At 34.4% G+C, this 72,089-nt stretch overlaps 1 protein-coding gene and 1 non-coding gene across 2 annotated transcripts; one reads left to right on the top strand and one right to left on the bottom strand.

Annotated features, from left to right (window-relative positions):
• The first annotated feature begins 38,604 nt into the window (after positions 1-38,604).
• On the top strand, positions 38,605-65,756 carry LOC110105824. Its single transcript, XM_020835474.2, has 6 exons — positions 38,605-38,663; positions 48,548-48,668; positions 53,263-53,373; positions 58,927-59,388; positions 60,128-60,219; positions 65,112-65,756. Exons 1-6 carry the CDS (start codon positions 38,605-38,607, stop codon positions 65,482-65,484), a joined length of 1,218 nt encoding a protein of 405 aa, XP_020691133.2. The 3' UTR covers positions 65,485-65,756.
• LOC114579463 lies at positions 42,760-42,954 on the bottom strand. Its single transcript, XR_003700465.1, has one exon. It is a non-coding gene; the product is annotated as a U2 spliceosomal RNA (small nuclear RNA).
• Positions 65,757-72,089: the final 6,333 nt, after the last annotated feature.

Below are 72,089 nucleotides of genomic sequence, written 5' to 3'. Positions count from 1 at the left end.
GCCCAATCTATTATATTAGCAAGGTACTTTCAGAGATAGAAAAATGTTACCAATTAGCAAATAAAATAGCCTTGGTGTCAGTCTTCTCGGCCAGAAAGTTACACCCTTATTTCCAAGCACATACGATCAGGGTCTATACAAACTTACCATTGAAAAGTATTCTCCAAAAGCCTGAGGTATCCAGAAGATTAATCAAATGGTCAGTGGAGCTTGGAGAATTCGATATCCAGTTCCTATCAGACCTGACATCAAGTCACAAGTGCTTGCCGACTTTGTGGTTGAATGTACTAACCATACCTTCGATGAACTGCTAGATGAGTCTCCTACCTCCTTGTGCTGGACCTTATATATCGATGGAGCTTCTGGGAACTCCAATGCCAGTGCTGGAATCTTGTTAATATCCCCACAGAAAGATACACTTGAATATGAATTTAGATTGAAGTTCCCAACAATAAATAAAGTTTCCGAATATGAGGCTATGATCGCAGGATTAAGGCTGGCAATTAATTGCGGAGTACAGGACTTGGTGGTTCACACCGATTCCTAATTAGTCGCCTCTCAAGTGGAGGGATAATTCAATGTCCACATCCTTTGTTGGCCCAGTATTGTCAAATAGTTAAATTCTTGTTTGCCCAAATAATAAAATATCTGATCATCCATATCCTTCAGGAGCAGAACACAAGGGCAGACACTCTCTCCAAGCTGGCCACTTCTATGACAGGAGACATTTTCAGAAGAAAGTATATTGAGGAGATCCACTTTCTGAGGGTTCAAGGCCCATGGGTGATTCAATCAATGGATGGATCGAAGAAAACTTCTTGGATCGATCCCATTCTCACTTTTTTACAAGAAGGTGTTCTTCCTGAAGATCCGATGGTGGCCGTACGACTTCAAAGACAGGCAACGAACTTCACTATTATTAATGGAGAGTTATACAAATGATCTTTTACAAGGCCATACCTCAAATATCTTCCTCCTTCAGAGGCAAACTATGCACTCTAAGAAGTACATTAAGACATATGTGGGGAATATCTAGGCTGAAGGGCGCTAGCCCAAAAGGTATTGAGATAGGGGTTTTATTAGCCAACGATGAAGTAGGATGCACTAGAGCTCGTGCAAAAATATAACAGTTGTCAGTTACATGCTATAGAGATTTCAGCATTACAGAGTCCCTGGCCTTTCTCCCAATGGAGGATTAATATAGTAGGACCCTTTCTTATAGCGACGGGTCAACAAAAGTTCATCATCTTGGCTGTAAACTATTTCACAAAGTGGATAGAAGCATAACTTCTAGCAAAAATCACAAAAGCAAATGCCAAACAGTTCCTATGGAAGAACATAATATGTCATTTTGACATTCTTGCAAAAATTATCACTAATAACAGAAAGCAATTCACTGGAAGGGTCTTCACCTTATTTTGTCAAGATCTCCATATTTAACTAGTACACATGGCTGTGGCCCATCCTCAAACTAATAGATAAATGGATGTCACCAATCAAACTATTCTGAAGGGATTGAAGACACAGTTGGAGAAGGCTGGGGGCAATGGGTTGATGAGCTCCCAAATATCCTCTGGGTCTATCGTACTACTGTAAGAACTATAATAGGAGAAACTTCATACAATCTTTGTTTTGGTACATAAACTATTATTCTCGTTGACATTGGAGTCCCAAGTCATAGAGTTCAAACTTTTGACTTCAATAATAATGAAGAAAAGCTCAAGTACAGCCTAAACCTCCTTCCAGAAATAAAAGATGAGGCAATGCTCAAGGTTGTTGTATAACACCAGAGATTTGCCCGTCATTATGACCGAAGGATAAAACCATATCATATATCGATTGGAGATGATTCTGCGCAGCATCGAGGCAACAAGAAAAGGCCCTCAATATAATAAACACTCCCCCCATTAGGAGGGTCCATACTTAGTAGCAGCTATGGTGAAGTTCGAGACTTTCAAATTGAAGGATGCTGAGGGAAAGATGCTTCCTCAGACCTGAAATGTATATAATCTCATTAAGTACTATTAGTAGAGCACAGTAGTGCTATTTATTTTAAGCACTATTATGTTTTCAGAAGTATGTCTTCAGTATTGTGTCATCAGTATTGAGTCTTCAGTGTTGTATGTCTTCGATATTGAACATTGTTGTTGTTGTTTGTGGTAACTTCTTCATCCCTAAGTAATATCAGGGAAGTATGTATTTGTTTAATATAGTAAAACTATATTCCTTTGTAGAGTTATATTATTGTCTTCTTCAATCATATTGACAGATTTACACAAGCTGTGAACTTCAATCTTGAAATCCTTGATCCGAGCAACACACAAAAATTATTGTAACTCAATCAATGAATGATCAATCCTAGGGGGATTCGATTCGACCTCTTCCACACAGGTTAAAAAGCATTAAATAATACTTTAATCGACAACCTCAGATAGGTCAATCACCCGATGTATGTGTCACTTAATTTTTATATCCTTGATTCGAGGAATACACACTCTTTGTTGCACCTAAATCACTGGATGATCAATCCCAAGGGGATTCGATATGATCTCTTCCACACAGGTTAACACCTTTGAGAAAACTCCAGCAAACAACCTCGGATAGGTCGCACATCCTTAGTGGATTCTTTCGATCTCTTCCACACAGGTTAAAGTCATCAAGCAACGCTCTGACATATAACCTCGGATAGGTCATACATCCTTAGTAGATTCTCCTAACCTCCTCCACGCAAGTTGGAATGCATTAACTAAAGGCCTTAAACAGGTCAAGTACCTTAAACTAGCATAAATAAAATCAGGGCACTGAAAAGTTCACTAGTAAAATAAAAATATCAATAATTTTTTATTAAATCATAGAAGCTTACAAACATGAATACAAACATCTAATATATCACAATCACTAAAAAAGATAAAGCAGGTACAAATAGCTGAAAAAAACTACTCAATGTCTATAATCTCATCATCCACCTTAATAACAAAGGCTTTCTGTAGCTCACTCTCAACTTCATCGCCATCAGAGTCTGGAGGAAAGTCATCTAAAGCCTGGCTAGGGGTCACCCCTTCAACTTGAACTCTGGTCTTCCGCTGCATCAAGTGAACTCCCTTCAAAAAGCCCCGGATGAATCCATCATCAATACACTGCTGCTCCAAGATCTTCACTTCTATATCATAGATATAGTCTCGAGCATCCTGATTTTTAGACCGATCGGCCAGGTCGATAGGACGATCGTCCAGGCCGATGTTACCAAAAACAGAAATCCTAAAGGGAACAACATGAAAACTTCTATGTTACATAACAATAGGTCCCACACCCAATACAATTGACTCAAGAAAGAAAAAGATTACAAACTGACACAAACCTAGTCTACCCAATCTTGAGCTGGTTCTGAATTGCAGTCTTGATTGTGTGGTCCTGAAATGTTAGTACATAAGGCAATCGTATAGAAAAGGAAATGTTTGCTATCATCAAAATCATGAACCATAGATCCGCAACATTTTGATCCTTCAAAAGCCGGGTGATTATCGCTTGTGCCTCCGCCAGATCAATTTGATGGCGATCTGCCTACCAATTTTAAAGAGATAAGGAGTGCATTGTGTTTGCTAACTCAGTCCTATACTCACTCAACTCCCCTTCAAGCAACTTTACCTTCTTGGTCTTCTGGTCGTATATCTGCTTGAATTCTCTTTGAAGATATTTTGTCTTCACAAATTCACTGCTCCATTCATTCAAAGCATCGGTGAGCTCGATTCTAAGGTTCAAAAATTGAAATAAGAAAAAAAATGTGTTAAATTCCACCCCAGAAGAAAAAGAGAAAACGCATTGGGAAGATATTACTTTCCACATTGCCAGTTCTGTGGCATCTGATACATTGATGGTTCAAGACATGCTCAGGGATGTGGAACTTGGTTGTAGAAGAGTCAGGTAGAACTTTATCGATATTGGTCACGGTCTCCTCCAACCTCTTCTTTTTCTAAATCTGGGGGTCTTATCTTCCTGTCGGTCGTTTAGGAGTCACCTTTGAAGCTGGGTGAGGGGGCTCGGGAACCTTAGAAGATGGCTTCAACATCTTTGCATCAGACCTTCCAGCGTAGAACAATAACCCAACCTTAAATAAGCACTTTTCCTCGGTGTATCTATTCATATGACAAACCTTAAATAAAAGATGTTCGATGTAAGAAACCTTGAGGATTCTCATTATGTCCTCTTCCCCGACATGAGGAGGGGTTAGCATATCCTTCATCTTTCCCAACATCTCCATCAGGCTCCAATCTTTTTTACAAAGAAAAATGCATTGGCCCAGTTCTTTGAAAGATCACAAGTATGCACATCCAATCATTTGGATCTGAATGTTGCACGCCCATGCGTGTCACTAGTAAAATGACCCCGTCCATGAAAGGTGCTCAGGCATCAAAAGCTCCTCGATCCTTAAAGAGCGTAATCAATCCCACAGTCACTGGCATCGCTTAGTTTAAAAATTGGGATAGGTTCACCCCACACTGTCGTAAAATTTTTATCAACTCAATAGGAGGTGGAAAGCATAACCCCGCTCACAAGTGAGTCTCAAAGACAGTCAAGTACTCAGGAGGAGGAAGGCTAGCCCGATCGAACCTCTTAGGGACAATCTTCACCACATCATTTAGGAAATGAAAATTCTTGTGGAAAAGGATTAGGAAGTCACTCCTAACAGTCGATGCTATCTCATCTACCCTCGCAGGATCTCTCGATGGAAGGAGATCACCCGACATTTCTCCTACTTAAGGGTGTTGGGGGAAGAAGAGGGGATCTCCGAACTTTCTTGTAAAGAGAGGGGGCTTGGGAGGACTGAGGGAAAGCCTCAATTATAAGAATAGAGGGAGAAGGGGGATCTTCAGACTTTCTTACAAAGAGAGAGGCCTTGGAGGACCAAGGAAATGCCTCAATTGTAAGGATAGAGGGAGAGGAGGTGTAAATTTTCTTACCCTAGGGGGGGTATTTATAGTCGTAGGAGGGAAGTTGAAAAAGTCATGAAAATAAAAAATTTTTGGCGTGGTTACTATAGGAACTGCATTATAGCAACCGATATTATAGTAAACCAGAATGCGATTGTTGAAATTTTTATTTGCAGAAAAAATTGTAGCACCGGTATTGTAGAAAATGGGATGCAGTTGCATGAAAATTCATTTGAAGAAAATACTATAGCATCGATACTGTAGTAACTGGAATACGGTTGCATGAAATTCATTTGCAAAAATTACTATAGCGGTCCGTGGTTACTGTAGCAACCGCGAAAAATTAACTTTTTTTTTTATTTTTAATATATGAGCGTAACTGACCGATTTTTAAACCGACTGACTGCTTTGACCACGTGTTCGCCTTTCCATCACTGGCAGCGGCATCCGCCGGCTGACCATCCGGTTCGACCGCCTAAGCATGTCCAAGCCCGATTTTTAGCCCGAACGGTCCAAATTTGATGTTTTTGGGGTCTCTAGACACATTTTTCAACGTTCCAGATTTAATTTTGACACTTTCGAAGCTCAACGGGATCTCTATAATCAAATTTTATCAAGATAATAATTTTTTGAACGCAATTTTTTGCGATTTGGCCAATATAAAATGTCAAAACAAGTATTTTTAGATTTTTGAAGCTTCGACGTTAGAAAATAGGGGGGGGACTGATATATCATAAAAAACGTATCTTGATCGGGCAAGAATCTTGATGAAAAATCAAGCCAAAAACTTTAAAAATTAAATCTAGGATCATCTCAACTCTGATTTTCAAACTGAGCCTCAGAAATACGAATCCAATGACACCAAATATGACTCAATCCAAGCCCAAATGAGCCCAAATTAAGGACCCAAAGAGCTGTTAGAAGCTTCGTACCGCAATTTGAGTTACCAAACGGTTCCTGAACATGACGAGCTTATCGTTAAATTGCGCGGCTCGACGAGACAAATCCAACGAGCCCAAGATCACCAAATTTTGAATTCATTAAGACCTCCAAATGTCTGACGAATGGTCCATGATCAAAGGATTCAATACCGGCCATCCATCCAACCACTCCATATTTACCCCTGATCTCTCACCTATTTATGGGCCATGCCACTCCAGAAAATCTATAAATAGACCCCTCATTTCTCTTGAGAAGGGATCCAAGCAAGAAGAGAAGAAATGAAGAGAAGAAAGAAGAGAATGAAGAGAAGCAAGAAGCTCCTCCTCGACCATTGTCGGACCACCGTCGAAGTTCATCGGACAACCACCAGAGTTCGTCGGACCACCGCCGAAGCTCGCCAGACCACCGTTAGAGTTCTCCAGACCACCACCGGAGTTCGCCGGAGGCCCTCACCTTCGCCGGATCACCGCCGTAGGCCCTCACATTCACCGAACAACCGCCCGAGGCCTTCACCTTTACCAGACCTCCACCTGAGGCTCTCACCTTCACTGGATCATCACCTAAGGCCCAAAGTTTATGCCATACCACCATCTAAGGCCCGAAGTTCTGCCAGTCCATTTCCTGACACCCGGACTTCTTTTGTACAATTGTTATTTATAATCTGATCGACCTCAGAGGAAAATCAGCCCATTGTAACTTACTCAAATTCTAGTTGAATCATTTTCAACTGGGCTAGGCCCCATGGTTTTTCCCCTTTTAAGGGTTTTCAATGTAAAAAATATTTTGTTCTCTATGCGTGAGCTGGATATCCGTATAATGCTAAGACATAAAATCACAACTCTATCGCCGCATATATTCTGGCCCGCAACAAGCATAAATATTGTTTAAAAACAATATAAAAAATAATTGTGAGACAAAAATTGTGGTTGTCATCTGAAAAATAAAATACTAAAAGAGTTGTCACAAACGAAGCCTAAATTGCTGTAAAAATATGTTGAACTCAACAAAACATCAATGAATTTTCCTCACCATATTATCCTGGTGGTTCTTCGACTCTCCTTTGCTAACTAAGACAAAATCTTCTGCAAAGTCCCACCAACAACAATCCTCTACAATCTAACAATGAACAAATTGATGAGGGTTTTAACAACGATCTCGGCATTAAATAATAGATGTTTGTTATTGGTAGGATCTCTGACATTGCTCAAGACATGCACACCACTAATTAATCTGGCTCTCGTAACACAATTTTTGACATAATGCAGCGGTTAAAATATATGCAAAATTTCTTGCACCTGTTTAGAAAGTGCTGCAAAACCGCAATATCTGCAAGCGCTGCAAATGGTTTTCTCAGCGCTCTTTGAACCGTCATGTTATAATTAATTTATGATAGCAGTAGCTTTAGCAATGGTTTTAACCAGTACTATATTACAGAAATACAATGGTTAAAACCACTGCTAAATGGTGGAATATGTGGAAAAAAGCAAAAAAATCAATTTCTATAATCAAATTACAAAAATCAATAAAACATTATACAAATATAAATTGAGTAAATATTAATGGTATATAAATCTTATGTCAAATGTATCCAAGAGATAAAACAGCATAGTTATCAAAAAATTTTTCCATTGAGAAAGTTATCATATCTGAACCAAATAGTTCTAAATTCACTCATAACCTAAAATATAACTATTGCGTTATGGAATATTCATTACGATAAAGAAATATAAAATTTAATGTCTTAGCTTTGTACGAAGATCCAGCACATAAGAAGATAAAATAGAGGGTGTAGCGATCATAAGAGACACTAGAGTTTTTATGTGTAAACCCTTGAAAAGGGGGAAAACTACATGGTTTGGCCTAGTTTGAATGAATCCCCTATTATTTGCAGTCGATTATAAATGAGGCCCTTCCTTGGGGGGAAGGTCTTGGGTTGATGTAACAAATGTATATCATATTACATGGTGGGAATTGGAAGAATTAGTATTGAAATGTTTGTTTAGTCAGCAAAATAATAGTCGGTGGGTGATAGAGGTCGGACAGACCGTAGTCTGGAGATGGTGGTCACACGAGTGAGGTCAGAAAGACCGTAGATGACGGGAGACAATGGTTAGAAAGAACATTGTCTGGCGATGAAGGTCGGAAGGACCGTAGTATGTGACGGAGGTCGGAAGGACCATAGTTAGGGGTGTAAGTGAGCCGAGCAGGCTCACGAGCCGACTCAAACTCAACTCATTAATGAGCTCACGAGCCGAGCTTATCGAGCCACGATATTGAGCTCGAGCTCAAACTCGAGATCGTTTATTAAATGAGCTCGAGTTTAAGATCAAACTCGGCTCGGCTTGTGAGTTGACTCAAACTATTATTAATATTTTTAAATAATATTTATTTTATTTAAATTTAAATAGTTAAAAAAATTTAATAATAAATAAGAATTGTGGTGACATTTGTTGAAACTAAAGAAGAAATAAGAAGAATAAAGCACAATAGGTAAAACAAGAGAAAGGAAATTGATTAAACTTTTCATATCATATACAAAGATCATAACAGCTATTATATAGCCTTACATGCTAGGTCGACCGGGGGTTGCATGCTAGGTCGACCGGGGTTTTCACTGGCCTAAGGACAGTGCTTCCTCATCACAAAAAAAAAAAAATATATAGCCTTACCTATGTACGGCCCAAGACAAGAAAGCCAAATAGGCTTTTCCATGTCATATACAAGATAGATATAAAAAAAGCACAGCAGCTTTTTGGAATATTAAAATATAACTTAAAAACTTGATTTAGGTGGTATTTGGGCAGTAAAACGTGTTCCAGCGGAGCTTTTTTTTAGAAAATTCTGCAACTTTATTTTGAATAGTGTTGCAACATTTTTAAAAAATTGAATTTTATCATAAATGTTGTTTCTTTTTTGGAAAACGAATTTAGCTTGCCAAAGCTCGCGAGCCGGCTTGAGCTCGTTTATAGTAGGACAAACTCGAGTTTGAGCTTGAGCTCGAGTTCGAGCTCACTTTCCAACTAATGAGCTGAGCTTGATAGTGCCAAAACTCGTCTCGACTCGACTTGTTTACACCCCTCACCATAGTAGGCAGGAGACGAAGGTCAAAAAGATCATTATCTTGCAATAAAGGTCGGAAGGATCGTAGTAGGCGACGGAGGTAAGAATGACCAAAGTCGATAGGAGATAAGGGTTAGAAAGGCGTATTCATGAGGTAGTGATCCAATTGAATCTCATGCCTTATTCGATGGTCTGGCGGAACTCTGACTTATGTTAGTGTTCTGATGAAAGTTCAAGCCTCAATCGATGGTCCAACGGTGGTTTGGAAGAACTTTGGAATCAAGCGATAGTCTGGCAGAACTCCAACATTGGGCGGTGGTCCGGTAAAACTCTGACCTCAGGTGGTGGTCCGACGGAACTCGATTAGGCATCAGGTTATGGTCATGATGGAAGTCCGATATTAGGCGGTGATCCGACAGAAGTTTAACATCAGACGGCGGTTCTGACTAAAGTCCGATGTCAGGAGGTGGTTCGATGAAACTCCTACTTTAGGTGGTGGTCTAGTAGAGATCTGGCGCCAAGCGATGGTCTAACATAACTCAGGAAATACATCTAAAAAATTTTATACTATCAAGATATCAGAAAGAGAACTAGCATCTATACTCATATCCTAGACTGATGTCAAAAATATCATACAACTCTTCTTTCACAATCTATTTGCTTCCATTATAGAAATCAAACATGATAAACACCTCTAACTTCTTAGAATACACAACTCTCACCGCCCATAAATAATATAACTCACTTTTTCAAGCAATCAATCTGAGCCCCATACTTAACCAATTCATATCCAAAATGATATCATATGAGAAAATGAGTAATAAAATCAAATTGAATTTTCACTGCTTATTAGAAATCTCAATATCACATAAACAAAATTTACTGACAATCATACCATCTCTAGTCACTAAAGTAACATAAAAAAAACATATAGTATAACTGAAGGAAAGTGCAATAAATAAAATAAATAATTAAAAATAAAAGAATAATTAACTCCACAATCGAATAAAACATGCATGGATGCTCAGAAATATAAGTCATACCTGTCACAGTATCTGGAGCATCAAAAGCCTCATAATAAGTCAAACTATATACACGTGGCAGAATTGGAGCTGGAGAAATATAATTATTAAGCTCTCACTGACCACTGTCAAATGGCCTCCTTACCACTAAACATAAATACCCAGCTCTACCAGATAGTCCTTTAGAAAAAGTATGATGAGGAACTGCCCTCGATCTCCCTACCGGTCTTATAAAGCTCTCAGATCAGGACTTATAACGTTGGTCAAATCTTGCATGTGGATACTCGATCTGCTACCAGCTGATGATATATTTGATCGCACCTGAAGCATTATCCATTCATTCTGTAGCATTGACCAAAATGGTGTCTACTATAACTCTAACACAAAGGTCTCCCACTAACAAAATTATAATTGGTTATGCTATCACTACTAAAAAATGTTGTAGATGCTAACTGTCTACCTCTCTTAGAATCTTCAGGTGAAACTTTTTTCTTTTTTCCAGAAAAGCCAATACCAAAAGTTTCAGTACTAAAGCTCTTCCTACTAGTAGTTCATCGCTGTTGAGTAGCTATCAAGTTGTTCTCTATCAGATAAGCTCTATCCACGAGCTCGGAAAAATTAGAAATGTGAAATGGCACCAGAGGCTTATATTTCAGATTATCCAGAAGTCCTCTCAAAAACCTATAACACTTCTCCACAAGCATGCTAATCAACTATGGAGCATATCTAGCCAAAACAACAAACTCTGCCTCGTACTGCATAACTACCTTGCTCTCCTGAATAAGCTTAAAAAAAGTCTCCTGCATTTTCTTTCATGTAGAAAGGGGTACAAATCAGACTCTAAACACATTAGAGAACTCCTCCCAAGTAACGAGAGAGTTCAATCTCTCTTAAAATTTCTCCTCCTACAAACCCATCCACCAGCATTCTTCCTCTTTATTTAATAGAAAGATTACTAACGATGCCTTTCTCTCAAGAGGACACTACATACTATCAAATATCTTTTTCAGCTTCCTTAACTAATCCTATGCTGCTATGGACTTGATAATACCCTCAAATCTCAAAGGCTTCAATCTTAGAAACATATGTAGATGTCTGCCCACCTTTTCATCAAATCTAACAACAAGAATCCTGCTCTATGTCTCACCCATCGTCTAGACTTAAAATAGCAAACTATGAAACTATATTTGAAATAACTGTCAGAGCAGAACTATATACAAGAGCTGCCTAACTAGTACTTTACCCATCTGTCACATCTGAGTTTGATGGATCTATAATCACACAAAATATGCAACTGAACATACATGCATATGAAACAAAAATAATGAACAACCATAATAACTTCAAACTACCCCACTAGACTTATAGATCAATTCCTATAACTCTGTTTTACGATCCAATTTCAAAACTATTACTCTCTCACCACAAAAGTTTGTCAAAACCCAACCTAATTAGGATAGGTCTTATCATTAAGTTGTGATAGACAAATCTTGATATCTAGTTTTAGAATTATTTCAAATTTTCTATCAATATTCCTTGAAATAAATAACAAATTACAAAGCTACTAAAATATCTAAATACTGAAAAACTCAGCCATAAATTTTTTTTTTTCATTTCATTAAAATCATTATCTATACTACAGTATATGGTTAGGCAAAAACTATAAAACTAAAAATGTAAATAGCCATGACTATAAAAAAATTAAAATAACTAAATACCTATGAACTTAGATCTGATCATGAACTCTTAATCTTTAATCCCCTTCCCCTTCTCAGATTCTAAAAATTAGAAGCAAAACTACAGTTAGTTACAACATCTCAATAAATCACATAAATTAATCTAAATTTTTAAATATTTTTTATCAAATATTTGCTGAATCTTTAAAAGCAGTCAGATGCAATCTAAATAAATCACTATAATAAAATATATAATAAATGCATAATAGTTATTCCCTGATTTTAATAATAATATTAAATAAATTAAAATTCATATCACAGAGCAGTTCATATCACATTTCTTGGGCCCATACATAATTTAAAAGATTCTAACCTCTTATGACTCCATTTTTATTTATATTTATAGCACCAAAATATATCACATATCATTATCTTAAACAAAATCTCAAAGGATTCTAGCCCCTTATAACTCCCAGCAATTCCCTTATATAGATAGAATCTTAGAGGATTCTGGTCATTTATGACTCCCAAAAGATATAATTTAATCATATATACACATATATCTTCATATTATAGTAACTAAAGAGTAATTGAGTATATATTAAAATTCCATAGTTTTGTATAACGGTAGACAATAAAAAATTCTACTAAGTAAAAATAACTTTTTAGAAAATTACTAAATTATCAACAACAACACTATTTTTCAATATCTATATATTTTTTTATTCAATAAAAATCCTACAAATTTCAAAATTCATAATGTAAAATTTTCAAAAAATATTCAAAATGTACATAATCATAATCTATATAATATATAAAAAGTTACGAGAAAAAAGTTTTATCTGTGCAAAGTTATCCGCATTTTTTGCTAAAAAATATAAAATTTTAATCAAAAAATTTGCTAAAAATTATGTATTTTTGAAAATTGAGATGGGCATAATGTGACTTACATTGAGACGAACATGTTTCCCAACTGGGCTGATGGACAAAAAAGATTTGAATTCGCCCAAAACTAAGATTTTCTCCTTTCTCTCTCCTCTCTTTCTCTCTAATTTCTCTTACCGATCTCTATTTGGAAAAACCTGAATAATAAAAACAAATCTTATCATATTATATAATAGTGGAATGAGATATTGCATTAAAATATTAATTACTATAATTATTTGATATTAAAATATTATTTTATTTAAATTCTTTTTATATTTTTAAAATCAAAAAATTATAGAAAAATATTCATAAATTAGTAAATTTTATTTAGAAAATTATGGTAAAATTAGTTTGCGAAATAGACACGTGACGGTCCCAAAAACTCCATTTGTACCAATAGATGTCGATTTCTTAAGAAATTTTAACAATGTCCAAAAATTATGAACAAATAGAGTAATTGAAGCACAACATTATAAATATTGTGATAAAGACGGTTTGTGATTTGAACTTATAATAACTCATGAAATAATTATTTACTAATCTAGGTTAATAAAAATCTTGAAAATTGTAAGGCTTTCACAATAGGGGTGTCAATATTTAACACGACACGAAAATCCTACTCAAACTCAACACAAAAATTTCGAGTTGGATCCTACCCGATTTCGAAATGGGTCAGGTTCAAGTTTCCAGATTCAACCCATTTGAAAAAATGGGAGGGTTTGGGTTGACCCAGAAAATAGAACTGAACTCGTTTAACCCGTTTAAAAATTGCGAGTGTGTCTCGTTCTCATTGAGTGATAGTCGTCTCGTCCCATCCTGTCTCATCGCATGAAGTCGCGACCAATGTCGTGCTGCTACCGAACTCACTTGAGCTAATGGAATGATGACCTGCGCCCTCGTCTCGACCAAACGAAGTGGTCGTGATGGTCGTTAGCCTTCCCTGCATTATATACCACAAATCAAACCATGCTGAAGCGCTCATCCCGTCGCCTACTGGTTCGCCCTGAGCCCATAATGGCATAACCACGGCCTCTGTCTCCTGGCTGCAGCCTCAGTGCCTCACCTCACGGCTTAAACACTCAAGTGCTCAGCCTTAGTGCCTCACCTCACTGTTGTTGTCACTTACCTGACCGCGACCTACAACTCACCCATTTTTTAATCAAGACAGGTCCGTGGGATGGGTCGGGTCAACCCGGTAACCCGCCCGGGTCATGTCCGGTTTGAAATAACTGATTCGTTTGTAAAATGGGTCGGGTTCGGGTTGACCCGTTTATACCAGGATCATCTCAGGTTTGACCCGAACATGACCCGTCAACCCTTTTTGACACCCCTAGTTGTTGAAGTGGAGGAGAAGGCTAGGAATTAAAAATGTGGCTACAATAACAACTCTAACAAAACAATGGAGATAAGTGTCAAAATCGGAAAGGAATAAGAGGTCTTGGAAGACGCAACTCATGATAAGATATGATAAGTTTCAATAAAGTGCCACAATTTCTATAATTTAATTTGTCATACTTATTTTTTTTTTTATTTTTTTTTTTAATTTGTCATACTTCTAAGTGCAAATTTCCAAAAAAAAAAAAAGAGGAGAAGACCATCTTCCTTGAAATGAGAGGAGAAATTGGAACATTATCTCTAGCATGGAATGGCAACAAACTAGGGCCAATCAAATAATGCAAGCAACAACATTTATGAATAAAGAGGAATGCACATGGAGGTCCAAAAAGAAAATGTCTCATTTGTTGATGAATACATAAACCAAATAATAATATATATATATATATAACATCAATGGGTACTTGCAAAATTATTGTCCAAAAATAACAATTAAAAAAAGTTTGTTATTGTAATTTTTTTTCTTCCGGTAAAAAGATCAAAATAAAATTAAAATTTATAATCAATTAGAAATATAATACCAATCTATAAGTTTAAATATTAAAAAAAAAAATCAAATATATATCATCCTAATTCATAATCATCAAAATAAGTAGAAGTTAAAATTATTATCTTAGACTTCTTTTGGAACGACTTTATTATTGTTTTTTTAAAATAGAATTTTAGTTCAAAAATAATACTAAAACTCTGTTTTAAGAAACAATAAAAAACTCGTCCTTATCTGGGACAACTTTCTTAATGCTTTCTAAAACATCTTTTTAGTTAAATCTTTTTTAAATTAGAATTTTATTTAATCACCAGTTGATTGTGAAGAGAAATAAATTAATAATTAAAAACATATTAGTAAAAGATCTATTATAATAGGCAGAATACACCAAATGTCATAATGTGGATATGAGATTATGGTATACAAATATGATGATCATGCAAGACAAGTAACCAAAGCCAAAGCATCTTCTTCGAGACAGCGACAAACTCATTTACTTAAATTAAATAAGTCAATACATAAAAAAAAATTCCTAATTTATAATATCTATTAAATTAGCATTGATAATAACTTACTATTTTTACGGAAAAATATGCCAACATAACAACAAAATTGATATTTTTATATCTTCTCAGGCCTGCACAAACTAGGCTGGTGGTTATTTTTATATCTTCGCCAGCTTTCAGAGATTAGTGTGGTTATATTTATATATTCTTCAAGTTTTTAACTTAAAATCCTCCACTACTTTCTCCTTGTCTATATAAAGATAAGCTTAACGTTCATATCTCCTCAACTCAACAAAAGATCAATGGAGTTCCATCATCATCTTCTCCTGCTGGTTCTCCTTCTCCCCTTCGCTAACTGCGACAAAACCGTTTGCAGAAATCCCACAAACAACAGGAAAGCAAGACATAATGTGAAGAAAGCCGTCCAAATTCTCGGCAAAATAATGTTAGAATAATTAAATATATTAATTATGCGAGACGTCGCAATAATTATTTAAGAATATATATTTAATTATATAAATCATTATGTGGCCCATATATTTGAATTATTACAATTTAATTATTTATGTTTAAATCTTATTGGTCAAGAAAAGATAATTTGATCATTCGTTTATGGACCGTTTGATCAAATAACTCATATGAGCGTTTATTGTAAAATAACTCCTATGAGTTATTTTATGAGTTATTGTAAAATAACTCTCATGAGGGGTTATTATGAAAAATCCGTAGGAAATAACTATTGGTCCTCTCTCTCTCTCATAAGGAGGAGTTATCTTGCTCCATAGATGATTAACTCATGATAGAAGAAAGTGAAGGGAGAAGGGAGAGAAACCATAGTTCGAAATTCGACGAATTCAAAATGAATCAAGGTATGTTTTTCTTCCGATTAAAGATTGTGAAAATCATCTTGTTTAAGATCTTGAGGATTTAAGACTTATGTAAAATCAAGTTTTTTTCGTTTCGAATTCTTTTACATAAATTATGATGCGAGTTTATGCAAAGAGTTAGAGAACTCTATTAAGTCTTACATGTGGTATCAGAGCATGGTTGAAAACTAGTGATTTTTCGTTTAAGTTTTTCTTTAATTTCTTCGATGATTCTTTCTAATGAAATCGAATTCATATTATTTGTTATCGATTTCAATTATTGAATCATAATTTTGCCTTGATTAATTCATGGCAAATTAATTATGTTTCTATTTTTTGCTTTTGGAAATAATTTATGTTATTTATTTCATTATGAATGGATTTGTCATATTAAAGTTAATGACGTAAATCCATATTTCATTTAAAGAGATTTTGTTCGTATATGTAATTATATACATTAAGTATTTTCCTTATGTATTTCATTTATTTGAAATAATCATCATCATAATTATTTAATTTGATATTTGTATCAAGCATAGTTTGTTAATCACCAAAGTGGTCAAACTAGAAAGTTTTCATAAATATCAATTAGATAATATTTAATTACTCGTGAGTATGCGATGCTATTAACAGAATGACATAATGTTATATAAAAATTTTATCACGAGTAATTAACATTCAAATTGCTACAAAATATTTAAGAATCGCCCAAAGGTTGATTAGTCATTTTGTACTATTGGATATAAATGTGATAAATTATCATACTTAATTAAATATATTTAGTATATCCAAAGATAGCAAATATATTTAATTGGAGTATGTATAATTATCAATTATGAGAATTTTATTTTAAGCATCAATTATGATTACCATTGTATATTGTAGTATCACCCAAAGGAGAACTTCAATATACATTTTATTGATTAATGAAATGTTATCTGAATCTGTTTTATGTTTTAAATTTAATTTTCAAATCATCGATATGTGAGAGTCTTGTATTTTATTTTGCAGCATCTAATTCTGTAATTCTTCATTCGCAAGCTTCATCTATTATAAAGTTCAATGGGCTTAATTATTCTGAATGGAGTGAACAAATCCAGTTTCATTTAGGTGTTTTGGATCTGGATTTTGCACTACTTAATGATAAGCCTACTGCTCTTATTGATACAAGCAGTGCTGAAGAAAGATCTTTTCATGAAGCTTGGGAAAGATCAAATAGATTAAGCCTAATGTTTATGCGGATGACTGTAGCAGACATTATTAAGCCAACACTTCCAATAACAGATAATGCTAAAGAATTTATGAAGTCTGTGGAGAATGTTTCTCAATCTGAGTCTGCTGATAAGTCACGTGCTGGAACTTTAATGGGTATGTTAACCACCATGAAATTTGATGGTTCTCGTACAATTTATGAGCACATTACTGAAATGACTAATATAGCAGCAAGATTGAATACTATGGGAATGAAAGTGAGTGAAAGCTTCCTTGTACAGTTTATTATAAACTCATTACCTCCTGAATATGGTCCATTCCAAATTAATTATAATACTATTAAAGATAAATGGAATGTGACCGAATTACAAAGTATGCTTATTCAGGAGGAATCAAGGCTTAAGAAACAAGGAATTCACTCAATTAATCTCATAGGTCAACCAGATTTTAAAAGAAAATCAGGAAAGAAAAATCCAAAGGACAATAAAGGACACCTAAAGCTTAATGTGTCATCTGTCCAAATCCAAAAGAAGGAACCAAAGAATGATAGATGTCATTTCTGTCACAAGCGTGGACACTATCAGAAAGATTGCCTAAAACGTAAGGCTTGGTTTGAAAAGAAAGGTAAGCCTAGTGCTTTTGTATGTTTCGAATCAAATTTGGCTGAGGTTCCTTATAATACTTGGTGGATTGATTCTGGTTGCACCACTCATGTTTCAAATGTGATGCAGGGATTTCTTACGACCCAAACCATAAAGCCAAATGAAAAGTTTGTCTTCATGGGAAATAGAGTCATAGCTAAAGTTGAAGACATTGGAATATATCGTTTGATTTTAGATACTGGACATCATTTAGATCTTTTTCAAACTCTTTATGTACCTTCTGTTTCTAGAAATTTAGTTTCTTTATCGAAACTTGATACAGCTGGTTTTTGTTTTAAGTTTGGAAGTGGATGTTTCAGTTTATTTAAGTGTAATCAACTTATTGGTTCTGGTATGCTTTGTGATGGTTTATATAAATTAAAACTTGATAATTTATTTGCTGAGACTTTATTAACCTTGCATCATAATATTGGAACAAAAGGTGGTTTAATGAATGAAAATTCTGCTTACTTGTGGCATAAACGTTTGGGTCATATATCCAAAGCTTGATCGGGCACAAATCTTAAAGCAAAATCAAGTTGCATGAGATTAGAAAGCTGCTATGCCACTACTTGGCACCAACGGGCCTATGTGTTAATTCATCGAAAGAGTTTCAAGTCCTTAAAAGGATCAAATGCTCTCTAATGCTCAAAGAGCAACAAAAAAGATAAAAAGAAACATAATGAGTCAATGATTCCGATTACTATTCAAGATAAAATGTAGAAAGGAAAAGAAAACCTAGCAAAGAACAACGACATGCAAAAAGCTAAGCCCAAAAAATGAAGATGTTCCATCTCCCGAGCCAAAGCTTGATATACATGAAGATTGACCAGGATGAAGAAGCAACATCCTTATAGACACCAAAGACAAAAGCTGTGAAGACATGATTCTATGCCTGCATAAGAAAGAGATCAACAAACCAAAGAGTTAATCATCCAACAAAAATGAATAACGTCTAAAAATAGACCAGGACACCTAAATGATCAAACAAATAGAAGGAACAACAACCAAAGGAAAGAATCTAGCCAAGTTGTCAACAGCCAAGAGAGAAACAATCATCCAACAACAACCACGGCCACAACCAATAGAACCAAAAGAACCATCCACGAATTCAAGGAATAGAGGTCCACACAACAAAAAGGCCATCAAGAAAAAAACACTAATCTACAACACACTATAGCTAGAGCATGCCACAATCTAAATATCAACATAAAAAACAAAAAAAACAAAATAAGACTCAAAAAACATATACGGAAGATAGAGAACCACCAACTACATAAACCACCAATAATTCCCAACCTCAAGAAGGAGAACAAAAAATACCCAAAAGACCAACAACAACAAATACAATAGAAAAAATAAATGATCCCACTGATACTAGAGAACTTCTAGAATTTCAATGGAAAATCAATGCAACACCTAGACCGAGGCAAATAAATAGAAACCATGCCCTCCAAGCTAATAAGCCCAACAAAAAGGAAGAAATAACCAACAATAGACAACGACTGGCCTGATCAAACCTCAACCCAAAAATAATATAGAAGACAAATTAAAGAAGTCTCAAATAAAATTAACTAATACAAAGATCCATCCACCAAACCAGCCAGCAGAAACTCCTAGAACATAAAACATGCCCCAAACATAAAACTCATAACAAAGCACCATGAAAAAAGAAAAACCCTCAACATAAGCGACAAAGATCCACCAACTCACCCACAAACAAAACCCCAAACAAAGATTATTTCAATATGATGTATGGGAAACCAATGCTATCCATCCTTACCATTCCCTTAATATCATGAAGATTATTCATGCTAAGATAAGTTATAGAGTTAGAAACCGAGTTGGCTTTTTTAGAAAACCAATCTTCAATCATATGCCCTCTCTCCAAATAGGAGAGATGATATATTGAAATGTTACAAAAGCTGCATAATTTTTTTGAATAAATAGTATAAAAAAGTTTATTACAAGACTTTTTGGATATAAGAGATACTAGCAATTTAGAATCCAACTCACTCCAAATGTTCCACCATTAGTTGTTAACACAAATCTGAAGAGCATAGTGAAGGGCCTACATTTCAGCCTTAATGAAAGAACATTTGGGAATCCAGGAAGCAAATGCAAGAACAAAACCTCCTTTGGAATCTCTAATAATACCACCATGCCCAGGAGCTCTTGTATTAACAAAACCATCAATGTTAACCTTATATTGATTTGAAATAGGCTTTCTCAAACAAAAAATAATAGGTTGACCATCAAAGCAATTATTACGATGGAATAATTAGTTAAAGAAAGCAACCCAAGAATAATTGCCATGTAAATGCTTAATTTTTAAGAGATTCACAGTATGAAGTTGGTGAATTTTATTTTTGAGACCAATGATAAATCTATCAGCACTCATGTTAATGCCTTAGTGCTTACTATTAATTATTCCACTCTATTCATAAATGCCAAAAAATTATGATAGGAACAATAGTAACAATTTGACCCTTAATGTGATTAGAAAACCAATTCTAGAGTATATCACTACAGGAAAACTGCCCATTACCGGACTAGTTGGCAGAAGGAAGAAGCGCGTGAGAGAGGGGGTGGGCGGGGTTCGAATCCCGCCGAAGGCGGGCAGTGTTCGCGGTTCACGCGGGCAGTCCGGTCAGACGGGTCAGGCATTCGCGGGCAGGCCGGTTCGGCGGCTTTCACGGCAGGCCGGCTCCGCGGTTCACGCGGGCGGCGGGCTCAGGGTCCTGAGGACCTGTGGTCGTCCGCGGAACAGGCGGAGCACGGTATAAATTTTTTTTTTTTGTTTTGTCGGCATTCCGGCGCATTAAAATTTCGACGGAAATTTTTTTCCGGCGAAAATTTCGTCGTAAATCCGCCGGAAATATTTTCGTCGGATTTTTTAATGCCGGAAGTCTTTTTACGACGCGAACCAAACCGGCGGAATTATTTATGCCGGAAATCCGCCGGAAATGCAATTTTCTGACGGATTTTTGGCCATTTTCCTACGAAAATGGCCGCCGGAAAATGACGTTTTTCCTGTAGTGTATCCAATCAATTAGAAATATTAAGCCTAAAGTTAATATTAAGAGCATAATCTAATAAAGCCCAAACTCTAGATGTAATAGGTATTATAACTCAAAATTTTGAAAACTATATTTTTACCTATAACGATCAAGAATTTATTCAAGAATCATTATAACTCCAAATCACAAACCGACTTTGCCATAACATATATTTTATTATGTTTTAGTTCCATAAATATTTTTATAATTTTTGGGCATTAGTGAAATTCCTTAAGAAATTAGCATATAACTGGTGTCCATTTCGCAAATCGATTTCATCATATTTTTTTTAAATAAAATAAATTATTTTATAAGTATTTTTCTATAATTTTTAAAGCTCAATAAGTATTTATACAAATTTTATATTGAAAATTGATTATAATATTATTATATTATTATATAAAAAGGGAATATATACAGTCACTTAAGTTAAAGTCATTTAAAATTCCTTTAAAGCTCATTTCATGCATTTTTCCCAAACGAGTGAAACCTCAGAGAAAGGTTTTGGGAGAAATAAGAGAAAAGAGAGGAGATAGAAAAGGAAGTTGGATTTTGGCAACTATAGAGCAATTTTTGGTTGTTAGCCCACTTGAGAATTTGCTCATCTTGAGGTAGGTTATATATATTTGCTTATTTTAGATTTCAATAATTTAATATTTTTAGTATTTTTTTGATCAAATTTATATTTTTGTTATCGAAAATGAGGATAACTTTATTTTTATAAACCTTTCACCGCATAACTTTTTATATATTATAGAGATTATTATTATAAATATTTTGAGTATATTCTAAAAATTGTTCTCCTTGTGATTTTGAAAAATAGCCATTATTGCTTACTCAAAAAATTATTTTAACATATAAACATAGTGCTTCAGTTTAATTAAAGCTTCATAATGATATTTTAAACAATCTCGGGTAGTTTTGGTTATGTTTGAAAATTATGCTTTTTTTGCTTTGTAGTATTTTTGTTGTCTACCATTACAGAATTTTGGTAATTTCTAAATTGTGTCCAATTATGTTTTAATTAATAAAACGCATTAAAAATATATTGTGAAGTGTTGTGATGTGATGCCAGATCCTATAGGCGATCGATGTGGGATTCTATTATATTCGTATCGATAAAGAACTGTTAAACTCATATCCATATAATGAAATTTTATAACAGTGTATGGATACTATCCATTAAGTCTATATTAATATCATATTGATATCTTAATTATATGTTCAATATATCATGTGCTCAACATGTTATATGCTCAATATGATTAATTAGTACAATATATCTATAATAGTAATAGTGAATCAATAGTGGTATCAATAATAATATCAGTAATAGTTCAGTAATAATATTGGTGATTATATCGATATAAGTAAATCTATGGACATTAATAGTAAATCAATGATGTAATAATAATCCATATAATAATAATGAGTCAATAATATATATTTAAGTAGTCACACTAAATAAGTAATAGTTTTATGTTTTCATGTATACTCACTATTTGATGGGTTGTGCTTATCGCATGGTTTGGCCTTTTTCTTTAATTAATAGGGATACTTTTGATTGCCCGTTTTGTGTTATCAGTGTTACACTGATTCTTCAGTGGTTTGTGTCTGGTTCCTTCATGTTATATGCCATGAGGTTATTGTTACAACTTCTGACTACTGTCCACCATCTCTAGTCTTGTTCTTTCATGTCTGCTCTAGGCAAAACCCGGGTGCAGTTTCTATCTTGGTGCTCTGGCTCCTTGCTTAATCTCAAAGAGGTTATTTCTTTAGGCTTCAGGGAAGTCTTACTGCCTTTATTTCCTTTACCACATGTTATCTGCAAGTTTATTTATCTCTTATCTCAGTACACCTGTCATATGATTTCTTTTTGGAGGTTCCTTTTGTGCAGATTTGCTGCCCAGATATGTGGTGTTACAATGATTGCATAGGGAGTTTCTCCACCTATTTTGGAGCTTTTGGGTGTTGTTTTCTTATAACCCTAGAATATTCTTAGGTTTTTTTTTTTTGTATATCTTAGTACAATGAACCATCGGCTCTCAGGTTTTATTTTGCTTTCTTTTATAGCTCTTAAGAGCATTAGTGAGTTGGATGTTCCTTTTAAGGACCTTGTAATCATTTTTTTGATATTAACACGTAGGCCCCTTTGTGGGTTTTAATTAAAAAAAAATTATTTCTATCATGGTATTTTTTAGTATCATATCAATATCAATAAATTGTTGACTCAGTAAAAAGAGTCGTCACTCTTTACCCGCCGACATAATAATAATTTCTTATAACTAACAATCGTTGCTCTGAAATTATTATATTAATGGATACCTCTAAACTATAGTATTTAAATTAAGGAAATCCCGTCAGCCCACCATGTTGTACAAGTCAATCAATCTCTAACCAATAGGTCAATAAGGCTTTACTTATCTTTTACGTGCATTATAATAAAAGTAATAGTGACCAACAATCAACCAATCACATATTCATTTCCATTCTCAAAGCTTGTATTAACAATATACTCGTAACAAAATACATACTGAGTAAAAAATGCATAGTTCCAAAATATAACCAAATTACCAAGGATTATTTCATTTCAAGACTTTTATCATACTAAAGTGCTATTTTTTAGAGTTCAAATTAGTTTCAATTCAATTAAAACCTCACAAACACTAAAATACATAATAGAAAATTTCTAGAAAATATTCATAATCTCAATCTCAATAATAAATAAAAAGTTACACAATGAAAGTTTTACCAGTGCAAAATTATTTAAATTTTTTTGTAATGAAAATTGAATTTTAATCAGAAAAATCTCAAAAACATTAAATTTTTTAATAGAGATAAGCATAATGTGACCTGCCTTAATCCAAATAACTTTTCCAACTGGCCCAATAGTTGAAATGACCCGAAGCAGCTCAAATCGGAGTTTACCTCACTAAAAACCTCTTTCTCTACTTCGGTTGGCTCAAAGTTCAAATGAAGTAGATTAGTATATTTTAAAATATATAAAAATTAAAATAAAGGCCTAGCACTACAATGATAGTTCATTTTTTTTTCAAAATATAGAGACTGGAGCACTACAATGTCACTATTAGTAGTCCAAACACAAAGCGCAAAGGCACTTAAATAGTAACAATTTTCAAATTTTATCAAAATTCACTCCGAACCTTTGAGACTCATTTTAGAGTACACCCAACCATTTTCAAGCATTAAATGACTTCAAAATACATGCAAATGAATTCAAAACATAAAATTCCAATTCTTGATCTTTTAAAATTTCAACTCTTTACTTTTTATATTTTCAAGTTCTTAAACCTCATCATATCCAATAGTAAAGTACAATTAGCCGCCATACTAATATGGGGAACCCTTGAAGCGGGAGCAACCAGAGGGAAGAGAAGAAAACACAAGAACAAAACTTAACCGGCCAAAAACCAACAAATAGTAAAAAAAAAACTTTATAAAAACAGAAGGAAAACTTTCTTGAAACACATGAAGGCATGATTAGACCGAAGGCGAAACCGGCCGAAGGGTGCAACCACAAACAGAGATCGCATAGGCAAAGGATCGAGGGTAGTCGGAGATAACCCTAGCAGTGCATTCGAGGAGCTAGCCTTTCTCAGAAAGATAAAAATTGAAGTTGACAAGTGCTAAAGTCGGTCACTAAGGAAAAGTCTTATTTTTTCTTTTTGAGCTTTCTCGATGTGTGAGTAAATTATGTAGGTGTTGTTGAAGAAAAAGTACACTAAAAAATTCTTTATAGTTTAAATCTAAGTTTTAATATCATTATTATTACCATTGAACATACTAAATATTTACAAAATCATTAGTGCTAGAAAATTAATGGATTTCTTGAATGCATAATAGAAAAAAATAAAAAATAAAAAGAGATAAAAATCCAAAACAGTCATAATGAAGTAAATATTACTAACTTACAAAAATAAACTTTGATAATGATAGATGCCAAAGAGTAAGAGAGCATAACCAAAGATGTGGCTGTGGAAGTGTAGGAGAAGGATGATGTGGCTACAATATAACTCCAACAAAACAATGGAGAAAAGAGTCAAAATTCAAAAGGAATAAGAGGACTTGGAAGAGGCAACTCATGATAATAAGATATGATAAGTCTCAACAAAATGCCACAATTTCTATAATTTAACCAGTCATACTTCTAAGTGCAAATTTTCACATATGCTTAAAAGAATGGAGTGAATTAATTCATCTCAAATGCTTATTTTGTACCCACATAAAGAATAAAATTTAAATTTTGTCTAGTTATAAGAGAAATGATATGAATTCTCTTGAAGGAATTTTTTTTTTCTTTTGAATATTCAATATGAGAAGCCTATCTATCAATAGAATATTTGGTTTTTCTCTTAAATAGAGTGCTGCAAACTGTTTGTAATTTTATTATAATAGCTCATTATGATTATGAACTCTATGATATGCACATCTCAGTTTTGGGATCCTTAAATTTTTGTCAAAGAAGGAGATGGTGAGAGCTTTATCTTGTTTCAATATACTATAACAATAGTAATAATTTTTTAGCAAACTTCTTTCCATATTAAGAATAGTTATAATTTTTCTTTCTATTATTCTATCATATTAAAGAAATTTTGAAATGAGACGAGCTCGAGTTCGAGCTCCGTATTTGACAGTTAAGCTGGACTCGAACACTCCCTGACTCGAGCTCGACTCGACTCGTTTGCACCCCTAATGGGAAAGGAATGGTAAAATTTGAGAAAGAAAAGCATACATATTAACCCTATCAAGTTTCACCCTATATCAATCATAACTACTTGGTAATTCAGATTTTTATTGTTAATTATTTAAATATTATAATGGAAATCAAAAAGAAAAAGAATTACTTGTCTAATTAATTAAAAGAATTTGTGTTTCAATTGATTGCAAAGGGAAATAGATTAATAATTAAAAACATATTAGTCAAAGATCTATTATAATACGTAGAATTAATACACCAAATGTCATAATGTGGATATGAGATTATGGTATACAAATATGATGATCATGCAGGATAAGCAATAAACGCATTAACTTAAATTAGATAAGTCAATAAATAAAAAAATTCCTAATTGATAATATGCATTAAAAATGAGAGAAATTATTGCGTGCGGGCACCGGATCGTCTGGAGGCGAATCAAGATGCACCATATCACCCAGTATACAGCAGTACACAACATCGGAACACTGCAAAACAATAATATGACACATTCTGATTCGCCTCCGACGGCATTTGGTAACCGCAATTTCTCCAAAATAGCTTAATATTTTTACGGTAAAATATGCCAACATAACGACAAAATTGCAAATATAATTTTATATCTTCTCAGGCCTGCACAAACTAGGCTGGTGGTTATTTTTATACCTTCGCCAGCTTTCAGAGATTAGGTGGTTATATTTATATATTCTTCGAGCTTTTTAGTAAAGCAAGCTGCTTAAAGTACGTACCTGGCATTAACGTCCTCAACCACTTTTCTCCTCGTCTATATAAAGATCAACTTAACGTTCATATCTCCTCATGAACTCAACAAAAGATCAATGGGCTTCCATCTCCATCTTCTCCTGCTGGTTCTCCTTCTCCCCTTCGCTAACTGCGACGAAACCATCTGCAGAAATCCCACCAAAAACAAGGATATATTATCTAGCATCAAAAAAGTCGTCAAAACTCTCGTCGAATTGACTCCTGCAACCGGCTATTCCGAGTACTCCTCCGGCAAAAGAGGCCAAGCCGTGCATGGCGTCGGCTGGTGCTCCCCGTATATCAATTCCATCAACTGCGCAATATGCGTTGCCGTAATAAGTGCAAACCTCCTAAATAGCTGCAAAGATAGCTTATTTGGCTCTACCTGGTCTGGTGACTCTTGCTACCTTCAATATGACTAGCTGTAGATATGGCTTAACATATATTGATAGGGAGGATAGGCTCTGGCCACGATGTGATCTTGCATATATGTACAGTATGGTTGTATGTGTAATTTCTAGAATAATTAAGCTCTATATAAGGATGTTGACAGCGATTTTCATTCGAGTGCCATCGAGGGCCTTTGATCGATTTAATCAAGCCATTAATCAAGCCCCGTCAAGCCAATTCAAGCTCGAATCAGCTCGTATTGAGTCGAATTAGACTCGACTGTGTTCGATTAGCCTGATTAGTCCATTAAAGGATACAAATTTCTATTCATATTTTTTTGTAAGTTATATATATATATATATATATATATATATATATTATGTTGCGTCCTGGAATATTCACGGCGGTAGAGAAATATATAGTTTAACATCTTTAAGGGTCCATGCCTTTTTCATGGCAGCCAACAATCTTTCATAATAAGGGCGCTGATCAATAGAATAGCCTACCAGAGAGAGGGACCAAAGAGTCGAACTTTCCGTAAGATTGCTAGACTTAAAAGAGAGCTTCAAGCTAGGAGGAACAAACGTCATGGGGAAAATTTCAGGATCTGGAGGAGGGCCAGCCAAGTTGCCAGCCCATGTTACAACGGGAGAAGAGGGAGGAGGATCGAGGACGGAAGTGTTAGGCCGGGGGAGGGGGAGGAAGTTGTTTGTATTAAGGGCCATTGTTGTGGAGGGAGAGGCGAACCTCTCCCCAGTTAAGAGCAGCTCAAGGAGCAGGAGACAGTGGCAGGAAGAAAGAACCTCAGAATTGCTTTCCTCATCTGGCTTATTTGTTACAAAATAAGACAAAAAATATATACAGAAGATAGAGAACCACCAACTAGATAAACCACTAGTAATTCCCAGCCTCAAGAAGGAGAACAAAAAATACCAAAAAGATCAACAACAACAAATACAATAGAAAAAATAAACGATCCCACATATACTAGAGAACCTCTAGAATTGTAATGGAAAATCAATAGAACACCTAGTCTGAGGCAAAGAAATAAAACCCAGGACCACCAAGCTAATAAGCCCAACAAGAAGGAAGCAATAACCAAAAATAAACAACAACATGATCAAGCCACAACCCAAAAATAATATAGAAGACACAAACTAAAGAAGTCTCAAAATAAAATCAACTGACAGAAAGATCCATCCACCAACCTAGCTAGCAGAAACTCCTAGAACTCAAAACATCCCACAAACCAAAAACTCATAACATAGCACCACGAAAAAAGAAAAACCCTCAATGGAAGTGAGAAAGATCCACCAATTCAGTCAAAAACCAAAACCCCAAACAATGATTATTTCAATATGATGTATGGGAAACCAATGTTATCCATCCTCACCATTCCCTTAATATCATGATGATTATTCATGCTAAGATAAGTTATAGAGTTAGGAACAGAGTTGGCTTTTTTAGCAAACCATCTGCAATTAAGTTGCCCTCTTTCCAAATATCAAAGATGATATTTGAAATTACTACAAAAGATGCATAATTTTTTTGAATAAATAGTATAAAGAAGTATCATTACAAAACTTTTATGTATACAAGAGATACCAGCAATTTAGAATCCAACTCAATCCAAATGTTCCACCATTAGTTGTCAACACAAATAGGAAGAGCATAGTGAAGAGCCTACATTTCGGTCTTAATGAAAGAACATTTGGGAATCCGGGAAGCAAAATCAAGAACAAAACCTCATTTAGAATCTCTAATAATACCACCACGCCCAGGAGCCCTTGTATTAGCATAACCATCAATGTAAACCTTATATTGATTTAAAATAGGCTTCCTCCAAAAAAAAAATAATAGGGTGACCATCAAAGCAATTATTATGATGGAATAAGTTAAACAAAACATGCTAAGAATAATTGCCCTGTAAATGCTTAATTTTCAAGAGATTTGTAGTATGAAGATGGTGAATTTATTTTTAAGACCAATGATAATTATGACAGCACTCATTGTAATGCCTTGGTGCTTACTATTTACTATTCCTCTCTATTCATAAATGTCAAAAAATTATGATAGGAACAATAGTAACAATGTGACCCTTAATGTGATTAGAAAATCAATTATAGAGTATATAAAAACAATTAGAAATATTAAGCCTAAAGTTAATATTAAGAGCATAACCTAATAAAGCCCAAACTCTAGAAGTAATAGGTATTATAACCCAATAATAATAATAATAGGTATTATAACTCAAAATTTTTATAACTGTATTTTTATCTACAACGATCAAGCACTAGTGAAATTCCTTAAGAAATTGGCACCTGATGGTACAAGTGGGGGTTTTGGGACCATCAGGTGTCCGTTTTCCAAATCGATTTCATCATATTTTTCTAAATAAAATAAATTATTTTATGGATATTTTTCTATAATTTTAAAACTCAATAAGTATTTATACAAATTTTATATTAAAAAATAATTATTATATATTATATAAAAAGGGAATATATATAGTCACTAACTCAAAATTTTGAAAACTATATTTTACCTATGACGATCAAGAATTTATTCAAGAATCATTATAACTCCAAATCACAAACCGACTTTGCCATAACATATATTTTATTATGTTTTAGTTCCATAAATATTTTTATAATTTTTGGGCATTAGTGAAATTCCTTAAGAAATTAGCATATAACTGGTGTCCATTTCGCAAATCGATTTCATCATATTTTTTTTAAATAAAATAAATTATTTTATAAGTATTTTTCTATAATTTTTAAAGCTCAATAAGTATTTATACAAATTTTATATTGAAAATTGATTATAATATTATTCTATAATTTTAAAACTCAATAAGTATTTATACAAATTTTATATTAAAAAATAATTATTATATATTATATAAAAAGGGAATATATATAGTCACTTAAGTTAAAGTCATTTAAAATTCCTTTAAAGCTCATTTCATGCATTTTTTTTCAAACCAGTGAAACGTCAGAGAAGGGTTTTGGGAGAAATAAGAGAAAAGAGAGGAGATAGAAAAAGGAAGTTGGGTTTTGGCAACTATAGAGTGATTTTTGACCGTTAGCCTAGTTGAGAAATTTGCTCTTCTTGAGGTAGGTTACATTTTGCCAATTTTAGATTTCAATAATTTTGTATTTTTAGTATTTTTATGATCAAATTTGTATTTCTATTATCGAAAAATGAGGATAACTTTATTTTGATAAAACTTTCACCACATAACTATATGTTATAGAGATGGTTATTATGAATATTTTGAGTATATTCTAAAAAAATTTTCCCTTATGATTTTAAAAAATAGTCATTTTGGCCTACTCAAAAATTTATATTAACATTTTTTTAAGGGAAACCCACAGAAGGGGCCTACGCGTTAATTAAGAAAAATATTACAAGTCCTTAAGGGGAACTCAATCTCACTACTTCTCAAAGAGCTACAAAAATAAAGAGAAAAGAAAACTACAAGCTCGAGTTCCCTGCTAGAAAACAGTACAAACAAACCTAAGAACATGCTACGGTGCTTAGGGAGAAGCACCTAAAAAAAGGGAGTAAACAAAAAGCAGCCAAAATGCTCTCAGCTACAGGTCTCCAAGAAAATCTTCCATTTAATCGACCAAAAATGAACCTACAAACTAACATGATATACAAAAGAAAAAGAACAGACAATATAGCAAATAAAGTTCATAGACTTAAAATTAGATGGACTCGAAAAGGATACAGCCGAATGGAGGTAGACCACCTCACATCCGAAAGAGACCAAGAGCCAGAAAGGAACTGCAACAATAAGGAGAACAAACCACATTTCCCAACAACAATGACACACCCAATGTCCATATACATGGGGACCACCCAATTAATCCAATGAACTAGCAGAAGGTCAGCCAACACCCCGGCATAGAAAAATTCCTCCAGCATACCAACATGAAACAATCAATCCAGCCAACGCGTAAAAACAATCCAACCAAAATGCAAAAAATAAGCCAGCCCGCCGGCTAAGACGAAAACCTCCAGCAAATGACTAGGAAGCCACAACACTAGTAAACTCGAAACAGCAAACCAACAAAAGGCTTACAATTAACCAGCACCACCAAAAAACCACCACTCTAGCAAACTCGCAACGCAAAGACGAAGAAGGGGGCAACCCAACATAAGCTTCAACCACCACACCCGTGACAGTCCCAGGAAAGTGCCAGTTCACCAGGCAAAGGAAAGACACATTCATCTCATGCCACCAAAAGAAAAGATAAATCGAGCAAAAGAAAAAATCCAAGCCAAACCCTCTAAAACCAGAGAGAGGCCCAGCCAAAAAACAGTGCCCATAAAAAAGAAGGGAACACAGCCACCAGAGCATTAGGAGTCCCAAAAAATTAATGATTAACATATGGTAACCCAATTTGATATAATCTAATCAGACCTTGGATCGAGATAGGCAACTGTTGTAAAGAGAACTCAATAATATTGGGCCAATTGCAGCCCAGCTTAGCCAAAGCCTGAGTAAAGGCATTGCCCATCTCCAAGATGGTCGAAACAGAGCAGTTAAGAGAGACCAAGAACTCCCTAATACTCCTAATATAGAAAAGAAAGTGAGAGCAAGTGCTATCCTCCAAATTAATAAAACTTAAATCAAAGTAAGAACTAACCTCCAGAATAATATTATTAAGATGAAGAGTACCAAAGATATTTAAACTCTGAAGAATAGCAGTCAAAAGGGCCCCATTTCTATCTCCCCCGTTAACTATGCTAGCAAAGCCCAAAATAAAATTACCATTATGGTCTCTAATAAGACCACCCACAGAAGAATTATTCCCCACATAAACACTATCCACATTTAACTTAAGAGAGTTAGGGAAGGGCTTACTCCAATTAATACTAGTAGAAAACCTTTGATAATTTGCACCATCCAAGGTAATAACAAAGGCCCCAAGAGTGAAAGGAAAATGCTTAAATTTTTTTAAAGATAGTAAATTGACAGAAAAAAGAGCAGTGACCTTATCCTTAACTTTTTGAATGATTCTCTGATGATTCATAGCAATCCCATTGAAATGTGAATCATTTCTCTCCAACCAAAGGAACCAAAGAATCAAACCAGGAATCAGATTCCGAATATGACCTTTATTCCTAACCAATCAACCATCAAGCAAGTTGAGAACAAAAATATTACAACTATAACAATTAAATTGAAATAAGTCCTCAAAGAAATACCAAACCTTCATAGCAATGGGGCCCAAAATAAAAACGTGGTGCATATTATCAACATGGCAACAACATTGGAATCTAGATGAAATAATAAAGCCACGTTTCCTCAACATCTCATCCGTAGGAATGTACTTGTGGAGAATTCTCCAAATAAACACAGATATAGTAGAGGGAAAGCTCTTGTGCCAAATCATTTTAAAAATCTTAGTAGGTTCATTTTTACTTCTTAAAGAATGCCAAGAATCTTTAATTCTAAAAAGCCCATCTTTAGAAAGAGTACAAAGTAAAATATTCTTCGAGGTGAAATTAAGAGGAATCTTAAGAATCAGCTGAACAATAGAAGCAGGAAGAACATCAGTAAGCTTCTCCAAATCCCACCCATTATCAGAAAAGAAAAAGTTAGCCTTCACATTATCAATGGAAAAAGTATTAAAAAAAAGAATCCAATGATTGGCCATTAAACCAACGGTCTTACCAAAAGAAAATATTACCTTAAACGAAAGAAGGCTCCACTTTCCACTTAATCAAACAAAGCCGATGCCACACCTTAGACTGGCCTTTGGAGAAATAGCACCCGGATTGATGAATCCCCCCACAATACTTGGCCATCAAAAAATTTGCCCAAAGACTCACATTAGATCTAAAGTTGTACCATATTTTAAAAGAAAACAAATAAGCCAAATCAAACAAAGTCTTACACCCAAGAGCCCCTTCTTACAAAGTCCCACAACAATTAAACCAACACGTCCAATGAATCTTAGAAGAATTAGCAGTACATTTACAAAAGAATTTATTAAAAATTCTATCAATACGATTGCACACCAACTTGGTAGAAAAAAGAGTTTGAAAGCTATAGACCGGAATAGAAGAGAGAACACTTTTGATAAGAATGAGACTGCCACCAAAGCTTAAAAATTTGAATCCAACGAAGAAAGCCTATTCTGAATAATAAAAATTAAATCATCAAACAAAAAAAAAACTTCTTCCTACCCTTAAAAAGAGGAATACCGAAATATTTCAAAGGTAAAAAAGCTTAAGAAAAACTAGTTAGGACTTTAATATCCAAAACCCGGGCGGAAGGAACATTATTAGCAATGATTAAACAACACTTATTCTTATTAAAAGCAAGGCCACTAACAGATTCAAACTGATCAAAACAATTTAAAATTTTAACAATCTTATTCTTCGAAGCATTCAAAAATACAATAAAATCATCAGCAAAATATAAATGAAAAATTTTAATGCCACCTAAAGTTCTGAATTAAAGACTAGGACATTTGAGAAAAAGATCCGAAAAACCCTTAGACAGGTAATCCGCAGCAATAATAAAGATCGCAGGAGATCGAAATGGGATCACCTTGTCTCAGACCATGCGAGGCTTTAAAGAAACCATGACTCTTACCATTCACTATAATAGAGAAAAAGGGACTTTTAATACAAGCTTTGATAAGAGAAATGAACTTATCATCAAAACTAAATAAGCTCAGCATTTTATAAATAACATCAGTTAATATTATCATATTTTTTAGCAATATCCAATTTTCAAACCATGTTACCACCTCTGACCTTAACATCCAAGTTATGACAAAATTCCTGGGCCAGCAAAATATTATCAATAATGGCACGCCCTTTCACGAAACCCATTTGGTAAGGAGAGATGAGTTTAGGCAAAAGCAAAGTAAGGCAGTTCATCAAGATTTTGGAAAGTAATTTATAAAAAAATAGTGCACAAACTAATGGTCTAAAATCATTCCATGAATTAATAGCATTATTTTTAGGGATAAGGACAATCGAAGTAGAGGAAAGAAACTTCGGAATAGGAGTACCATTAAAGAAATCAATCACAGCCGAAGTAATATCATTAGAAATAATATGCCAAGTTTTCTGGAAAAACTTAGTAGTGAAACCATCCTGACCCGCCACAGAATCTGCATTCATGTCAAACAAGGTTTCATTAATTTCATCAATAAGAGGGCAATTAGATAAACTACAATTGTCCTCTTGAGAAACTAAGTTTGGGATAAAAGAAGTATCATGAAATGTAGCATGAGTAAAAGACTTATTGAGATGATTTTGAAAAAAATTAACAGCAAGATTAGCAATCTCATTAATATTCTCAGTAACTGAACCATCATCCCGAGAAATTTTATGAATACGATTAATAGCCCATTTCTTATTAACCAAAGCATGAAAATATCTAGTGTTATTATCACCTTCCACTAAATGTTTGACCGCAGTTTTCTATTTCCAAAAGATTTCTTCCTGAGCTTGAAGCTTACATAGATCCACTTTAGCCTCATTTAAAAGAGCAAGATTGGACATAGAGGGGTCCAACTGACAAAGATCCTCAATAGAGTTAACCCTATCTTCAACAAGTAAAATGTTCGAAAAAAATATTCTTTAAAATGTTATGGTTCCACCAGTTCACAAAAAGCTTTAACCTCTTCAGCTTAAGCCAAAGTATAGTCATACCAGAAATAGAATCATCAGGAAAAAGGAGAGCCTGCCAATTATTTTGAACAACATCAAGAAATGACTCATGTTGCAACCACATATATATTCTAAAATTGAAACTGAGAAGGCGCACCCGTGATATTAACTTTAACTTTGATAAAAAGGGGAGAGTGATCAGAGAGGGTATGACTAAGGTGATCCACCTTAGTCATGTTGAAAAAGTTAATCCATGCATTATTAAAAAAAACTCTATCCAACCATTGCCATAAGTGCCCATGATGCCAAGTGAAATTATTACCTGAAAAACCAATGTCGATAAGGTTACAAGTCATGATAATGTCATTAAATTCTTCCATAGACTGATAAATAGGAAGAGAACCCCCAATACGCTCCGACGGGTTCGAAATAGTATTGAAATCACCACCAACCAATCAAGGAAGGTTACAAACACTATGAAAATTCACAATTTGTTCCCATAAAATTCTTCTAGAATAACAGGAAGAAGAAGCATAAACAAAGGAAGCACATCATTGAAAGTTAGAGCATTTAATGTTACAGTGTAAAACTTGAGGGAAGTCACCGATAACATCAATTCTAACAAAATCTTTCCAAAACACCCAAATTTTGTTGGCAACATTCGACATAGCATGATTAAAGCCCAAATATTTAGCAGTGCCCAATAATTTATTAACAGAAATAAGTGATTCTAACAAAACAAGAATATAAATATTATGAATACGACATAAGTTTTTAACTCTAAATTTTGAAGAGGGCCAACCAATACCCCACACATTCCAAATGATGGCATTAAACATAATAAAAGAAAAATTAATGAGAAGTATGCGAATGGGTATTCCTAGGAGACTGTAAAAAGACATTTTTAGGTTTCCTACCCCTCTTACCATGACCCTTAGAAAAGCTCAAATCATGATCTTCTCTAGCATAACATTTAGCAATAATATCCACTTCAGTGTCAGTAAAAGCATCACAGTGATAATGATTAGTTAATAGCAACTCACTATCATGAAATTTACCTGAGGACTCCAAAGGAAGCCTCTCACCTACCAAATAAAAAACACCATCTTCCCCAGTAGAAATGTTCCTCTTAATACCTTCACAGCAATCCTTATCACGAATAGATTGAGCAAGAGTAAGGGATAAATCTTTCTCCTGCAAAATAGGATCACTTCGCATAATAACAATATCATTAATAGTATTAGGATCATTCTCCTTAGAGGATTCAATGTCCCCAAGGTCAAGAACAACTTCAAGATTACCCGTATTATCCACAGGCAAAGCATTCTACCACATTTCTTGTTCTAAGGGAGAAGGATCCCTATTAGAACTACCATCATCCTTAATAACCATAGTAGACAAATTAGGAGCAAGATTAGAAGAGAAATCAGGAACAGTATTACCATTCTCATTAATAGTAGAAATAATAGAATTCTTATCATGATTAGGCACATTAATAAGAGTAGCAATATTAATTAAATTTTCTTCCAGGTCCTTAGCCAAAGGAACCTCCACCACCTGATCACCATTATGATCCACCGTATCCTTAGAACCATTACCAACCTCTTTTTGAACTAAAGTCATGTCATCCCCACCAAGATTAGATTTGGAAGAAACTTTCTCCTTACGGAGGTTAGGATGTAATCGAAAACATTCATTAATCTCATGTCCATGCATCTTACAATGTGAGCAAAAGATAGGTAAATTTTCAATCTCTACTTTTTGAAAATAGCCATTCAATTCCGATCCAAGCCAAATTTCATGAGGATGCTTTTTCTAGACATCAATTTCAACCAAGACACGTGCCACAGAAGGCCTAGATAAAGATGCAGTAGCTTAATCAGTTTGTAAGGGTCTACCAAACATAGAAGCCATACCAAATAAGATATGCGTGTTAAAAAAATGTAAACGAAGATTAGGAAATGAAATCCACACCGGGGCAATGGGAGACTCCTCCCTCACATCAAAATTTGGTGACCATTTAAGCAGGCTCATTTGACAACCATGAACATTGTATGAATGCCGTGAGAAAATGCAACTATAATCCAAATCATTAGTCAGTTGAATAACACTGTGACGAGGATCCAACAAACCCACATTAAAAGATCTAGAGAGTTTAAGGGCAAGAAAAAATTTGAGAATCACATCTAGATTTGGCCTTCGTAAAACAAATTTACCTACAAGAGTAAACGCAAATGGTGCAGCAAGAAGGGAGACAACAGACTCCTCAAACAGTAAAGTTGTACAGCCTTGTTGACCTCATTTTTTTTTATTCTCACCTCTCGAGGTGATATACTTTTTCTAACGAGACAATTCGATTTTAGAATTCAATTTTTAAGTCCCAAAGAAAACTAATATTTTTAAAATATGTTTTCAAAATTCCACCAACAAGCCTTTAAATGAAGAATGCACAAAATGAACCCTAGGAGTCGCAGAGGAAGAGCCACCCGACACCACATCCTTGAAGGAACGAGTCTTAGCAGTGGGGGTCAAAGAAACAAGCGGGATGGACGACGTCGAAGATGTCATCTCCCCCCTCTCGAACACCAACGGAAATATAAAACCACAGATGGACAAACAAACAAGGAAAACCCAAAAGAAACAAGGAGCCAGGAGGGGAACGAGGTTACCACAGGAACAGCAGACGAAGAAAGGCAAACGAAAAAGACCGGAGAAGAAGGATCGAAGGTCACCCGAAAGCCGAACACAAGGACGCCACGAAAATGCAAATTATATGTTCAATATATCATGTGCTCATGATGTTACATGCTTAGTATCAGTAATAATCTGATCCTGTAATTTTGCTTCTTTAATATACGGGCTTTGCCCCAAAATTTACCGAAAAAAAATAAGAGAAATGATATAAATTCTCTTGAAGGAAATTAGTCTTTCCCAAGTGCTATAAACTGATTGCAATATTATTATAATAGCTCATTATGATTATGAACTTTATGATATGCACATCTCAGTTTTGGCATCCTTAAACTTTTGTCAAAGAAGGAGATGGTGAGAGGTTTATCTTGTTTCAATATACTTGATCAAATATTTAAGAATAGTAATAATTTTTTAGGAAACTTCGTGTCATATTAAGAATAATAGTAATTTTTCTTTGTATTATTCTCTCATATTAAAGGAATTTTGAAATGAGACGAGCTCGAGTTCGAGCACCGTATTTGACAGTTGAGCTTGACTCGAATACTTCCTTACTCGAACTCGACTCGTTTGCACCCCTAATAGAAAAGGAATTGCTAAATTCGAGAAAGAAGAGCACACATATTAACTCTTTCAAGTTTCACCCTATATCAATCATAACTATTTGGTAATTCAGTTTCTTTTCTTGTTAATTATTTAAATATTATAATTGAAATTAAAAAGAAAAAAATTACTTGTCTAATTAAAAGAATTTGTGTTTCAATTTTTGGATTGTAGCTCTTATGAGCAATAGTGAGTTGGTGGAGTCTTTTAAGGATTTTGTAACCGATGTTTTAAATGAACATGTAGGCCCCATAAGAGGATTTTAACCAAAAAAAAATATTAGTCAAAGATCTGTTATAGTTGGTAGAATTAATACACCAAATGTCATAATGTGGATATGAGATTATGGTATACAAATATGATGATCATGCAGGATAAGCGACAAACTCATTTACTTAAATTAAATAAGTCAATAAATTAAAAAATTCCTAATTGATAATATGCATTAAAAATGCGGGAAATTATTACGTGAGGTCACCAGATCGTTCGGAGGGGAATCAGGATGCGCCATACCACCTGGTATACAGCAGTACACAGCATCGGAACACTGCAAAATAACAATATGACGCATTCTGATTCGCCTCCGAGGACATTTGGTGACCTCAGGTAATAATTTTTTTAAAATACCTGCAAACATAACGACAAAATTGCAAATATAATTATATATCTTCACAGGCCTGCACAAACTAGGCTGGTGGTTATTTTTATACCTTCGCCAGCTTTCAGAGATATGGTGGTTATATTTATATATTCTTCCAGCTTTTTAGTAAAGCAAGCTGCTTAAAGTACGTACCTGCCATTAACGTCCTCCACCATTTTTCTCCTCGTCTATATAAAGATCAACTTAACGTTCACATCTCCTCAACTCAACAAAAGATCAATGGGCTTCCATCACCATTTTCTCCTGCTGGTTCTCCTTCTCCCCTTCGCTAACTGCGACGAAACCATCTGCAGAAATCCCACCAAAAACAAGAACATAATATCTAGCATCAAAAAAGTCGTCAAAACTCTCGTCAAATTGACTCCTGCAACCGGCTATTCCGAGTACTCCTCCGGCAAAAGAGGCGAAGCCGTGCATGGCGTCGGCTGGTGCTCACCGGATATCAATTCCATCAACTGCGCAATATGCGTTGCCGTAATAAGTAAGAACCTCCTAAATAGCTGCAAATATCACTTATGTGGCTCTACCTGGTCTGGTGACTCTTGCTACCTTGAGTATGACTAGCTGGATATATGGCTTAACATATATTGATTGGGAGCATAGGCTCTGACCACGATTTGATCTTGCATATATATGCAATATGGTTGTGTGTGTAATTTCTAGAATAATTAAGTTCTATATAAGGAGTCGTCTTTTGTGTTTGATTTTATATCAATATGTGACTGTTATGTTTTTAGATTTGGTCTTCATCGAAGGATACAAATTTCTATTCATATTGTTTGTAAGTTATAGATATATATTAGAGGACTAAATGGTCTTAAAATCTTGTATGCTTACAAACAAAATGGCTAGTTGATGCCAAGAAACAAACGAACCTAAGTTCACACAACTTTAAGGTGATTAAATTACTTAAATGCTAAACACATATAATCCATCTTAAAGAAACAACATTAGCCATTCAATGGTGTGTTTCAGGGGATATACTAAAATTATTGAAATGCCACTTAAAAAAATTATAGAAAGATCAATATACTTCACATGAAGGGACCTTAACCTAAACTTTTTTTTTTTTGTTGGGTTAAAACTCACCGACTAACAAACGTGTTAATTTCAAAAGATGTATAAGTCCTTAAAAGAATCATGCTCTTTGATGCTCAAAGAGCTACAAAAAAGATAAAAAAGAAACCTAATGAGTCAATGATCTCAATTACAATACAAGATAAAATGCATAAAGGAAAAGAAAACCTAGCAAAGAACAATGACAGCGAAGAAGCCAAGCCCAAAAAATGAAGATGTTCCATCTCCAGAGCCAAAGCTTGATATAAATGAAGATTGACCACGATAAAGAAGCAACATCCTTATAGACACCAAAAGACCAAATCTGCGACGATATGAATCTATGTCGGCAAAAGAAAGAGCTCAACAAACCAAAGAGTTAATCATCCAACAAAAACAATAACACCAAAAAATAGACCATACCACCTAAATGATCGAACCAGCAGAAGGAACATCAACCAAAGGGAAGAATCCGACAATGCTTTCACAAACAACCAAGAGAGCAACAATCACCCAACCTCAAGAAGGAGAACAAAAAATATCCAAAAGACCAACTGCAACAAATACAATAGCAAAAATGAATGATCCGACAAATACTAGAGAATTTCTAGAATTGCAATATTAAATTAATGCAACACCTGGACTAAGTTAAAGAAATAGAACCGAGGCCCACCAAGCTAACAAGCCCAATAGGAAGGAAGCAATAACCATTAACAGACCACAACCTAATCAGGTCACAACCCAAAAATAATATAGAAGACACAAACTAAAGAAGACTCAAATAAAATTAACTGATGGAAAGACCCATCCACAAACCTAGCCAGCATAAACTCTCAGAAGACAAAACCTTCCACGAACCAAAAACTTAGAACAAACCACCACGAAAAAAGAAAAACCCTCAACAAAAACGAGAAAGATCCACCAACCCAGCCACAAACCAAAACCCCAAAAAGATTATTTCAATATGATGTAAGGGAAACCAATGCTATCCATCTTCACCATTCCTTAATATCATGAAGATTATTCGTGCTAAGATAAGTCCTAGAGTTAGAAATCGAATTGGGCTTTTTAGCAAACTAATCTGCAATCATGTTGCCCTCTCTCCAAATATGAGAGATGATATATTGAAACTGCTACAAAAGATGCATAATTTTTTTGAACAATAGTATAAAGAAGTGTTATTAAAAGACTTTTTAGACATAAGAGATACCAACAATTTAGAATCCAACTCAATCCAAATGTTTCACCATACATTTTAGCCTTAATGACAGAACATTTGGGAATCTAAGAAGCAAAAGCAAGAACAAAACCCCATTTAGAATCTCTAATAATACATCCACACCCAAGAGCACTTATATTAATAGAACCATTAATGTTAACCTTATATTGATTTAAAATAGGCTTCCTCCAACAAATAAATAATAGGGTAACCATAAAATCTATTATTACAATGGAATAAGTTAAAGAAAAGCATCCCAAGAAGAATTGCCCTATAAATGCTTAATTTTCAAAAGATTTGCAGAAAGTAGTTGGTGAATTTTATTTTTGAGACCAATGATAATTCCGTCAGCATTCATTTTAATGCCTTTGTTCTTATTATTATTCCTCTCTATTCATAAAAGCCAAAAAATAATTATATGAACAATAGTAACAATGTGATTCTTATTGTGATTAAAAAACTAATTTTGGAGTATATCCAAACAATTAGAAATATTGAGACTAAAGTTAATATTAAGAGCCATAATCTAATAAAACCCAAACTCTATAAGTAATAGGGCCATTAAGGAAAACATGATTAAAAGGTTACACATTAGCTCAACATTGGCATTAAAGGGAATACAAAAACCTTTTTTTTTAAGTCTCTCATAAATAAGAATGAAGCCTTTGACAAGCCCCCAATTAAATAACGATATATTAGTAGGAGTACTCAATGAATTCCAAATTTTTGCATGTTGTGAACCTTCTTACCTCTAAAACCATTCCAAATCTCATTAACATTGACATTGCCATTAGTGGAATGCTTAAAGATGATAAGATCATGAGTATGCATATTTATAAAAATCTTATAAATAACATTTAGGAATATACTCCAAAAGATGGTTTCTATTCCATCTACTATTCAGAATAAATTGAGAAACCTTAAGGTTACTTATAGAGTGAGTATTATATAAAGAATCTAAGGAGCCAAAACTCATCCAGTCATCTTACCATAAATAATAAGAACCATTAGTAATACCCCATTAGAGATGATGCTCCCCAATCTATTTGATTTTGCACATTCTAGCCCAAGTAGAAGAGTAACCATTCTTAAAGAAACATTATGTGGGGTGAAAATTCTTATAGTATTTATGGTTCATATACCTGGCCTGAAGAGTATTATTGCTTCAAAATTTCAATCCTAGTTTACAGAGAAGCATTTAACCATATCAAAAATTGATTTGCAACCAAAACCCTTCTCACTAAAAGGTATGCAGCACAACTTCCAAGAAGCCCAATGGATCTTCTTATTATCCTGGGAAGAGCCCCAAAAAAATTTATTGATAAGCCTATCTAATGTCATAGAGCAAACCTCCAAAGAAGCATTTAACCATATCAAAAATTGTTTTAAACCTCTTGAAAGATATTCACCAATAATGATAAAAAGAGCAAGAGATATAGGATCACCTTATCTAACACACTATTCAACTTTAAGGAAATAATGAGATTTGTCATTCAAAATAATAGAGAATCAAACATTCTCAATGATATTCCTAAATAAAGAAATGTATTCATTATTAAAACAAAAAAGATCTAAAATTTTCATTATAAAATCCTAATTAATGTTGTCATAAGCTTTAGATATGTCTAATATCAAAAAGATATTATGACCAGGAACTTCAAGATTAATATCATGAATAAATGCTTGAGTAATCAAGATATTATCAGTAATGCATCTACCTTTAACAAACCCTATCTAATTTTAAAAAAATAATATTAGGTAGAATGGAGACCATTCTAGAAGCCAGAATTTAGAAATAATTTATGAAAAGTATTGCATAAGCTAATAGGCCTAAAATTATTCAATTTTTAGGGCTGACGCATTTGGGAATCAAAATAATATAAGTGTTGGAAAAAAAATTAGGAATAGAATAACCTTTGCAAAAAGATTGAATAGCCTTACAAAGGTCACCCTTAATAATATTCCAACATGTGTGCTAAAACTTAGAGGTGAATCCATCAGACCCCACAGCAGAGACCTTATTCAAACTCATAATAATATTAAAAATCTCATTCTTGTCAGGAGTTTTGTGAAGAAGAGAATTATCCTCACTAGAAATAAGCTTGGGAATAACTTAAGGACAAAATTAACCGTAAAATTAGATATAGCTTAGAGAATTGAAGAACTCTAATCTTAATCCAATATGTGGTGTTGACAATCTATATCAATAAATGCACTGATGCCACTATTGTATGTGAAGTAGATTTTGCTAAAGAAATAGAAGATATACTAGTTTTTTTTTTTTTTTTAATACTATAGGGGTGCGCCTGCCATGGCTTTAGTGCAACGCTAAGGCGACGCTCGAAGACCCTTGTAGCAAGCTGCTAGAATGGGCCCTCCCTAAAAAAAAATAATTTAATATTATAGTGAGCCAATGGTCAACGTATCAGATATTAAACTGATAAGAACATATACTACACATGATCTTAACCAAAAGGCCGAGAAAGGTATAGAAGATATACTAGTTTCTTATTTCTCGTCATCGCTGGTTATTTCTCGTTATATGCGTAGCTAAAATCTAGTGTGATGTATAACCTCGACGGAGAAATACAAGAATAACCAGGAATATTAAAATAGTATGTTTGCATACCTAGACATGATATAAAATATGCTAGATTCTTAAGGAGATGCTATAACTATAGGAGTTCAACATATATTCTTTTTACCCCTACAAACTAGACAGAGATCTAGGGATGCATATGCTCTAAATTATAAGAGTTTCATTAAGAAATATATGCAATTTATATTAATCAATAAAAAATATTATATCCCTTATTTTTTACTAGTTTAGTCAATGATTGAATCTCCACAACCAATATTATTATTTCAGTAGGATAATTTTATAATTAGATTAAATGGTAGTAGTTGATTGCTTAAAAGCATACTTTCTCATGGATTGGATGCTCTATTATTTCACTTTATTATTTGATTTGGCATATATACTTGTGTATATTAAGAGAGGTTTGTTATTTTTTATATATTAAAGAAAATTTAAGTATTGTTTAGGAGAGATAAAGCTTTAAACATCTATTGCTAACTTGTTAAGTATAAATCACGGTACAAAGAATAACACCATTCTTCCTCTTTAAAAATATTGCTTCTAAAGAATTTATGACTATAGTCATTCTTAATTTTAAATAATTATCATGACTATTATTCTTGGAGTTATTTTGAGATGCATGAATGAGCTCTTAAAAAAATCTCTCACAAGTTATAATTTAGTCCTTTTATTCCACCAGTTAAGCAAGTACTTAGGATGATGCATCCAAACCTTGAGAAGTTATTTATTGAGGGAACTAAAAAAACTAATTTATATAGTGTTCATTCTAGAGGATTTGTATCCTACCTAGCTTGACAGTATCATCCTTGTTTAAAAGAAAGGTAGAGAAATCAAAATTTATTTGATCGGGTGACTTGAATATTACATGTCTAAAGGATGAGTTTTCTTTGTCTATCATATGCTAATGGTTGATGTCAAGCTAGGTAGGATCTCCAATGGTATCAAATTCTTGAGTAATGAATCAATATGATATGATCGATTGGGCATAGAGCCCTCTGTTAGTTAAGGTGGATTCAAATTTGTCTCCTTAGAGAAACATGTACTCCATGCATACCCTTGGACGAAGCAACCCATGGATAGGGATAATTATTTCCTTGGACGACATAACCATAAGATTTTGATCGGTTTCATCATCATTCTACGCCCCCCCCAGGTCTGTGCAAGATGGTAAATTTTCAATTTTAAATATTAAAATTCTAAATACCTAAATCATTCTGCTACTATATGCTAGATACTTTGTATCTGTTTATCGACTATCATTAATCAAAAGTTTTTTCTCATTATCGGGAGGGTAATTAACTATATGAGATTGCGCCTACAAGAAACCTGGCCTGAACTCAGATCATAAAGTCCTCACAAAATGAGAGCAAAATCTCTGAGTAATGTCTAATTCAAAACTCAATATTTGCCTTCTAAAAATTAGCCTCAAAACTTAAACACTAATACTCTCCTCGACGATCCGAAAGAAAGAAAGGGATCCGCCGAGAAACCGGGACCCAAATTTTCGGAGACCACAATATTTTTCAAATAAAAATATTCTTGTATCAATCACATGCATGTTGCCATAATTTTTTCTTCCAGTTGTATACGCGGTTTAAGATCATAGTTTTAAAATTTTCGCCAGCTTTCTCAACAACTTGGCTGATTATATAAATATCAACATAATCTCACTGGCCTTCACTAAGTATATTTATTTACTCGCCGGCCTCCACGAAAGCCTTCCAGCTTCCAGTCCACTAAATTTATTACTCCTCATATTAATCTTCCTTGTCAATATAAGGAGGAGAAAGCTCACATTCAAATTAAGCAGCAAAACTTGAGAAAACAGCAATGGCTTTTCCTCGCCATCTTCTGCTATTTGTTCTTCTACTCGCCTTCGCTAACTGCTACAATACCATTTGTGGAGATTTAATCAAAGACCGCTGCATATTATCCAATATCAAGACCGTTGTGTCATCCTCGTCAAATTGACTCCCATACACTCATATTATCGGTACTCCTATGGCAAAAGAACCAAAGTCGTGAATGGCCTCGGCTGGGGCAAACTATTACTTTCGGTGTCCGGATTCGTCCGGACACCTATCTAGACACATCACGTCATTAAAATGCACCGGGCCCCGGTGTATTTGGATGATGTTGCACGTCTGGATTGGATGTTCGGACGTCCGGTGACCGGATGTAATAATTCGCCCTCGGCTGGTGCTCTCCCAGCGTTTACTTCATCAGTTGCTCAAAATGCCTTAACATGTTAGGTAATAATATCCTGGGAGCTTGCCAAGGTTCCATATATGCTATCTCCTGGTCTGATGAGATTTGCTACCTCGAGTATAAAACTGCTAGAAAACATTAAGGTTTGGTTTGGAATAGCTTTTCACTACGATAATAAAAAAATGGTATCAAAAGAAAGCCTTTTCATTTGGGATGGCTTTCTTATTGTTAACAGATAAGCAAGAATGAAACGCACTTACAGCAAGGTCGTGTTTGGCCGTTATTTCGGTTGTAACTTGTACGACTGATCTCTGTGTAAACATCTATAAATATGCATTGTAAATACTGAAATAAATTGATCTATTTGCTTCCAATCTTTATTGTCTTCTTCTCTGTTTTCTTGACAACTGCTAGCTTAATAGCACTGTAGTTTTCATGGTATCAGAGCTTAGCAATCAAGATTAACGATTTTTTTCTCTTCTCTCTGTATCTTCAAGCTCTACCACAACAAATCATGGCTAAATCATCCACTCAATCACCGACGATGGATTCAAACTCCTCCATTATTTCTATAACCATTCCGGCCACCTCAACTCAAGTTTTTGATGAGCAATATCAAGAATCTTGTCCCAAACCCATTAACGTCTGGCAATTACTCAATCTGGAGCTATCAAGTGGAGAAGGTTTTCACTGCAAACGGATTTAAAGGATTTCTCGACGGCACATCTACGTGTCCACAACAGTCCTCTGCTCCAGACGAATGTCCGCAACCAGTTTTCCAACTTCGTACAGCAACTGGGTACTTACCGATCAAAACCTCGCTGTTGCATTATATTCAGTAATTTCATCGTCCATCTAGTTGTATGTTCTCACTCTAACACATTGCCACGCAATATGGACCACCCTTACACATCGTCTTCAAGCTACCAATCGCTCTCGGGTCATTCAATTAAAGAATGAATTACATCATCTATCGAAAGGCAACAAAACCATGACGCAATATCTACTCGATGTAAAATCGAAGGTGGATGCTATAACAACAACCGGCAACACGATCGATCCTGAAGACGTGATCCTCTACACATTAAACGACCTTCCCTCCTCCTATCAGTTGTTTAAAACAACGATAAGAACAAACCTGCAACCGATAAATTTAGATGATCTCTACAGCTTACTATGCTGCGAAGAACAGATACTAAATAATGAGGCAACACGAGATCTTCAGTCCTTAAATATATCAGACAATTACATAGCTCTTGCTGCTCCTCGTGGTCGAGGATGAGGAAGATACAATAATAATTCACAAGGAAACAGATGCCGTCAATTGTTGTCATTGTCCGAATGGGGAGATCGGGGAGACAGAAACCCACATCGTAATACCATCTGCCAGATATGCAGTAAAACAGGTCTCTCGACCATTCAATGTTCGTACCGGAACGATTCAACATACACAGATACGGGGCACAATACTGCATTGTTCAGCTCATCTGATATGACTCCTCAATTAGTTTGGTTTCTTGACAACAGGGCATCAACGCATCTCACAACCGATTCATCTCAACTAAGTGCAACTGAACCTTATACATGCTCTTCTCAAGTGGTTATTGGCAATGGGCATCAACTTCCAATTCAAAACACTGATCGTGCTCTTCTACCTACACCCACAGCTCGCTGCTGATAATAACTGTGTCATATCATTCTCTTATGACGTCTACGAAATAAAGGATTTGAAGACTCATCATGTTCTGCTTCAAGGGCCTTGCCATAATGGATTGTACAAAGTTCATACCACCTCTCCACACCTAGCTTTGCTTTCAGACGAAACTATCCCTGACCAGTGGCATAATCGTCTCGGGCATCCAACTACCTCTACACTATGGAATTTACCTCACAGTTATTCAAATATATGTACTTCTTTTTCCAATACAGATAATTACCATTTTCTAAATCCACTTCTTCTACTACGGAGCCATTTCAATTAGTTCACTCTGATATATGGGGTCCTTCTTCCTCTACTTCTGTACAAGGTCATCGATATTATATATGTTTCCTTCATTGATGATTATACCAGATATAGTTGGGTCTTTCCGTTGATTCAAAAATCTGAAGTTGCTCGCACATTCATAAATTTTCAGCAAAGTGCTCAATGTCAATTCAATCGAACTATTCAAACCATCAGAACAGATGGTGGTGGAGAGTACCTAAATAATAATTTCAAATCTCACTGTATCAACCATGGTATCAATTATCAATTCACTTTTTTGCACACACCTTCTCAAAATGGTGTTGCAGAACGAAAGAATCGACATATCATTGAAATGAACAGATCGAAGTCTTCTAATTCATTCAAATTCTCCTTCCAATCTCTGGGTAGAAGCATTACTTATTGCCATACATTTAATCAATCGACTGCCTACACCCACCCTTCAAAACAAAACACCATTCAAAAAATTGTACAACAAACCTCCCACTTACACACATTTGAAAATCTTTGGATGTATATGCTATCCATGGTTGAGATCCTATGCTAAATCAAAATTATCTCCACTCTCAATACAATGTGTGTTCATTGGATATGCTCAAACACAAAAAGGGTATAGATGTCCACTACAGGAAAAATGGCTATTACCGGCGGTTTATGGACCGCCGGTGTTACCGGCAGTCTAGCCGGCGGTTAAACCGCCGTCGTTTACCAGCGGTCTACCGGTGTTTTTTATACGTTAAACCACCGGTATTAAATGAGGTCTGAAAACCGCCGGCAAACCGCCGGATTATATTATTCACCGGCGGTTTAACTGCGGCCGGACCGCCGTTGATAAGTGATTTTGTACCGGCGGTTTAGACCACCGGTAAACCGGCGGTTTAGACCACCGGTAAACCGGCGGTTTAAAACGCCGGTAAACCGCCGGTTAGTGCCCTAAAATGACCAGGCCCGCAACTCACATTTCATTCTTTCTCGCGTTCTTTCTCTCTCGTTTCCCTCGCCTCCGCTCGCCTCTGCTCGTCCGACCGCGACCGCGACCGACGAAGGTTCTCCGACCGCCGCCGACGAAACCTCTCCGACTGCCGACCCAGATCCGACCGGCACTCCGACGTCCGACCTCGCTGACCCAGTCCGACCCCAAACCGACCGCCGACTTCAAGTTTTCAACCTAGATTTCTATTTTAAGGTATATTTTATGTTTTTTCTTTGATTATTTCTTCTCACTAGACATAAGCAAGTGTTAGAGTTATTTTGGATGATTTAGATAGTAAATGTTGTAATAATTTTGGTAGATCTAAATTCGCCTGTAACCGGCGGTCTAAGCCGCCGGCAATTCGCCGCCATAATAAACCGCCGGTGAAAGTTTCCTACGCGATTTTTACCGGCGGTCAAAAAACCGCCGTCAAGCCGCCGGTAAGGCAAAAATCGCCGGTTAATATAGAGTAACCGCCGGATTTCGACATTTTTCTTGTAGTGGTCTAGATCCCATAATAAATCGTGTTTATGTGCCTAGACATGCAATGAGAAAATCTTCCCATTCAAGCATATTCAGTCAAGTTCTACTCATTCAATAACTACACTTCACTCTAACAACATTCCATCATTGATGTTAGTTCCTACTATAACTTCCAGAACTTCGTAGTCCACACAAACATCTCCCACACCATCACTTTTAGCTACTACATCACTCAGTTTACCTTCCAATTCTCCCATGCCAATATCACCTCCATATATAGAAAAATCAACGGTTCAGGCACACCCTATGAAAACTCATTTACAAACATGTCATCCCAGGCTAAAACAAGTATTTGATCTTACTCATCAGCTTATTGACGCCGATCCAACCACATACACAGAAGAAGTCAAACATGAACATTGGCGTGCGGCTATGTCGCAAGAGTTTCAAGCTCTAAAATTACAAGGCACATGGGAATTAGTTCAATTATCCCCTGATCAAAATCTCCTTGGATGTAAATGGACATTCAAAACGAAACACAATTCAGATGGAACACTTGCCCGACACAAAGCAAGACTTGTTGCGTTGAGTTGTCATCAGGAGTTTGGATGGGATTACATGGAAACGTTTTGCCCGGTTGCTAAAATATCTACAATTTGTATCTTGCTAGTTATTGTTGTACATCACAATTGGCCCATACATCAATTAGATGTATCAAATGTATTCCTACATGGCCACTTATCGGATTTATATAAAGCAACCAATAGGCTTTATTGATGAAAATTATCCCACTCATGTATGCAAGCTTAAAAAGGTCATATATTGCCTCAAACAAGCACCATGACAGTGGTTTGAAACCTTAATTGGATTTCTTCATGATTTGCATTTCACTACCATCCACTCAGACTCCTCTCTATTGATCTACAGGCACAATGGCAACATCATTAATTTCCTATTCTATGTTGATGATATTATACTAACCGGCAATAATAATTAGTCAATTGCTAAACTTCTAAACAAACTACACCAGCGATTTCATATGTGAAATTTAGGCACACTAAAATAGTTTCTTGGCATAACAGCAGAAACTACACCAACTGGACTAATTTTGCATCAAGCCAGATATGCAGAATGTAATCTGGAGAATGCAGGAATGTCAAATAACAAGTCAGTTTCAACTCCCATTAGCCTCAAGACAGCCCTTAAAATAGATTCACCTGCCTTTACCAATCCAAAATTATATCGCCAATTGGTTGGAGGGCTTCACTATCTCACACTTACAAGACCAGATATCACATATGCAGTCAATAAAACTTGTCAACACATGCATCACCCAATTGAATTTAATTTTAAATCTCTCAAAAGGATTCTTTGTTATCTATGCGGTTCTCTACAGGTTGGTCTAGCAATCATAGCAGGGTATCTCATGCTAAGCTCATACACAAACTTGGACTAGGCAGGGGATCCTCAAGACAGAAAATCAACAACAGGATAATGTAACTTCTTAGGCTCTACTCCCATCCATGCATGGTGTGCAAAGAAACAATCAACTATGGCAAGGTCATCTATTGAAGCAGAATATAGAGCTATAGCTTCGACAACAACTGAAATTATATGGCTTAGAAGATTGCTTCAATAACTTGACAACAACCCACCAAAATATATTGCGATAACACATCAGCAATTGCCTTAGCCAACAATCCGGTTTACCATACTTGAACCAAACACATAGAGATTGATTGTCATTTCATTAGAGAATGTATTAAAAATCAATCCATACAAGTTAATCACATTGCTTCAAAAGATCAACTAGCTGACCTGCTCACTAAATCCCTATACATATCTCATTTCAATTATCTTGCTAGCAAACTCACTGTCCTAGTTGTGCCATCAGTTTGCAGAGGTAAGTTAACATATAAGCAAGAATGAAATGCACTTACAGCAAAGTCATATTTGGCCATTATTTCGGTTGTAACTTATACTGCTGATCTCTGTGTAAACATCTATAAAAATGCATTGTAAATACTGAAATAAAATGATCTATTTGCTTCCAATCCTTATTGTCTTCTTCCCTATTTTCTTGATAGCTGCAAGCTTAACAGCACTGCAGTTTTCACTTATTACTCTCTTAAATAATATTTTAGAATAAAAATTTATTCTTTATACTAAAATATTTACTATCGGAAAATCACATATTGCCGGTAGATTTTCAGACAGAAATTTGCTCATTTTCCAGCAGATTTGAAAGTTTCCGGTGAAAAATTTTTCTAATGTAAAACGCGCGTCGGAAAAATTTTTTGGCAGAAAAAAGCCACAGGAACATTTTTCCACCGGAATAATTTAAATATATATATATATATATAGCCCACAGCGGCTACCGCTCGAGCTGCCCGCTGCCCCGCTACTTCTTGCGCTGTCCGACCTACCCTCCCGTGCTACCTGTCTGCCCTACTGGCTCCCGCACTGCTCGGCCTACCCGCACGAGTTGCCCTACCGCCAGCCCCACTGCCCCTCTACGCGCGTGACCAGGGATTTGAACATAGGTCTCCCCCCACTTAAACTATAATAATACGTAAACTATGATAATACGGAAATATAAAATTCAAAATAAATTATAATAAAATATATAATTTAAAATGAAATAAAATAAAATATATAAATTAATAATTAATTAAAATAAGTTATTAAATTAATGAATAATTATACTAAGTTAATAAATTAATAATTAATTAAAATAAATTATTTAATTACTAATGAATTAAAATAAATTATAAAATTTGAAATTTAATTAAAATAAATTACTAAAAATCTGCTTCGATACTCAAGAAATCCGCCAGAAATTACATCTAGAAACTCCGCCAGAAAAATATGTTGGAAATATTTCATTCAATCTGTAAAAAATCCGGGGGAAATTTCGATGGAAAATATTCCGCCAGAAAAATTAATCGGTAATGAAATATTTTATTGCAGTGATTGTTGTAAAAAACAATAAGAAAGTTGTCCCAAATAAAATCTAAGTGTCGCCCATCTTAGCTTGTTGATTAAGAGCTTAAGTTATATTGCTAGAATGCTAGCTATTCAAAAGATTTTGAATTATGGATCTTATATGTGCATTGTGTGTAATTTCAAAAATAAATTAGCTGTGCAAGTAGTCTTTTCTTGTCTTGTCTTTGAATGTATGTCAACGTGAGTATTATGTATTAAGGTTTGTTCTCCATAAATAGACTGAAATCTCCATTCATATTTTACATTAATTAAATATAAATTCTAAGAATATAAACAAAAAAAAGGTCTTTTATTTTTTAGTGAGATCATTATTATTTTTTATTTAATGAACAATTAATTATCGAAGTATGAGTTACATATACGGTAAGAACATCTAAAATATCGTATTTGAAATTGCTCCGGATATATTATCAAGGTTTTGTTTGGGACGGCTTTTTACTGACTTTTAAAGCAGCTTTCTAGTATAAAAATTTATTTATTGTAGTAGAAAGCTGTTTTAAGAAGCAATAAAATAGCTATCTCAAATGAATTAAAAAACTACACCATAATCTCTATTTATTTGTAATTTGATTAGTAATAGCACCAAAAAAATTTACATGGTTGTTTGATTTCAATATACACATACATACACATCAAGCCAACAATCGAACTAGCTAGAAATTAACTATTGAGAATTTTTCTCACAAACTCTTTACTTATTGATGATATAGCCTACACTTCAAAGTGTCTTGGAGGGTGAGTATTACCTAAACACTGAAGCCTTAAGAACTTTGATAACCCCTCACTTTAATATGAGAAAATCAACCAAAAATTATCTTGAACTCTCATGGAGACTTAATCGCTATGTCTTGAAAATAAATACATAGACAAATTTAATTATAATATTCTAATAAGAAAAATCACTCACTAAAGCTTTATTTGAGATGGCTTTTTTATTATTTCTTAAAACATGGTTTTAATACAAAAATCAAATTAAAAAAAAAAAAAACTGCTTTAAAAAACAGTAACAAAATCAACGAAACCTAACGCTTCTACATATTATAGATCCCAACAATGAATCCACGAGATTGATGATGAACTCTTGAGCATAAAACAAATTTTCCTCTCTTAACTCTTTTCCTTAAAGATTTTACATGAAGCAACAATAGGGTTCATCATTATAATGGTGAAAAAATGTCCAAAATGAAGTCTAAATTAAATGAGTCATGTTCTAGCTTAAAGCATGCAATAGCGGTCTCCACGTCAAGGCCTTGTCCCCAGTTAATATGGGGACTAGTTTTGCATTGTCACCCATTAAGTATTTATACATATTGAGAATTTATTTACACATCACATATTAATCAAGTTCGAGGCCTAGCCACCACTGGTTTTGATCTTGTGCTTGTTAATTAATTGAGCACAAGCCATTTATTAAGGCCAATCAGAACCAGCACACGGGTGGGCTTGGCTCACTTACACCCCTAACAAGTATTTCTTTAGGTGAAAATTTCATAATGATTGAAATTATATACAGTTTGATTTCCTTGCATAATTGTCGCATCGCAGTTGAAAACTGCTGGTATTGGTTACTTCAAAGAAAGTATTAAGAAAGATGTCACAAACGAAGCCTTCATCTCTACCTACCTTACAGCTGTAAAGGCATTGCGTGTTCTCTGTGTAAACACAAAATTATCTGTTGTAGACCCTATATATATGCATCTCTCATATACAATAACAATAAAGCATGCAACACACTTCATTCTATTGGTTGAAGTTTTGGCTACCAATCAGAAAGTTTTGGGTTCAAGTCTTACGTATGTGATGCCTGTTTTCTTTAAATAAATGTAATAAACCAAAACGTGCTTGCTTCTTTAGGTTACCTTGTAGGTTCATCTCACCAAAACATTCAATCCGACCATAAATTTATTGAAATTGGAGTTCAAATGATTCTGAATCAGACTTCATAAGCTTTTAAATCTAATATGCATCGAGATTCATACGTGATCAAATACATTTTCTAAAATATATAGATATATATTAATTAATATATCAAATCTAGTCAAGATTACACAAATATAGAAGATAATATACAAAACATGATAGACCAATATACCCTTGTATAATTGTGTTAATCACAATCTAAATATATTACACCACAAGATAAGGACCAGTCATTTATAATCCAAATATATTACACTCATACGTTATGCCTATCTCATTTGCTTCTACGAGCGAGGAAGACTCACCTGCTTCTTCTACGAGCAGGGAAGACTTTTCTTTATCTTATAGACGAGCGAGATTTTCTTGAAATTTATTCAAAGAAGGCAGCTTTCATGCAATAAGCAACATTTGAATATTCCGCAAAAAGAAATTAAAAAATTAAAAAAATAATGACATGTTATAATATATAAATGATTTAGGATCCGTTTAGGATAGTTACATGATTTTATAAAAATTATGAAATTGTTGTAGAGAAAATAATTTCGCTACTGTGGTCGCAGAAAGTACTTTTAGATTTATGAAAAGCAGTAAGAAAGCAACAAAAATATAGTAGTCAAATGAAATTGTGATTGCACTCTGAAAAGCAAAGCAATAGCTAGAAAGCTATCACAAACAGACCCATAATCAACTTGTTTTATTATATTAGAATATCATGATATAAATTATATTAGAAGAAGCTTAAAAATTTGAATTTATTTTGATATTAATATGGTTTAATTGTTCTGATGCAACTCTAATCTTAAAGCAAAAACCAACGATTCTCATGCACGTCTATCCTTGAAATCATTGAATTTATTTTGAGAATAATATATTACAAATTCTTCTTATGCAGCACTAATTTTAAAGCAAATCCAACGATTCTTATGCCTGTTATGATGTAATTTGTATAAAAATATCCTGACATCATTTTAGATTGTAAATTGTATGGGGGCTTAGAGATCTTCAGATTTTCAGATGTATGATTTTATGCAAAAGAATATTTAAATATAAATATGAGAGATTTACTTTGAAAAAACTAAATTAACTGATAACTTAAATTATATGAATTAGAACACCACTTACTGTTAAGTATGCAATTTCTTTTTAAATCAGTAACATTTTTGTCTTACTTGCAATTTTATAGAAATGCCTCAAATGAATTTAGTTTTTATTTTATTTATTTTTTTGATATGTTTGAGGCAATTAAGTCAAACTCACACACACGCAAGCTACAAACTCAATACCTCTTGATCGGTAGCCAAAACTTCCAATGAACAGACCAAGGTACGCTGCGTCAAATGAATTTTGTATGTTTCATTTTGCTAGAAAGTTGAAAAGTGCATGATGGGAATTTTTCATAGAATTGAGGGATTTAAATGTCCTCTCTTGATTTTTTTTGGGGGGGGGAATATTGAGCAGCATGGAGTTTCAAATGAACACTAGGATTAGATCCCAATGACCTTCCTTAACTAGTTGGTGAGAATGATTGATTTTAATTTAAGTCTAGGAGATCAAAATTTTGCATGGGGACTTGATGTCCAATAATGTTTTAGATTAAAGATATTTTGTAGTTCTGTCATCCCACTTCAGCTTCGTAGGCTTGCTCTATGTAATAATGATAGAGGGTTGGAATATCATGTCATGTAGAGAGTCTCATTAGTAGCCATGAACAGTTTCATATCATGTATCCATAGTAGATCAGCTGGCAACATAATGAAGGGTATATCACTTCAAAGTTAGGCCCATACTTCATCTTGGATGAAGAAAAGGTTTAAATGGATATGGCTAACTATGGTTCATAGGTTCAAGGATGTGATCATTGTTAACCTAAACATGAATGAAAAAAAAAAGTATGCACAAATCCAACACCTGCCTGAAGTCATGCTTCGCACATCTTCGTTACTTCGTACGTCGAATAGCACCTCCCACGATCTTCGCACGTTTCACCACAATATCTTATGCCCTTGTCGTTAAAATGAAGACCAACGATGCTTCATTCTTCTTTTTCCTCCCACACATGCCCCCTCTACTCTCTGTCGAACTTCCCAAGCCGATCAAATCTCCACCTTCTCCCTCGATTCCACGAGCTCGCTACCTCTTTGTCCAATCTTCCTCCCTTCTTCTCTTCGACAACACCTTGCAAGCTGCAACTCTCCTTTGTCGACATTCCTGATCACTTCAGGGCTCGCAATCAGACCTCCACAAACACTCTGAACTATTTACCCATCACCAGTGTCAAAACCTTACACGTCCATAATGATGGGGGTAGTGGAGTAACCTAAATAATTATAAAAATTATTTAAGACTATCAATCCCTAAACAATACTTAAGTTTTCTTTGATATAAAAATTATAAAAACTACTCTCATTATCCATAAGTATACACGTTGAATCAAGTAATATAGTGATAGTGTAGAGTATCAATTCCGTAAGGAAGAATGTTTACTTGTACGTACTAACATTGTCTACTTCAACTACAACAATTATCATACTCAATAAAAATAAATTTTGGTGAAGATTTAATCACTTAATTCAAAATAAAAATAATTAAATGAAATATTATTTGGATAAAATATTTTGGATTGAGAGAATATAAATATAATATATTTCATAATAATTCTATTTTATATTGATATTATTCATAACATATATATCACCAACCGCTTAGTCAAGCGTGAAGAGACAAAAGATAGATTAAACCTTCCAACTTCAATACCACTATAAACTCTCATATTTTGTCACCCTATGAGAATCTTAAAAGAGTAAGTAAAACATGTACTGTTAAAATCCTCTCATGACAATTTATCTCTATAAATTTGATATATAAATAAAAGTATAAATATACATGCAAGTATGTAAGCATGATATAAGAAATGTATATGCAATCGTATACCGACATAGGCCCCAACGAGCATGTTATAGGTACACACATGACGTTTGAGAATACTGCGCAGGTCAAGAAATGAATCTAAGTTTGAACATAATCCTTCTATACATGTACATGGGAATCAACACGGCTCAAACTATCAAATAAATATATGATTGGCATATCGACTGGGATGTTTATTCCATACTTTCATATTATGCCTTCAAGGCCCTCAAAAAGAAAGATTCATTGATAAAAGCTAAAGCTGGCAATGAACCTGATCTTCTATCAGTAATTAGACAAAGCCGATAAGGTTCACCCAATAATTAAAAAAATGTCCCCTCCTAAATATCCACATGGACCCCAACGAGCGTATTATAGATACACATAACGTCTGAGGATGATGCACCGGTCAAATGATGAATTTAAGTTTGAGCCCGATCCTTATATGCTAGTAGATAGAAGTTGACACAGATCAAACTATCAAACAAGTATACGACCGCGATGTCAGCTGAGATATTTATTTCATACATTTATATTAGACCTTCAAGGTCGATAAACAGGAAAACTAATTAGCAAAGTCACAAAGCCTACAATAAATTTGAACCTATGTTGGAAAGTAGACAGAGTCGCATGAAATAAATTGCCCATGAACACCCCAATGATGGCCATATTGAATATAAATTTCAACCATAGGGGTTAATTATAAAAGATCTATCAAAGGCACAAAGCCTACAATAAACCCAACCCTCTGTTAGAAAGTAGACAAGTCAACAAGGTTTAACCATTAAATTTAAAAAGCCCATACGCCCCAATGATGGACGTGTTGAACATAAATCTCAACCAGAGGGGTTAACTGTAAATATTTTAAAATGCCTACAAAATTCCTATGAAATCCAAATTCTAAAAAATCATCCAAGATCAAAATATTTAAAATTGAAATCAATCACCAAAATGCTTAAAGTAAAATCCATTCACCCTTCGTATTAATTGTCGAAGTGTACAAATTCAAATATCACTTCAACTCAAAAAGAGCTAATGTCTGGTTGAGAATAACACTAGGATTCATTCTCAAGCAATCTCTTGCCAGTAAAGACATGGCATATGTCCTCTAATTGGTTGTTTCACAATCAAATGGCACCGTTGATAAACGATTATAATCGAGGCCCTTTGAATCAGGGGGTTCGCTGCCAAACAGCACCACTAAATTAAGGTTATGGCCAGAGTCTGTAAGCTCCCCAATGACACTAAATCCTTGATATATGAATCAATATGATATGATCGATAAGGCATGAAGCCCTCTGTTAGCTAAAGTGGATTTAAATTTGTCCTGTTAGACAAATATTCACCACAAATCAACGAGGTACCCTTGGATGATACAACCCAAGGTTGTTGATAAGGATCCTCCGATCAAGTTGGGTCGACTATCTTCTTTGACTAAGTAGACCAGGAACCATGATGACCCGGGACAATGGAACCATGAGATCTTGATAGAGCTCATCATCACTCTCCCACCATCCGTTTTGTACAAGATGGTGAAATTTTTAGTTTTAAATATTAAATTTTCAAATATCAACCCATGCTTCTAATATATGCCCGATATGTATCTATACGTATATGATTGACGACTAGTCTTAATTGAAAGTTATCTCTCATTACCGGGAGGAGTAATTAACTATAGGGGCTTGCGCATATAGGAAATCAGAACTCAGATCATAAAGTCCTCGCAAAATGAGGGCAAAATCTCTGGCCAGTGACATATCTACAAACCCATTCTGTCTTCTGCAAATTTACCCCGGAAGTTAATCTGTTAAAACTCCCCTAAAAGAAGGGAAGGCTAGATTGTGAATTTTCGGAGCCCACAATTATATTTGCTATGATTCTAATATCTTCATTTACTTTTTCGGTTAAGATTAAGTTCTACAACTACTCCAAACATAAACACCTTTTCATCTACAAAATCAAACACCTACACGTGGAAACAATCAAATGTATATAATATGATCATACATAGTGGCCAAATTTGAAGTCTACACTCATAATTCAATAAAGACTCAATAAGAAAAACATTTAAAAAAAAAAAAAAAAAAAAAAAAACACACACACACACACACAGCTCCCGTGAAACAAACCCTCATTCTAAGCTTATTCGATTTTTAAGTTCACCCACCTTGCCACCTCTTTCTTAGCCGCCATTAAAAAAAAAAAATTAAACTGAAATGGTTTGTTTCCACTTGCCATAATAGTAATTGTCGTAGATTCATGAATTAACTTTTTAAAACACTTGATTGGATAGATTTCTGTGCAACCACACAAAATAAATAAACATCTTAGATAATGATAATTAAAATTATATCTTGTGATGACCACTGCGACTTGAAATAGTGCTATCATGGCGATTTTATATTTATATTTTTTTTTGAAGTGGCAGGGAGAGATCGAAAGGGAGCAGATAGATTTCAAGGCGGGGCCTTTCCATCTCCATTTCTGTCAATCTATCAGCTTTATCAGCTTATCGCTGTCAGAATCCGAACCAGGGTTTTCGCATACCATTTCGTGCTTTGTTCTTGTCAGATTCGATGGCGGCGAGTGAGCTTTAGTGGGAGCGTTGCTGCTACGCGTCGCCGAGTTCATTCGAACCCTAGCTTAGGATTTTTTATCTGGTTTTCTTCGGAGGTGGTGGAGAAGATGATATCCGCGGGGATTAATCTTGTGATGACGGTTATTGGATTTGCGGTGAGTACGATGTTCATCGTCTTCGTGTGCACGAGGCTCATCTGCGCTAGAATCCAACTGCAGGCGTCAAGGAGGTCATTCCCCGCGGCTTCCAGATCTGATCTAAGCATCGTGAGCACTTTTCTCCATTTCCTTTCGATTTCTTTCCTTCTTCTTTTGAGAAAGATGTAGTTTTCCGTTGCCCATAATAATGGTGAGGTTGTTCGACTTTTGGCTAAAGAAGATTTTCTTTTTGTACTGTATTATATTTCTGTTATGATGAAAAATTGTTTCTTTGCAACGAACTGCGCCGATTGGTGGCATAATTATGGATTAAGCTCTAATTAATCACGTCTCTGTTCAATTTGAGTATGAGGTCAAAGCAGCAGAGTGCACTGTGGCAGCGTAATTTTAGTTTAAGCTTTGATTTAGATTGATATTTTAAGAAGTCTGGCGAACAGTTCTGCTTGATTTGGTTTTCTGGTGATCTTATTACGCTTCTAATTCCTATTTTAAGTCTTTTTATTTTATCGGATTTCTGACGATGCTTAGGCGCTTGAAAGTTTTGGAAATGTCTTTTATGCATCAACTGCTATGTATTTCCGCTGTGCTTTCTCAGAGTTTGATCATGGATTTATGAGATCCCTTTGCGATTGTGTTTTCTCATGATGACTCTTTTTAGTACTTTTCTCTTTGTTGAATTTGTTACTGTTTCGTTTCAAGCGAGTTATCTCTTCAGCTTTTTATAAAGACAGGAGAATGCAGTTATGGCTTTAAACGTATAAAAAGGTCTTTCAGATCAAACTGGTTAAGGGAATTGTACTGTGTAGTTCATTAACTTTGTCTTCTGATCTTTCTATTCTTGAAACAGATGGAGCGTGGGGTCCATGGACTTGAACCTGTTGTGGTGTCAAGTTTTCCTACAAAGTTTGTTGACCAGTTCGCATATGGACAAGATACTCAGTAAGTTGTGTCCTTTACATTTTATTCTGCACGAGAAATTATTCTGTGTGGAGACCAAAAGCAGAACTCCGTCCGGAGATCAATCAGAATACGTCACATCAGCGGTACTGAGCCACACTACCGAGCCGCAATACCGAGCACAGAGGTGACCTAGCTCATTTTGATTGGTCTCCGGATGGCGTTCGGCGTCCGCACAAAATAATTAATCATCCTGCAGTGATTTATTTTCGCGTGGCTTTGGTCATAATCAATTTGTGTCTTTATGCTAATAGAATCAAATTTCTAGCACTAAGCAGAAAATAATCAACAGTAAAATAATAATAATAATAATAATTAATGATGTAACCACTTGATGACTTGTTTATCATATCAATTTAAAGTTAACTTTTTCCACTCATCATTAATTACACCTTGATAGGATTTCTATTAATGGTGGTTTCTGCAAGTAAAGCAAAACAATGACTTCAAACATAACCTAATGAATACCCATTTTTTCGATATAAAGATCTAGTCCCAACTACCCCAGTAGGAATTTTTGAACCAGTTTCTAGATTATTTTGATGTGTAGGATATGCTTAATGCCTTTTCCATGATGGTGGAAAACATTTTCAAAGTTATTATTTTCCATTTTATTCCATCATCCTAGATGCCTTGATCGTCCTTCTTCCATTTTCAATTTTGATTCCTTTCCTGGTCTACCTGAACTGGTGTAGGTATGATGATGATAAAAGTTAAATGTCCTAAACTGCACAGTTCATTGAACTTTGATGACCGCAACTACTTTCAGTTCAACTTGCACTTCTTCTCAACTTATTTTGTCTGCTTTGATCATCCTGTATTATATCTAACCAGTCTTTAACATGTAAGTTTTGCTTTGTTGCTTAGTTGCAGATGTCATAGTTTTCACCTTTCTTTAGGCATGTGACTTGCTAGATCCATTTGCTTCTCAGGAATGTTTTGATCTGTTAGCATGTTATTAGTGCTTTGTGATGTGATACAATCCATGCGAAGATGAGATGCTTAAAGGACGTTTGCACGTTTAGTTTTAGAGAACAATAATAAGCAAGATCTCATGTTGTTTTGAACGATAACATAAAATATTAAAATGATAAATAGCGTTGGAGGTAAAATTGCTTGCAACAATGCAAGCTTCTTGTATTGATACTTTTCTTTCTTTCTCTCTCAATGATTTGCTGATTTTAAGGCGTCATAGCACATCATGTGTTTTAGCTTGTTCTACTAAAACTACAAAGTTGACGCCTTGTGCTTCCAAAACTTTTCTTTGACTTACTCATCTTTCAAAGGGTAGAAAAATGAGTTATTTGTGAAAGAAATAGTCATAAAAATTCTGGGATTTAAGATATCCATATAGGTGTTTGCACCTTTTTTTTAAATGATGGCATCAATTTTAAAAATTAAATTATGTTTGATATTTTTGCACCAAAATTACTTGTGTATTACTGTTATTTTTCACACTAATTGAGGCGGAAGCATTTTTTGCGGATTGTTATGATCATTTTTTTTTGTATTTAGCAAAGGCTTTCAAGTTGTAAAGTTTGAATAATTATCAGAAATATGATTATACAAACTTTATTGTGCTGTGGTTCTAGCATTTGCTGTTTTGATCTATGGGTTGCTCTCATCTCACTAGTGATTAAGTTGTTTTCATTTTCTAGAATTCAATACTAATGAAGATCAAGTAGCTGACATGCCGAACTTAGGCTTCGTTTGGGGCGGCTTTCTTAATGTTTTCTAAAACAACTTTTGAGTTCAAGAAATTTTTGTACTAAAAAGCTGCTTTAGAAAATAGTAAAAAATTCATCCCAAATGAAGCCTTCGTAGATATAGGTGTCAGATGAGCTAACACAAGCCACTTAAGTATTTGATTGAGTCCCCAATGTCCATCAAGAACTTGGGCTAGCTGATTTATGATGGGCATTGGTGGACTACCCATTAAGGCTTGCTTAAGCAAGCTCCTTAAAGTACAGTGTATTGTCTATTCAACATGCTTGTTCAATGTAAAGAACTGTCTTAAGTGGTCGTGATTGGTTTTTAAAGGGAAGAAAAAAATTATGCCATTTACAAGGTGGCATGGAAAGACAAAAAAACTTGTTAGAAGAACCTAAAAATATATCTACAACAGCTTCTTGTACCATTAGGGTTTAGGGTCGACCAACTTGCTGACATTCTCATCAAAAGGATTATCAAAGGCACTCTTTTAGGAATTATCAAGCAAGCTTGGAATGATGTCAGCCATACATTTAAGGAGAAGTATGAAATGTCTGCATAATTTTTGTTTAGGGTTGGACCAACATTCATCAAGACTTCCATCATCTTTCCTTCCTCATCTATTGCCACTTCATTGAATATGTGATATCTCTGTTGTATAGTCATCAATCCATGAATTATTATAATTATTCATTATTTATTATTTCTACCTACTCATTTATTTGTGGACTATCATGATTATTCTGTAATCATTATCCTTAGATTTTGTATTTTTCCTATTAGAATCTCTCCTAGAATTGTATAAATATTACACAATTTTTGGAATAAAATATTCAACTAATTCTTCAATTATTGTCATTATCTAAGTTGAGCATGAATAAAATGACTATGTTAAATAGATTTGTTGCAAAATTAGAAAGGATAAATTAAAGAATAATTATATTCTTGATTTATTGAGCTGTATTAAAGATAAGTAGTTAAAAATAGACTAAGGGGTTGTTTGGTTGCTTGAAAAAAGGAATACAGTGTATTTAAAATACTTCGGAGCTGTTTGATTGTCTACAAAGTAAATGCAAGGGAACTATTTTCCTTGTTTGGTGAGGTATACACAGTGTAAAGTAAAAGCAATGTATTTTGAACACTTTTGGAGTTATTTGGTATGATGAGCAGTATTGAAGTAAAGTATACTATTGAAATGGAATGGAAATAATACTATTCAATGAGCAATCAAACCTAGAGTGAATTTAATATTTCTATAAACATACTCAACATTATCATTAATGTTTCATAAATATAAAATACATATGAAGGCATTACAGCTCAACATGTTTATATATATAACACAAAATAACCCCAAAAATATCTAGTTATTATAACTCAAAGTGCTAACATTTTTCGTGTTAGAATTCATAGAATTTGATAAGGGTAAAAAATACCTTCTGCTTATTATACAAAAGTATCCCTATTTATAGATCTATACAAGATGTCTTAATAAAGAAATAAATAACTTCTAATTGATACATAGTTGCCTTAATATAATCCTTCCTAATTCAGCTACCCAAATATAGAAGGATATTGGTGTGATTCAGGTGAGCCTCCCACAGATTCTCATCATGTCCGTGGGATCAAATGCCAAGGGATGACTGAAATTTTGACATTCTGCAACACAAATCATTTTCCTAACTCGTTACACATCCATCTAGCCTTCGACTCCATAGGTTTCAAGAGGAAAGATTGTATCATTGTCGAATTCATCCACTCCTGCAACACCCCAATACTTATCCAAATTGGATAGTTGATCTTCAGTATCTTGCAATTGTTCATCCATCCTTATAGCTACCAACAGTGATTTTATTTATTTATTTTTTTTTAAGTGTAGTACCTAACAATTGTGCTGCAAAACTTTCTTTCAAAACTAATAGCCAAAGATTTCAACTGAAAAAATAACATATTCTACAGTACATCAAAACGCAATCTATTCCTTTCTCCAAACTATAAAACACCTTTCTCTAAAATTGAAGTGAGAAAGAACCCCACAAACACCTTTCTCCAAAACCCTTTCTTTCTTCAAAACATAAAAGAAAATTCACATAATGGCTAAAGATTTCAAGTGAAATAAAAAATTGGATTTTCACAAAATTAAAGTGAGAAAGAATGGTTGGACTTCGTGATTTCAAGTGAAAAACAAAATTAAAGTGAACAAGAGCCTTACAAATGAGTGATGCCAAAGATTCCAAATTAAAAAAAAGGTTCCGTTATAGCAAAATGCAATTTTTTCATCTTAAAATTCATAGAATGGTTGGACTTTGCGATACGCACCCGAACGGCTGGACTACACGAGTGATAAACCACGCAGCCAATGAGGAATACGGATGAGCACACACCCGAATGGTTGGACCTCGCAAGCGATAAACCATGCACCCGATGAGGAAAATGGACAAGCACGCACGAGAGCATGTCAGGTTTGCGCAAGAGCAGGATTTCGTGAGGAACGACTCTCAGAGCTTCTGTTTTATGGATTTCTTTCATGAGGAAGATCACGAGCTCGGTATTCAGAACTCCCCCGATTTGAGCGTGTTTGGAATACACAAAAAAATACACTATCGAAGAAGTTTTTAATACTTCGTTCATTTACTTTACATCATACCAAACACAAATAAATTCAAAACCCCTTTATTTACTTTACATACCCTCTAAATACAGGCAACCAAATAAATAGCTACAAGTGATTTTGATGCCCAATGAAGGGTAGAAATAATCCAATAAATGAGTAGATATAATTAGTTAATTAGTGTAAGAGGATTAGCAACGAGAAAGGTAAACCTAAGGTATCATAGATAGAAGTTATTCAAAATTATTTGAAAAGAATAGATTTAACATGTCGGGTAGCACTCTATTGGAATGAATAGAAAATGGAGATTCATAAAGCAAACCTGAATCATTTGGGATAGGGCTTATAATGATGAAGTTATGAAGTTGACCTCATCACACCTGAGTAAAATTCATGTTTTTTTTTTAATTTTAAATCTGAAGCATATTATTTCATGATTTTCATTTAATTCGCTGGTTCATAGGGATCCAGTTAAAGAGTTGCAATTTTATTCCATATTTGATGATGTGAAAAGAGATCATATCCTATATTGAACTTGTCCCTGTATTTCCAGATGCGCGATTTGTCTTTCTGAATACCAAGAGAAAGACATCCTGCGTGTCCTTCCTTATTGTGGACATGCTTTTCATGTTTACTGCATCGACACATGGCTGAGGCAGCACTGGACATGTCCGGTCTGCAGAATTTCATTACGAAATTCTCCCGATAGAAGACGAAAAACGCCACCTGCTCAAAATTCTTCTTTGAGACCTCTTTTTCGTGAAAATTTTGTTTCTGAATCATATCACTATCAATTTGGCGTGGACAATTTTTCATCAAGTCTGATCCCAGATCCAGCTAGAGCTGATGATACTGTTTCTAGCACTCCAGAAGTAAACTGCTCTACAGAATTAGTAAAGCAGATGGAGAGTCCATCAAATTCTTAGTTTTCTGTGTACAATGTAGAGTTTAGCTGACCGTTTAAACTCCATCTCTACAAAGTTGAAGCATTGTTGAGATTGTTGTTAAAGTTCCACACCAGCTGAGTGTTGGAAGTTGATAACAATTCATTGTAAATATCTCAAAACTTGTGCTTTATTTATAGGATAGAAAAATTCAGATTTGAAATTTTATATGTACTGTTTCATCTATTTCTTGCTCCTCTTTTGTTTTGCTACTGAACTCATGGTGGAAATTAAACCTATATTTTCGCTTAGTTCATTTTATGTTTTTTATTATTGTGTTTAAAGTTAGTGTTAAACCGATTTACACATCTAAATTGAAACAAACCACCCAATTCTCAAACTATTAACCTCAAAGCCTGATAAATTTTCAATGTTCTAGTCTTAAGCAAGTGTATGCCCTCTATTTCTAGAGAGATTATTATATGCGGACGCCGAACGTAATTCACCATCCAGAGGCTAACCAGAATGTGCAACGTCAACAGTACCGAGCCAGGTACTGAGCTGGAGGTGATGTGGCGCATTCTGATTGGTCTTCAGATGGCATTTGGCGTCCGCAAAGAATAATTTCACCTACTTTCGAACCACTTTGTTGTTGCAGCTTCTTACCGGTGTAAATGAGTCGAGTTTGGGTGAGTTTATCATGTATTCGTGTTTGTTTTGTTAAACTTTTCATTTTTTTTTTTAAATTGGCTCTTGTTTGAAATTGCTTGTAAACCGATTTCTTTTCCATCTGTATAGCTATGCTCGTACAGCTTTATTTATGGGTGAACAAAAGAGAAATGAGCTAGTGAAGGAATTACTAAATTTTCTTTTATTCATTTCCTAGCAGAGATATAGTTATCAATGTAGTGCACCGAAAGAAGATAAAACTTCTTAAAGCCTTCGTAGGTTCATTCCATTGAGTTAATGTGTTCCAATATTAGGAGTAGAGAAGGGTTTAAGAGAGAGAGAAGTTCAGGATAGCCATCCTTAAAGAATTGCCATTGAAAAATAACAGAAGAAAAAGAGATGGCTAAGTATTTTAGTTTCATCTCAACAAAGATGGCAACATTGGTCAATGAAGGTGTGACATGGTCAATTCCACCTTGCAGGAATTATTAGTTACTGGAGATATTCTTGGAGCCAATTGCCTTAGCAATTTTCAGCCCACATTTGATTGCAAGTCCTGAGTAAATAAAAAAATGGAGATTTACCTATATACCACTTTATATTATTCTATTACATATTTAATATATAAAACTTTAATATTACATACATATCACATTTAGTTCATTTTCATATCAAATATTAGTGGTATGAAAGAAATATACATAGTATATTTGATATTAAAATAATATAGGGTGGCCTGCATGTAATATTAAAGTTTTGGGTGTTAGATATGTAAATAGGATGTTATAAAATGATATGCATGTAAATTTCTTCACAAAAAATGAAAGAATGCTCAATAATCCCATTCCAATATTGGAAATGACCTGTAGTGATGAAATAATCTCCTGAATTGGTTGCAAATAGTTTGGTAAAAGAAACTTCTAACCATTATCATCAGTAAGAGAACTGAGGTGAGCAAAGGGGGGAATGGTAATGCATTTTGGGCCTCTAAACCAACCAAATCTATTAAGCTTTTACTATTTAAGGAAGGATCCCATAGTCGCAACAAACAGGACCCATTTCAAATTTGAGATAGCTGGTGAGTTTGCATAAGTTGAACAATATGTGAGAGGCATTTATAAAAAAAATAAGTGGTTTCTATCAAGTAGCTTCTATGCCAAAATGTATTTGTGCAAACATAAAAAAGAAATGAGAGACAAACTCGGCATATATTGAAAGAAACTTGATCAAAATTTATCTTTGAGAAAAGAAACTCAAAAAGGAGTATAAAATAGATAGGCATGAGCAAAGATGGGACCTAAACAAGGCCAATAATCATGAGTTCAGAGTATGCCAAGACCTAATCGGGTGTGGCCCGATCGATTGCACCTTTAAGTTTAGGGACCGTAACAATTCAAAAATATAAAAAGGAAATTTTGAAGGAAAATATTTGAATTCATATTTTACATCCATTTGTATATGTTTGAAAGTCTTTAGTGTTTGAAAATGGTTGTGTGCTCGAGAATGAGTCTCAAGGGTCTAGAGTGAATTTTGGCAAAATCTAAAAAATGTTACTATTTGAGTGCCTCAATACTGGGTGTCCAAGCTCCTCGATGCTGCAACAGTACCATACGCCAAATAGTGGCATTGCAGTGCTCCAGTCTCTATATTTTGGAAAATAATCTTGTGTTGTATTCTAGGTGGTAGTGCAGTAGCATCAGGCTATTATCTCCATTTTTATTGGGGATGCAAATGAACCGAGCGTTTGACGAGCTACTCGTGGCTTGGCTCCATAAGAGCTCATTTATCTTTGTTTGATAAGGTAAACAAATGAGGTTGAATATTTTTTATAAATACTAGATAGATAAATAAACAAGCTTGAACAACTTGGGATTCGGTTCGTTTATATTCATGAATAGTATCAATTAACGCCTGTGAACAAGCTTGATTAGAGTTCGACTAAGAAGCTCGATTAGAATTAAAATTGAGTTTTAATATATATATATATATATATCGGATCGGCTGTTTCAACTGTAAAACGGTCTAAAGGCCGGCCCAGTTCAACCTTTATTTTTTATCCATTTATTTGTTATATATATTTGATTATATATTATAAAAAAATTATTTTTTTAATATGAATAATATTTATTTTTTTATTTTTTTTGGGAAATTTACTTTTGTAGTTAATAATATTTTATTTATATCTATTTAATTTTTAATAATTAATTATATATTATAAACAATTAATTTTTATTTTGCATTTTTATATAATTTATATTTAAATATGTAATATAAATTAACAATGATTTATATTAAAGTATAGATTATTATATTTCATTATTATGTTAATTTTATTAAATTTTTTAATAATATTATTATTTATTACATCATCCTGTTCGACCCTAATTCGACCGGTCGAACCGTGAACCTCTCCTTCTTCTGGTTCGTTGTTCGGTCCGGTTTTCACAACGGCCTAAAATTATAAACCCGCTCTCTGAACAAATATAAGATGAATCATAGATAATTTATTAGTGAATGAGCTCATTTGGTAACTTGAAATCACTAATTAGATATGTTTATGAATGAGCTCAATTGATAGGTCCAGAATACTCATTAGATATGTTTGTGAACGAGCTTATTTGATAGTTTAACAAAATTTGTTATATATGTTCACGAACATTCTCAATATAATTATTTGTTAGAAGGCTAAATAAGGCTCGTTTCTAGAAGTAAAGTTCGTTTATAGCTTGATAATGCTCGTTTGTTTAAAACTTGAAAAGCACAAAATGAACTAAACATGAACCAAACATGAACATTATTAATTTAAATAAACCAAACTTGAACACAAACAAAAATCTCGAATCAAACTCAAACCGAACTTGAACAAGTTCATAATAAACGATCTTAAACATGAACAAGCACATATTCAACTTGGTTCGGTTTGTTTGCAGCCCTAATTTTTATATATTTTAAATTCATTATTATGTTCGAAGTAGAGAGAGGGAGATGATTTTTAGAGAGAGAAACTATAATTTGAGCTGCTTCGAGTCATTTTCAACAAGCAGACTAGTTGGGAAAGTTGTATGGATCAAGGTGTTCATATTATGCCTATCTCTATTTTCAAATATTCGATATTTTTTATATTTCTCCTGTTAAATTTTTATTTTTTAAACAAAAAATATGGATAACTTTGAATTAATAAAATTTTCATTGTGTAACTTTTAATATGTTATTGAGATCGATATTTTGAACATTTTTAGTATTTTCTAAAAAAATTATACTGAGTATTTAGAATTTGTCTGGTTTTTATTTAATAAAAAATAATTAGAACTCTGAAAAATAGTTTTATAATACGATTCAAAACTAGAAATTATGTTTTACACAGCTTTTGATAATTTGGTTGTGTTTTGAAACAGTGCATTTTTACTTAGTAGGTATTTTATTCAAGCATTGAGAAAGAATAATGTTATGTGAATGGGTAATAGTTAGTCATTATTGCTTTTATTGGAATGTGTATAAAAGACAAGTAAAAACTGGTTGACCCATTGGTTGAAAATTGGTTAACCTACATATGATGATAGGCTGATGGTTTTTCTTTAAATATTATAGTTCGGTGTTATCTGATACAACAATACAACGATTTCAAAGCAACAATTAGGAGTTATAAGAAATTATTATCATGTCGACGGGCAAAGAGCGATCACTTTGTTTACTGAACCAATGATTTTTATTGATACTGATACAATACTGAAAAATACCATGATAGTCAAGACTTCTTACTTGTTTAGCGTGATTAAAGAAATGCAATTTATAGATTCATTTTTACTGTACAAATTATTGTTATAGAATTTATTTACTATTACTGTCACTAAATTTATTGGTACCGATACATATATTGATATTGTTATTGAATTATTACTAATACTATTACTGATCAATTATTATTGTTATTGATTCATTATACTTATTAATGATGCTAAGCATGTAACATACTAAGCACATGATATACTGACCATATAATTAAGATATCGATATGATACTGATATAGACTCACTGGATAATATTTGTACACATTTATAAGATTTTACTATATTGATTTGAGCACATGATATGATGATCGCACCTCGGTCTGGGCACCCCTCTCCCTAGTGGAAGTGGGAGGGGGAACCCGAACTCGAGGTACTTCCACATGAATGGCGGGGGTTACAACGGCAGTAGGCTGCCGGTACTGAGGGGCTGGAGCAACCTGTGCAACAGGAGCGACAGGCACGGGTCGCCTAACCGCTGGATGGATAGGGGGGACAACAACAACAGGCTGCCGGCGCTGAGGGGCCGGAGCAACCTATGTAGCAGAAGTAACAACAGCAATAGGCCGCCGGTGCTGAGGGGCCGGAGCAACCTGTGCAACAGGAGTAACAACAGCAACAGGCCGCCGGCGCTGAAAATAACTTTGGATCTATGTATCCCAACTCAAAACTAACTTTCACAACACTTAACAATTACACAAATTACATTTATATGAAAATAAAATCTAGACTCACCTGCATGGTTATCCTAAGCAGTTAATAAATAAAAAGTAATTATTCTCAAGCAGTTATATATGTGCAGAAAAGAAAGTAAACACACTGGCCACGTACTTTTTTTTATTTGGGGGCTTTAGCAGCTAAAGCACCTGTGCAAGCATTTATAATAATTGATTTTTTTTTTATTAACTTAACCCCCCTTTTTATTGCCCTGCATGAGCGTGGCCACTTGCAGAAAACTGTGTGAACATCCAAATCATTCCTATCCTAAGGGTAATTTAGTCGCCATACACATCAACATCCACAGAGTACAGAAAAAGTAAGCAGACACAGCAAGGCAATTTCATCCACAACATACAGTGAAAACTACGAAAAATTCCAACACACAGTAGTAAAGTAAACACCGGCCTAACCTAGATCTAGAGTTGGTTGTCCTATCAAACCATCTAAAGTGTGTGTAAAAGGTCGTGTGGCTGGGTAGATCCTAAGCTGGGTAGTTAATTAGAGTTGTCTAAAATTCAGGGTTGATTAAAGCTTAAAGGGGGATTTAGATTAAAGATTAAGTATTAATAGATTAAGGATTTTAATTAAATATATTTTAAGGGTTAATTTATTACTACCTTTGTTTCACACCGAGGCCGTGAAGTTTATTTCACCTTCCTTGGGGCTAAGTTAATAGCCTCGTAGGCCTGGGTTACCTAATAGCAATTGGGGTTGATTAAGTTATTATAAGTTGGTTGGAATTAAAGGGGTGGATTAATATTAAGGGGAGTTGTTTACTGATTTTGAAGAGTTGGTTAATGATTTTTATCAGCCTATTATACACTAGTCATTAAGGTTTCAGATGTGATGGTGGGCCTAACACATAAAAGTTAAGTTAGGTGTAAGGACAAGTTAAGTCAAACTGTCATGAAATACAATAGTTGTTACGCACATGTAAGCTTGAACCGTTGGTGCAGCAACCTCGATAGGTGAAATTTGCTCAATCTCCACATAAACAACAACAGCTTGTGATCTTGCCTCCATCAACATGTACTCACAAACCTCATCATCGGTGACATGAATCGCACAAAATCCACCATTATTTCGCAGACGACATGTGAGGTTAATAGTGGTTGTTGTATAATTTATTCTAAGTGCACGCATAATTCTTCTTTTTAACATTTCAAGGGAAATATTATCATCGATCAGGAGTGGTCTAATCGTCCCGCCAATATAACTTGGTGTGAATTCAGCCGAAATTTGCAACTCTCCATTGAAATACAGCAATAATCGAGACATACTATCAACATAAGCAAAGTTATTTAATAAATACCTACGTATTATCAAGATTAATACCCACAAATACAAGTCTTAAATCATATCTTAATAGTTTTTTCTAATTTTGATGTACTATCAACACTATCATCTTCGTAATTTATTCTAAATTATATTGCATTAAAAAGTTAATAACAAAACTTTAAAAATGTCATTAAT

This window comes from Dendrobium catenatum, unplaced genomic scaffold (genome assembly GCF_001605985.2).
Source record: "Dendrobium catenatum unplaced genomic scaffold, ASM160598v2 fragScaff_scaffold_390, whole genome shotgun sequence".
In the NCBI taxonomy this organism is placed as follows: Eukaryota; Viridiplantae; Streptophyta; class Magnoliopsida; order Asparagales; family Orchidaceae; genus Dendrobium; species Dendrobium catenatum.
Note: the sequence above shows the minus strand (reverse complement) of the source record. Positions and strands in the feature narration are given on the sequence as shown.

Bases quoted from the DNA above. Each gene is read 5' to 3' on its own strand.
- LOC110105824 (XM_020835474.2), top strand. From the start codon at position 38,605: ATGGCGTCGGCTGGTGCTCACCGGATATCAATTCCATCAACTGCGCAA. The intron at 48,669-53,262 runs GTAAGGCAAAAA...GTCGCATCGCAG, and splicing joins AAACCGCCGTCAAGCCGCCG to TTGAAAACTGCTGGTATTGG. The intron at 53,374-58,926 runs GTAAACACAAAA...GACTTGAAATAG, and splicing joins AGGCATTGCGTGTTCTCTGT to TGCTATCATGGCGATTTTAT.